Here is a 69,838-nt window from a genome sequence, read left to right as displayed (position 1 = left end):
GCAGAGGTTGCAGTGAGCCAAGATCGTACCACTGCACTCCAGCCTGGGCAACAGAGTGAGACTCCATCTAAAAAAAAAAAAAAAAAAAAAAGGAAACCCAAAATGCCGTAGCACTCTTCGTCTATATGAATAGCTCATGTGAGAAGTTAATACCGAGTTATACTCCCACGCTCCTGGAGAGAGTGTGAAACGGTACAACCGCTTTGGAAAACTGTGGCAATATCCAGGAAGCTGAACAAACACCCACACAATATGAATCAGCATTTCTACTCCTAGGTATAAACTTAAAGAATATACATTGTCGCATTCATCCAGAAACTGGCCAGAATGTTCGCAGCATCTCTGCTTACCACAGTCAGAAATTGGAAACCACCCAGATGCCTAAAAAAGTTTAGGTAAATAAACCGGTAAGTCACAAAAGGGAAGACAAGGGTTCTCCACCGGGTGGTGATCTTATCGCTTCTCAGGGGACATTTGGCAACGTCTAACGATGTTTTGAGTTGTCAGAACCCGAGGGCGGAGAGTTACTGTCATGCTGTGAGTGGAGGCTTGGGATGCCGCTAAATACCTACAATGTGTAGGAACAAAGATTATTCAGCTCCAAATGTCAACAGCAGTTGAGAAACCTTGCTACACCAAATGGCAACAGGCTGGACGCCGTGGCTCACGCCTGTAATCCCAGCACTTTGGGAGGCCAAGGCGGGAGGATCACTTGAGGTCAGGAGATCGAGACCAGCCTGGCCAACATGGTGAAATCCTGTTTCTACAAAAAACACAAAAATTAGCCGGGCATGGTGGCACGGTCCTGTGGTCCCAGCTATTTGGGAGGCTGATGTAGGAGAATCACTTGAACGTGGGAGGTGGAGGTTGCAGTGAGCTGAGATGGTACTCCAGCTTGGGTGACAGAGCGAGACTCTGTCTGAAAACAAACAAACAAAAAATTGGCAAGGAACAGTAAGTGTAACCTACAAAAATGTGGATGCACCACACAAACCTGGTGTTACACGAAAGAAGCCAGACATAAAGGAAACATCCTGCTTGCTTTCATTTATATAATGTTCAAATAGCAGACAAAGTGATTCTAGACTGTTTAAAATCAAGATAAGGGCTGGGCATGGTGGCTCGCACCTATAATCCCAGCATTTTAGGAGGCTAAGGCATGAGGATTGCTTGAGGCCAGGAGTTCCAACCCAGCCTGGGCAACATAGTGAAACCCATCCCTACAAAAAAATGCAAAAATTTGCTGGGCATGATGGCATTTGTGCCTGTAGTCCCAGCTACTTAGGGGGCTGAGGTGGGAGGATCGCTTGAGCCTGGGAGGTTGAGGCTGAAGTGAGCCATGATTGCACCGCTGCACTCCAGCCTAAGTGACAAAGCAAGACCCTATCTTTAAAAAAAAAAAAAAAAAAAAAAATGGGGTTACCCTTTGTGGAGAGTAGCAGGGCAGGGTACAATGGGGGACTTCTAGGAGCTGGTGATATTTTTTTTTTTTTTGAGACGGAGTCTTGCTCTGTTGCCCAGGCTGGAGTGCAGTGGCTTGATCTCCGCTCACTGCGACCTCTGCCTCCCAGGTTCAAGTGATTCTCCTGCCTCAGCCTCCCGAGTCACTGAGACTACAGGCACCCGCCACCACGCCTGGCTAATTTTTTTGTGTTTTTAGTAGAGATGGGGTTTCACCATGTTGACCAGGATGGTCTTGACCTCTTGACCTTGTGATCCATCTGCCTTGGCCTCCCAATGTGCTGGGATTACAGGTGTGAGCCACCGCGCCCGGCTGATGTTCTGTTCTTGATTGAATCTAGGTCCTGGCTATACACATACATTCACATAATAAAAACTCCTTAAGGCATATATTTATGATTTGTTGTTGTTTTGTTGTTTGTTTTTGTTTTTGTTTTGTTTTGTTATGTTTTGAGATGGAGTCTTGCTCTGCCGCCCAGGCTGGAGTGCAGGGGTGTGATCTCGGCTCACTGCAGACTCCACCTCCTGGATTCCAGCGATTCTCCTGCCTCAGCCTCCCGAGTAGCTGGGATTACAGGATACCCAGATAATTTTTGTTATTTTTAGTAGAGACAGGGTTTCACCACGTTGATCAGGCTGGTCTCGAACTCCTGACCTCAGGTGATCTGCCTGCCTCGGCCTCCCAAAGTGCTAGGATTACAAGCGTAAGCCACCGCACCTGGCCACATTTATGAATTTATGCATTGTTTTCTTTACCAAAAGTGTGCCATACTTTTCTTTCTTTCTTCTTTTTTTTTTTTTTTTTTTTTTTTTAGACAGGGTCTCACTCTATCACTCAGGCTGGAATGCAGTGGCACAATTTCCACTGACCGCAAATCCCAGGCACAAGTGATCCTCCCCCGTCAGCCCCCACTGGAGTAGCTGGGATTACAGGTGTGCACCACCATGCCTGGCTAATTTTTGTATTATGATAGAGATGGGGTTTTGCCATGTTACCCAGGCTGATCTCAAACTCCTGGACTTAAGCAATCTGCCCACCTCAGCCTCCCAAAGTGCTGGGATTACAGGCGTGAACCACCATGCCATATGTGTCCTTTACTTACACAAAAGTTCTAAAAATTAAAAAAATATATATATCCTATCTCCCTTCCACCCCTCTGTCCTGTTTAGACCTTACCCACTCTGCACTGGGTGACTTTACTTCTCCTACCTGCCCCCTCTCCTGCAGCCCCTCCGATAGAAAACAACCAGGGATGGCCAGGCGTAGTGGCTCTTGCCTATAATCTCAGCACTTTGGGAGGCCCAGGTGGGAGGATAACTTAAAAATTAGATGAGGTGGCATGCACCTGTAATCCCAACTACTCGGGAGGCTGAGGCAGGAGGACCACTTGAGCCCAGGAGCTGGAGGCTGCAGTGAGCTACAGTGGTAACACTGCACTCCAGACTGGACAAAGACAAAGACACCCTGTCTCAAGAAAAAGAAAGAAAGAGAGACAGAGAGAGAGAAGAAGGAGAAGGAGGAGGAGGAGGAGGAAGGGAGGGAGGGAAGGAAGAAAAGAAGGAAGGAAGGAAGGGAGGAAGGGAGGGAGGGAGGGAGGGAGGAAGGAAGGAAGGAAGGAAGGAAGGAAGGAAGGAAGGAAGGAAGGAAGGAAGGAAGGAAGGAAGGAAGGACACACGCAGTGGTTCATCCCAGTAATCCCAACCATGCCAAGGTGGGAGGATCACCTGAGGTCAGGAGTTTGAGACCAGCCTGGCCAACATGGTGAAACCCCCTCTCAACTAACAACAAAAAAAATTAGCCTGGCATGGTTGTGCATGCCTTCAGTCCCAGCTACTGGGGAGGCTGAGGCAGGAGAATTGCTTGAACCCAGGAGGTGGAGTTTGCCCTGAGCCACGATCGTGCCACAGCACTCCAGCCTGGGCAACAGGACGAGACTCAGTCTCAAATAAAATTAAAAAAAAAAGAAAAAGAAAAGAAAAGAAAGCAACCAGGGGAATTCCTGGGGCACACAACTAAGACTATGTTCCTTCCTGCTCTAAACTCTCCCATGGCTCCCTATTACCCCCAAGATTAGATCAAAGTCTTTATTGAGATTCCCAAGGACTTTCTTGACTTCACCTCTGGTTCTCTTGCAGCGCGATCTCTCCCTGCTCTCTCTGCTCGCACCATTAACCTTGGGCCCAGAACATGCAGCTTCCAACTTCTGGGCCTTTGCACCTGCAGTCAGCTTTGCATAATTGCCCTTACTGCCCCTGGCACATTCTTATTCTTTGAGGTTCAGCTTGAATGTTCCTGCTCTGGGAAGTATTCCTCTCCTTCAGACCCTCCCTCCCACGCCTACCCAGATCTAGGGGCCCAGGAGGCTTTGGGCTGGGAAGATTAAGAAGATGATGATGAATAAGTTGGTTCTAGCAGTTCGTTCGTTCTTTCTTTCTTTCTTTCTTTCTTTCTTTCTTTCTTTCTTTCTTTCTTTTTCTTTCTTTCTTTCTTTCTTTCTTTTCTTTCTTCCTTCCTTCCTTCTTTCCTTCCTTCCTTCTCTCTCTCTTTCCTTTCTTTCTTTCTTTCTTTCTTCCTTTCTTCCTTCCTTCCTTCTTTCCTTCTTTCCTTCTCTCTTTCTTTTCCTTTCTTTCTTTCTTTCTTTTTCTTTCTTTCTTTCTTTCTTCTTTCTTTCTTTCTTTCTTTCTTTCTTTCTTTCTTTCTCTTTCTTTCTGTCTTTCTGTCTTTCTGTCTTTCTTTCTTTCTTTCTTTCTATTAAGGATTTAACCCCCTTGTACACAATTCACTCTTTTTAAAGAAAAAAACTGAGGCTGGGCATGGTGGCTCAAGCCTGTAATCCCAGCACTTTGGTAGGCCAAGGTGGGTGAATCACAAGGTGAGGAGTTCGAGACCAGCTTGGCCAACATAGTGAAACCTCGTCTCTACTAAAAACACAAAAATTAGCTGGGCGTGGTGGCGGGCACCTGTAGTCCCAGCTACTCCAGAGGCTGAGGCAGGAGAATCGCTTGAACCCTGGAGGTGGAGGTTGCAGCGAGCCCAGATCGCGCCACTGCACACCAGCCTGGGCAACAGTGTGAGACCCAGTCTCAAAAAAAAAAAAAAAAACCCCGGGCGCGGTGGCTCACGCCTGTAATCTCAGCACTTTGGGAGGCTGAGGCGGGCAGATCACGAGGTCAGGAGATCTAGACCATCCTGGCTAACACGGTGAAACCCCGTCTCTACTAAAAATACAAAAAATTAGCTGGGTGTGGTGGCGGGCGCCTGTAGTCCCAGCTACTCGGGAGGCTGAGGCAGGAGAATGGCGCGAACCCGGGAGGCAGAGCTTGCAGTGAGCCGAGATCTTGCCACTGCACTCCAGCCTGGGTGACAGAGCAAGACTCCGTCTCAAAAAAAAAAAAAAAAAAAAAGATAAGAGGCCGGGCGTGGTGGCTCATGCCTGTAATCCCAACACTTTGGGAGGCCAAGGCAGGTGGATCACCTGAGGTCAGGAGTTTGAGACCAGCCTGGCCAATATGGCGAAACCCCATCTCTACTAAAAATACAAAAATCAGCCGGGCGTGGTGGCAAGCACCTATAATCCCAGCTACTTGGGAGGCTGAGATGAGAGAATCACTTGAACCTGGAAGGTGGTGGTTGCAGTGAGCCGAGATCACGCTACTGCACTCCAGCCTGGGTGACAGAGCGAGACTCCATCCCCCCCAAAAAAAAAAAAGATAAGAAAAGAAAAGAATTGAAATGTAAGGCTGTGTAAGGTTTGTTTTTAAACTACATAGTGTCTTTTCTTTTTTTTGTATAGTTAACATATTACTGAATGTGTCTTTAGATAGCCCTGTCCTGACAGTATTTTCTGTTTTTTTTTTTTTTTTTTTTTTTTTTTTGAGACGGAGTATTGCTGTGTCAGTCTGGCTGGAGTGCGGTGGTGTGATCTCGGCTCACTGCAACCTCCACCTCCCAGGTTCAAGCAGTTCTCCTGCCTTAGCCTCCCAAGTTGCTGGGATTACAAGTGCATGCCACCACACCCGGCTAACTGTTTTGTATTTTTAGTAGAGACGGGGTTTCACCATGTGGGCCAGGCTGGTTTTGAACTCCTGACCTCAAGTGATCCACTTGCCTTGGCCTCCCAAAGTGCTGGGATTACAGGCATGAGCCACTGCGCCCAGCCTCTTGGTGGTATTTTCAACAGCCACTAACCTTGCCTGGTATAATATGGGGGTTGTAAATTGCAATGGAAATTTAAAGCAGGTTCTTGGTGCACAGCACAAATTAGTTATATATGGGGATGGTAGGTTTTTGGGTTTCTTTCTTTTTTTTTTTTTGAGACGGAGTCTCGCTCTGTCGCCCAGGCTGGAGTGCAGTGGCCAGATCTCAGCTCACTGCAAGCTCTGCCTCCCGGGTTTGCGCCATTCTCCTGCCTCAGCCTCCTGAGTAGCTGGGACTACAGGCACCCGCCAACATGCCCGGCTAGTTTTCTTGTATTTTTTAGTACAGACGGGGTTTCACCGTGTTAGCCAGGATGGTCTTGATCTCCCGACCTCGTGATCCGCCCGTCTTGGCCTCCCAAAGTGCTGGGATTACAGGCTTGAGCCACCGCGCCCAGCCTGTTTTTTTTTTTTTTTAAGACTGAGTCTCGCTCTGTTGCCCAGGCTGGAGTACAGTGGCGCAATCTCAGCTCACTGCAAGCTCTGCCTCCTGGGTTCAAGCAATTCTCCTGCCTCGGCCTCCTGAGTAGCTGGAATTACAGGCACCCGCCACCATGCCCAGCTAATTTTTGTATTTTTAGTAGAGATGGGGTTTTGTCATGTTGGCCAGGCTGGTCTTGAACTCCTGACTTCAGGTGATCCTCCTGCCTTGGCCTCCCAAAGTGCTGGGATTACAGGCATGAGCCACCGTGCCTGGCCTAGGTTTCTTTTTTTTCTTTTTTCTTTTCTTTTTTTTTTTTTTTTTTTGTGGTCAGTGCATACATATCACACATACACTGCGGTTTTACAAAATAAGAGACAAAGATTTGAGTCAAATGCAAAAGTTTAGATGCTCACCCCATGGTCCTTTCCTCCAGGGAAGTCCCCAATCCCTGAGCCACCCCAGGCGACTGCTGGGCTGGCAAGAACTGAGAAACCCCAGGCCTCTTGCTCCTCCAGAGTTGCAGGGGGACAAGGCAGGAACCCCAAAGGTCCTGAGACCCTGAGCTTGGAGACTGCCCCTCTTTTCCTGCAGCCTCTTCCTGTGTCCCCAGCCCTGCACCCCCATCCCTTCCCCCAACTCTGCTGGCCCAGCCCTGGCCTCCCTCCCGCCACTCACTTCCGGAGGATGCCCCAGCCTGTTGCAGACATGGGGGAAGTCCAACCTGGCTGGGGATGTCACAAGGGGGCAGGGTTACAGCTATTTCTTTTATTATTTATTTATTTTTATTTTTTCTGAGATGGAGTCTCGCTCAGTTGCCCAGGCTGGAGTGCAGTGGCACAATCTCAGCTCACTGCAACCTCCGCCTCCCGGGTTCAAGCAATTCTCCTGCCTCAACCTCCCAAGTAGCTGGGATTACAGGCGCATGCCGCCACGCCCACCTAATTTTTTGTATTTTAGTAGAGACGGGGTTTCACCATGCTGCCCAGGCTGGTATCAAACTTCTGAACTCAGGCAATCTGCCCACCTCGGCCTCCCAAAGTACTAAGATTACAGGCGTGAGCCACCGTGCCTGGCCAGCACTGTCTTATTTCTAGTTCATACTCTAAATGTTCATACTTGACTCACCCCGGTCTATCTCTAGCCACAGGCCTCCACCACCCAGCCCACCAGCCCACATCTTCACTGACACAGATACCAGGCAGGCTTCCTTCAAGGCAACTGTTTTTGCCCATTCTCTTTTTTTTTTTTTTGAGACGGAGTCTCACTCTATCGCCCAGGCTGGAGTGCAGTGGCCACATCTCAGCTCACTGCAAGCTCCGCCTCCCGGGTTTACGCCATTCTCCTGCCTCAGCCTCCCGAGTAGCTGGGACTACAGGCGCCCGCCACCTTGCCCGGCTAGTTTTTTGTATTTTTTTAGTAGAGACGGGGTTTCACGGTGTTAGCCAGGATGGTCTATGATCTCCTGACCTCGTGATCCACCCGTCTCGGCCTCCCAAAGTGCTGGGATTACAGGCTTGAGCCACCGCGCCCGGCCTAGCCCATTCTCAACCAGAGCCCACAGCCTCGCACAGACACACAGGCTTGGAGGGCCACTAACTCACTGCCAGACCTTGGGCAAGTCGCTCCACCTCCCTGATCCTGCCCTTCTGTATCTAAAAAGTGTAGTATTAAAGGAAAATGCATCTGTCTGCACGAAAGCAGAAACACAGCTCCTAGGTTCTGGTTCCAGCGGCTCGCAGGTTGTGTGACTTTGGGCCAGTGTCCTAACCTCTCTGGGCTTCCGTTTCCTCACCTGTCGAAGAGAAATTCACAGGACCCACTTCACAAGGCTGTTGCAGGATCAGATGAGTTCATTTAAAAGTGTCTGCAGCCTGAGCAACCTAGTGGCACCCCAACTCTAACAAAATTTAAAATGTGGCATGCACCTGTAGTCCCAGCTACTTGGGAGGCTGAAGATGGCTTGAGCCAGAGAGCTGGAGGCTGCAGTAAGCTATGATCATGCCACTGTACTCCAGCCTGGGTGACAGAGCAAGACTCTGTCTTGTGTGTGTGTGTGTGTGTGTGTGTGACGGAGTCTCGCTCCGTCACCCAGGCTGGAGTGCAGTGGCATGAGAGATGAAATACACCCCAGCCAGGTGTCTGCCTTGCAGCTGGGACTAGCTTCTCCCCACACTTCCTCCTGTCTTTACCCAAGGGGCCTTCAACTATCGTGCACCTCCCATCTGAGCAGACACCGAGGACATCCCGTCTCCAGCCCAGACACACCCTCTGAGCTTCCTTTATGTGCGCCTCCCAAGTAGCTGGGACCGAAAGCACGTGCCACCAGGTCAGGTTTTTTATGTTGTTGTTGTTTTGTTTTGTTGTTGTTTGTTTGTTTTTTGTAGTGATGGGGTCTCTCTATGTGGCCCAGGCTGGTCTCAAACTCCTGCCCTTAAGCAGTCCTCCCACATCGGCTTCCCAAAGCATGGGAATTACAGGCGTGAGCCACTATACCACTACAGCGGGCCAACTTTTGTTTCAATAGAGCCCCTTCTCTCCTCCACAGCTCCTCTTTGCACCCACCCACCCCCTCAGCTGAGGGACACTTCCTCTTTGGGATCTCACTCATGCCTTGAACATCCTGTTCTCACCCACACCTCCCCATCAAATGCACCCAACACTGACCTGGATTAACCAAGAAGCCTACTCATTAGCTTCAGCTCAGTGATCCCAGAAAAGAAACCCCTCTAATTAAACACGCACGAAAACCCCGGAACAGAGGTGAAAAGCGTTCATGGGAAAGAACTATATCTTCTGGAAAGTACTAATTATGACAATGAATCCATTCGATGTTGTAGTTAACAAGATGCGGGCTATAATGGAAATTACAAGCTAACTCTCAAAACCAAAAAAGAAATTAATTCATTGAAAGTTTTTTTTTTTTTTTTTTTTTTGAGGGGAAGGCATTTTTTCCCTCTGCAAATTGGTGTGCAATAGTTTACGTTGAACTTTCCAGTATGATTCTAGAGAGTCAATTTTGGGAAAAATGAACGCATTAAAAAAAAATGCTTGTAGGGTAGTATGGTTTGAATTGCGTCCTGCAGAGAGATTTGTTAAAGCCGGGCCCTTGTGAATTTAACCTTATTTAGAAACAGGGTCTTTGCAGTTGTGACCAAGTTAAGATGAGGTTATCCTGGATTAAAGTAAGATATGATCCAATGATTGCTGGCCTTCTAAGAAGGTCATGCATGGCCTGAAGTGGTGGCTCATACCTGCATCCCATCTACTCAGGAGGCTGAGGTGGGAGGATCATTTGAGCCCAGGAGGTCCTGGCTGCAGTGAGCTATGATCTCACCACTGCACGCCAGCCTGGGCCACAGACCAAGACACTATCTCTGAAAAACAAAACAACAGAAAGAAAAGAAAAAAAAAAGCCAGCCAGGCACAGTGGCTCATGCCTGTAATCCCAGTACTTTGGGAGGCCAAGGTGGGCAGATCACAAGATCAGGAGTTGGAGACCAGCCTGGCCAACATGGTGAAAAACCCTGTCTCTACTAAAAATACAAAAAAAAAAAAAAAAATTAGCCAGGTATGGTGGCACATGCCTGTAATCCTAGCTACTTGGGAGGCTGAGGCAGGAGAATCCCTTGAACCCAGCAGGCGTAGCTTGCAGTGAGCCGAGATCGCACCATTGCACTCCAACCTGGGCGACAGAGCAAGACTCCGTCAAAAAAAAAAAAAAAAAAAAAAAAAAGGCCTTTCCTACACTCTTATTTTTAATTTTTATTTCTCTTGAGACAAGAGTCTCACTCTGTCACCCAGGCTAGAGTGCAGTGGTGCAATCACAGCTCACAGCTCACTCCAGCGTTGAACTCCTGGTCTCAAGTAATACTCCCACCTCAGCCTCCCAAAGTGCTGAGATTACAGGTATGAGCCATGGGGCTTAGCCAAGAAAGGTTTTTTTGGGGGAGTAGGTCGGGGCTGATGTACAACTGAATGCACAGGAAAGGCCTTTCTAAGAATAAAATAAACATAAAAGTTACCAAAGGACTGGGTGTGGTGGCCCAGTCCTGTAATCTCAGCACTTTGGGAGACTGAGGCAGGTGGATCACCTGAGGTCAGGAGTTCGAAACCATCCTGACCAACATGGTGAACTCTGTCTCTACTAAAAATGCAAAAATTAGCTGGGCATGGTGGTACACACCTGTAATCCCAGCGGGAGGCTGAAGCAGGAGAATCTCTTGAATCTGGGAGGCACAGGCTGTAATGAGCCAAGATCACGCCACTGCACTCCAGCCTGGGTAACAGAGCGAGGCTCCATCTCCAAAAAAAAAAAAAAAAAATGGAGGAAGAAGATTGCAGCTCATAGAATAAGAAGTAATTTCCTTGGCTGGGCGCGGTGGCTCAAGCCTGTAATCCCAGCACTTTGGGAGGCCGAGATGGGCGGATCACAAGGTCAGGAGATCGAGACCATCCTGGCGAACACGGTGAAACCCCGTCTCTACTAAAAAATACAAAAAAAACTAGCTGGGCGACGTGGCGGGCGCCTGTAGTCCCAGCTACTCGGGAGGCTGAGGCAGGAGCATGGCATGAACCCAGGAGGCGGGGCTTGCAGTGAGCTGAGATCCGGCCACTGCACTCCAGCCTGGGCGACACAGCAAGACTCCGTCTCAAAAAAAAAAAAAAAGTTTTATTTTAGAGACAGGGTCTTGCTCTGTTGCCCAGTCTAGAGGGCACTGGTGCAATCATAGCTCACTGCAGCTGCAAACTTCTGACTCAAGTGATCCTCCTCCCTGAGCCTCCTGAGTAGCTGAGACCACAAGTGGACAAGATCCACTTAAAAATAAATATATAGAAAGACGGAATCTTGCCGGGTGTGGTGGCTCAAGCCTGTAATCCCAGCACTTTGGGAGGCCGAGACAGGCGGATCACGAGGTCAGGAGATCGAGACCATCCTGGCTAACACGGTGAAACCCCGTCTCTACTAAAAATACAAAAAACTAGCCGGGCGACGTGGCAGGCGCCTGTAGTCCCAGCTACTCGGGAGGCTGAGGCAGGAGAATGGCGTAAACCCGGGAGGCGGAGCTTGCAGTGAGCTGAGATCCGGCCACTCTACTCCAGCCTGGGCGGTAGAGCGAGACTCCGTCTCAAAAAAAAAAAAAAAAAAAAAAAAAAGAAAGATAGAATCTCACTATTTCCCAGGCTCATCTCAAACTCCTGACCTCAAGCCATCCTCTGGCCTTGACCTCCCAAAGTGCTGGGATTACAAGCATGAGCCACCCTGCCTGGCCCTGAGATCCAGTTTTTAAATACAGAGATGTTCAACCTCACTCGAAATAATAAAAATGCAGGCTGGGCACAGTGACTCACGCCTGTAATCCCAGCACTTTGGAAGGCGGAGGCAGGTGGATCACCTGAGGTCAGGAGTTCAGGACCATCCTGGCCAGCATGATGAAACCCCGTCTCTACTAAAAATACAAGAATTAGCCGGGCGTGGTAGCAGGCACCTATAGTCCCAGCTACTTGGGAGGCTGAGGCAGGAGAATCGCTTGAACCTGGGAGGCAGAGGTTGCAGTGAGCCGAGATCACGCCATTGCACCCCAGCCTGGGGGACAAGAGCGAGACTTCGTCTCAAAAAAACAATAAATAAATAAATAAATAAATAAAATTAAAAATGCAAATGCAAATGAGAACTACATACTTTTAAACCTCTGAGTTAGCAAAGATTAGAATGTTTGATAACATGTGGAGGCTGAGTCTTTTGTGGGGAAACCTTTGGCAATAGTTATCCAAGATACACCTGCTCACACCCTTTGACAAGTAATTCCACTTCTAGGAATTTACTGATGAGATCTGTTCATGCTGGGTTGACATATGACCTCTGCAGCAGGTTATTCGTTTCATCGTTGCTTGGATCAAAAACAACCACCTAGACTGGGCGTGGTGGCTCATGCCTGTAATCCCAGCACTTTGGGAGGCCAAGGCGGGTGGATCACCTGAGGTCAGGAGTTCGAGACCAGCCTGACCAACATGGGAAAACCCTGTCTCTACTAAAACCACAAAAATTAGCCAGGCATGGTGGCGGGCGCCTGTGATCCCACCTACTGGGGAGGCTGAGGCAGGAGAATGGCGTGAACCCGGGAGACAGAGATTGCAGTGAGCCAAGATGGTGCCACTGTACTCCAGCCTGGGCAACAGAGCAAGACTCGCTCCCAAAAAAAAAAAAAAAAAAAAAAACCTCCTGGGCTCAAGCGATCTTCCCACCCTGGCATCCCAAAGTGCTGGGGTTACAGGCTCGAGCCGTCCCAGCTGGCCTAAAATGGGAAGTTGAAGTGCACCGGCTTCACGGAGAAGGCCGGGTGTGTCCATCTCTTTACATCACTTTGCACAACCCCAGCAATGACCAGCTTGTCACTGCTCCAGGACAAGATTTGTCACTGCCCTTTCCTCACCCAGGGTTCTAGGGCTGTGATTCAGCTCAGCCACTGGGAACCTCAGGTGGGTGCAGGGCCTGGCTTGGCAGGAGCCATCGTCAACGAGAACCGGTTAGCCTGCTGGACTTATGCTGGGTTGCCAAGTGCCCTGGGGAGCTGGGCAGGGGCCAGGTGGCAGGTGAGGGAGATCAGGTGCCAAGTACCTACTCTGGGCAGATGAGGATATTTAGGCATGGAGCAGGGGGGACCCTTGGAGAAAGGTGAGCAGAGGAGGTGACCCTCACTGCCACCAACCAGGCTCTAGCCTTCCCTCATCCCCTGAGCTCTGATAATGTTACTTCTAAATCTCCCTGGAATCCCTCCCTCTCCTCCTGTCCATCACCCCCGAACCAGGCCCCAGGTCCTCCCATCCAGCTGCCCATGGTGGAGTGACACCTTTCCCAGCCTCCCACAATGTTCTTTCCTAATTTTAAGTCCAACTGTTGGCCAGGTGCGTTGGCTCATGCCCATAATCCCTTGCGGGATCACTTGAGGTCAGGAGTTCAAGACCAGCCTGGCCAACATGGTGAAACCCCATCTCCACTAAAAATATAAAAATTAGCCGGGCGTGGTGGTGGGTGCCTGTAATCCCAGCTACTTGGGAGGCCGAGGCAGGAGAATCACTTGAACCTGGGAGGCAGAGGTTGCAGTGAGCTGAGATTGAACCACTGCACTCCAGCCTGGATGACAGAGTAAGACTCCATCTCAAAATAAATAAGTCCATTGGTGCCTCTCCCTGGGGAGAACCCAGGAGGGCTTATTGTGGCTGGGCCAGCCCTGCTGTCCTCCCAGGAAACTCCCTCTCAGTATAGTTCCCCCACCCGCTCATTTCTCAGGGCTCAGATGTCACCTCTTCCAGGAAGCCTGCCCTGAACACCCACTCACTCTCAAGCTTGAGGTCCGGCCTGAGCTCCATGCTCAGGGATTAGGTGGAAGGTAGGGACAGGCAAGAAGCTGCCCAACTGCAGAAAGTGCAGCCTGAGTCCCTTCCTGCTTGGCTGACTCCAGGTGTTTTCCTCCAGCTTCCCAACATTTTACCTTCCAACTGAACTCTCTTCCCAGCCCTGGCCCGCCTGGGTCCTCTTTTGAGCTCCCCTACTCCGCTTCTCTGGAATCCTGGGGCTTCTCCCCTGGGGCTTGGACTCCACCATTCCACCATGTATCCTGTATTATATTATCATTATTATTTATAGATACGGGGGTCTCACTATGTTGCCCAGACTGGTCTTTCTTTTATTTTGAGACGGAGTCTCACTCTGTCACCCAGGGTGGAGTGTAATGGCGTGATCTCGGCTCACTGCAACCTCTGCCTCCCGGGTTCAAGCCATTCTCCTGCCTCAGCCTCCTGAGTAGCTGGGATTACAGGCGCCACCACCATGCCCGGCTAATTTTTTGTATTTTTAGTAGAGACGGGGTTTCACCATGTTGGCCAGGCTGGTCTGAAACTCCTGACCTCGTGATCTGCCCACCTCAGCCTCCCAAAGTGCTGGGGTTACAGGCGTGAGCCAGCACGCCCGGCCTCCTTTATTTATTTATTTTTTTAAATGAGACAGGATCTCACTCTGATGCCCAGGCTGGAGTTCAGTGGCATGATCATAGCTCACTTCAGCCTTGACTTCTGGGCTCAAGTGATCCTCCCACCTCAGCCTCCTGAATAGCTGGGACTACCGGAGCACACCACCACACTTGGCTAATTTTTGTAGTTTTGGTAGAGATGGGGCTCTTGCCATGTTACCGAGGCTCGTCTCAAACTCCTGAGCTCAAGCAATCCACTCACCTCAGCCTCCCAAAGTGCTGGGATTACAGGTGTGAGCCACCAAGCCCGGTCATATATTATTATTAATACAAACAAATGTCATGCTCTGAGCACCCTGGAGGGTGCAACGCACGATATTCAATAGCTCCCTAATCACAACAACTGAGAAAAGCTGCCTTTTTATCTTTCTTTTCCAGGCATGCAAACAAGCTCTTGGAGAGAAGGAGAGGAGAAAATAAACAGGTGAATACGGTGGGGTGGGGTAGAGTAGGCAATGGAGGAAGAAGGGGACTGAGGCTGAGGGAGAATGATGTTATGCTTTTGAAAAGGGAAAGAGGCTGGGACATGGCAGCTCTCGCTTGTAATCCCAGCACCTTGGAAAGCAGAGGCAGGAGGATCACTTGAGCCTAAGAGTTCCAGACCACACTGAGCAACGTAGACCCCACCTCTACCAAATATATATATATATTTTTTTAATTGAAACAGTCTCCCTGTTACCCAGGTTGGAGTGCAGCAGTGTAATTTTGACTCACTGCAACCTCTGCCTCCTGGGTTCAAGCGATTCTCCTGCCTCAGACTCTCAAGTAGCTGGGACTACAGGTGTGCACCACCATGCCCGGCTAATTTTTTGTACTTTTAGTAGAGACGGGGTTTCACTGTGTCTCCTGGGTTCACGCAATTCTACTTCCAGCTAATTTTTGTGTTTTTAGTAGAGACGGGATTTCGCCATGTTGGCCAGGCTGGTCTCGAACTCCTGACCTCAGGTGATGCACCTGCCTCATCCTCCCAAAGTGCTGGGATTACAGGTGTGAGCCCCCACGCCCAGCCTCTAACAGATTTAAAAAAAAAAAAAGAAAAAGAAAAAAAGAAAAGAGAAGGCCAGTCGTGCTGGCTGACGCCTGTAATCCCAGCACTTTGGGAGGCAAGGCCGGCAGATCACGAGGTCAGGAGTTTGAGACCAGTGTGGCCAACATAGTGAAACCCCGTCTCTACTAAAAAAAAAAAAAAATGAATACAATAAAAAAAATTAGCCCTGTATGGTGGTATGCGCCTGTAATCCCAGCTACTCGGGAGGTTGAGGCAGGAGAATCAAGTGAACCTGGGAGGCGGAGGTTGCAGCGAGCTGAGATCGCGCCATTGCACTCCAGCCTGGGCTACAATTCGAGACTTCGTCCCCCTGCCAAAAGAAAGAAAAGAGAGAGAGAGAGAGAGAGAGAGAGAAAGAAAAGAGAAACAGTGTAGCAGAGGGAAAGCTAAGTGCAAAGGCCAGGAGTCTGAACTTGGAGGGACAGGTTCTTCCACACTTGCAACAGAGGTCTCTTGCCTCCCTGACCGCCCCCGCCGCGCCCGCTCCCCGCGCCCCTTTTCTGTGAGGAAATAAAATCTCAGCTTGCCTAGGGCCCTATGGCCAGGGAGGCCTCAACTTCACCCCGATGGGTCTTGGGTCTGCTGAGCTGAGTCAGAGAAAGATTTATTATCCCCATTTTACAGAGGCTTATTGTCTCTGTAAGGTGAAGCCACTTGCCCAGAGGACACGAGGTGGGCCAGCGACTCTGAAACCCCCTGGGACTGTCCTCTATTCAGGGATCGCCCAGGCTCCCTGCGCTGCTGAGATCCGGTCATTTTCGGTTCTATCAGGCAAGCGGGGGACCCAGCCCCCACTGCTGCTGCCCTCAGCCAAAACCAGGGCTGTGCCACCACCCACCCGGCCTATCTCCCATCTTATCTCCCCAGCTCTGCCGCCTGACCCCTGCACCCCACCAAACCGCAGCCTTTGCCCAGATGCCCTCACTTTCTCGGTTGGCCCCCGCGCGCGCCTCGGGCGAACCCCTGGACTGGCCCTCCTACAGGGCCCCAGAGTCGGGGTACCCAGGGTGGCCGATGAGGCCTGGAGAAGTCTGGGCCTCCCCTGTGCACCACCCAACTGCGCGCCCCAGAGGCTCAGGGCGCCCCAGGAGTGTGGGGGTATGGACAGATGAGCGGAGCCAGAGCATCTCCGGCAGAAGAGGGGACCCGGGAGGGGACCGGGGAGACAGCGAACAAGGGTGAAGCCGGGGCGGACGGAGCGCGCAGCGGACAATGCTGGGTTCAAAGGCGAGAGATAAAGCGCAGGCTTGAGACGCGAGGCTGGACCCGGGCCAGGCGCGCAGCGGGGCAGAGATGGGCGGAGCGGGAATGGGGGGCGGGGTCAGGGGCTAGGGAGAGGCCTAGTTGCGCCGAGGGGGACAAGCGCCTGGGGGACCCCGCGCCCACTCCAGGCCCTGCCCCTCCAAGTTCCCCGCCCCGCGCCAGACCCCGCCTCTCCAGGGCCCCAGCCCAGCGCCAGGCCCCACCGTTCTGAGGCGCGAGCCCCGCCCAGGCCCCGCCCCCGCAGCCCCGCCCCGGCCTCCCCCGACTCAATCCTTTTTTCCCCTGCTGGGGGCCGAGGCCAGGCCGGGAGCAGAGTCCGGTTGCCTGGAGCGGGCTTCGCGTGCCTGCAGTTGCTCCGGGTACCCCGCCAGGCGCGCCGTCCCCAGCCCCGCCGTAGGCTCTCGGTGCGTTCTGCCGCCTGCGCCCCCAGGTAAGCGAGCGCCCCGCGCTGCGAACACCGCCCCGGACGCCACCTTCACGGCTGGCCCCGGCCCCGCCTCCGCAGCCATGGCGGTCACAGGCGGCCCCCACTCGCAACTGGGCTCCAGCCCCCATCACCCCGCCGGGGACTGTCCCCCTCGGGGCTCCCCATCTGGGCCGTCTCCCCGAGCGGTCCGCGCTCCCCCACGAGGGCCAGGGTGCTGCGGGTGTCGGAGGATGCGGCTGCGAAACGGGCAGGAGCGAGTAGGGGCGATCCTGGCCTCGTGACGCGGGCGAATTCGGATGTGTGAGCCGGGGGAGCGCCCCGTGCCCCCGACGTGCCAGGGCTGGGGACGCAGCTGGGACCCTGGCCTTGGAACCCGCAGCCCGGCCGCGTAGACGGCTTCTGAGAACCGCTTAAACGCGTCATTCCAATCCGGAGCTAACGCATCAGGCGGCCGGGGTGAGGTGGAGGTGCCCAGGTGGGGATAATATCATTTGGCCTGGTTGGACCATCCAGCGAGGGCTTTTTAGGCCCAGGAAACAGCAAGATTGTGGGGCAGGGCCCAGCCGGGAGTGTGTGCCGAGCAGAAAAGAGGCCAGCGTGGCTGAAACGCGGAGAAGGGAGGGTCGGAGGTGGAGAGAGAGGTTTGCCGGGGTCTGGGAAGCGGCGAGGAGAGTGTGGAACCCGTTCTCAGGGCGGTGGGGGCCAGGGAGGCTTGGAACAGCAGGTGCATGGCGTGATCGGATTGTGTCTTAAGAATATCCCGTAGCCGCTGTGATGGGGATATTTGGAAGGGGGCTGCTCGCCTGACCTGGCTGGAAGGTGTGATAGGAAGTGGGTGAACTGAAAATTCGCTTTGGCAGAGGAGCGTCATCTAATTCTGTCTGTTTGCAAGTGAGGCGTGGGGAACCGATATAGAAGAGGCTTTCATTGCTGGGATGGGAGACCTGGGGAGAAGCCACTCTGGGGGACACAGGGAGGCAGGCAGGGAGAGGCTGTTGTGGTTTGCAAAACCTATGAGATGGGGGAATGCACCCATCGACTCCAGTGTGAGCTCAGGCAAGAGCTCGGCCATCTGAGCGCAGAGGCCAGGGTGACCCCACTGGGGGGACCTGGGTCTGTTATATGGGGATAGGGTTCCTGGACTGTGGAACTGCCTTTGAAGCCCTCGGCCTCCCCAGCCTCAAATGGGTCTGCCTTCCCTGAGCAGCTGCTGTGAATAAACACAGAAGTGGAGCTGGAGGGCTGACTAGAAGCCTTATTCAGTGCACCTGGGCCCCAGCAGGCCCAGCCAGGCGTGGAGGAAGAGGCAGTGAGGACTTTTCTTACCTGCTTTTCCAGCTCACCCACTGCCAGCAGAGGTACTTTGAGCCTGGGCAGTGGGTGGCGGGGGTGGCGGCCTTGGTCATTGAACCGGCTGTAGGGCCCCCCAGGGAAAGGTTGCTGAACCTCAGTTTACCCATCTGTAAAATGGGTATGTGAGCCCTGGCAGTGTTCATGGATCAATGAAAACCGAGGTTAGGCAGATCTTGGTAGCAGCCACACCCCTAAGGAACCGTGGAGGGCTCTAATGCCCGGTGAGAGTTTTCGGATGTGTGGACTTCCATTTTCTCCTCTGAGAAATTCACAACAGGGTCCACCTACCGACCCAGGGCTGTCTGCAGGTTGAATAAAGCGGTTGGACCAGTGCCTGGCACAGAATGTCTTGGCTCAGGAGCCACTGGGATGCCTGTAGTTGGCAGGAGAAGTGGGCCCAGGTCCCCTCCTCCCACCGGTAGGATGGCAGAGAAAGGCAGGTGCCTTGGGAGCTCGCTGCCCTGCCCCTTTCTCTGAGAACCACAAGCTTCTCCCTTTCCCATCGGCTGGGCTTAAACCTGACCACCCCCCACCCCCAGCCACGCGCAAGCCCTGTCCTGCCACTTTGAGTTGAGGGCCTCTGGGCTACTGACTTCACCACCTCGTGCTTCAGTTTCTCCACCTGTAAAATGGGATAATAGCAGTCATGACCTATAGGTAAAGAGCTGAACACGGTGCCTGGCTGGTGGTGAATACTTGCTAAACAGGCTATTAAAATATCACGAGAATATCACAGAGCTGGAGGCTATTAAAATATCACAGAGGAGCCAGGTGCAGTGGCTCACACCTGTAATCCCAGCAATTTGGGAAGCTGAGGCGGGCAGATCACCTAAGGTCAGGATTTCGAGAACAGCCTGGCCAACATGGTGAAACCCCGTCTCTACTAAAATACAAAAATTAGCCGGGCATGGTGGCATGTACCTATAATCTCAGCTACATGGGAGGCCAAGGCAGGAGAATCTCTTGAACCTGGGAGGCGGAGTTTGCAGTGAGCCGAGATCGTGCCACTGCACTCCAGCCTGAGTGACAAAGTGAGACTATCTCCCAAAAAAAAAAAAAAAAAACAGAGTCATGCCTAGGGCCAGGGGGAGTCCAGAGAAGTCACCTGACTCAGCCTAAGGAGGAGTCAGGGAAGGCCTCCTGGAGGAGGTGACAGTTGGCTGGGTCACTAAGGGTGAGGAGGAGTTCACCAGGCCAAGAGACCAGTGGGCAAACTGCAGAGGAGAGAAACTGCCAGGGTGCTTGGATGAAAGAACCACAAAGCCAGGGCTGTAAGATCCAGAAGAGGGGAGAGGAGAAAGGGCAGAGCCAGCCTGCTAACCTTAAACAAGTATTTGGCATTATTTAGAGCTCAGGGAACAGACTGCAGGGGTCGAAGGCAGGAGCCTGGAGACCAGGATGGAAGGGACTGCACCAGGATAGGGAAGAAATGATGGGGCCAGACCAGGTGAAGGCGTGGACGGGTGAGACTTGGCTGGATCTTGGAGAGGTATGGAGAGGCCCCGGGGAGGGAGCAGCTGCTCATGGCAGAGCAGCTTTAGGTACAAGTCAGCAATTTGTTCTCAGCATCTGGAAATTGCAATGCCACTAGACACCCAGGTGGTACGGCGTAGGATGGGCTTTGAAGCAAGCTGGGAGCTTGGGAGACAGCAGAAAAAGGGCAGAAGGAAAACCAGGAGTGGGTGGCAAGCTGGGAGCCAAGGAAGCTGGAGCTTTCATAGGAGGAAAGGAACTTGAAACCCCTGTTTGATAATTTAGTAGCAGGCATCTTACTTTTTTTTTTTGGAATGGAGTTTCATTCTTGTTGCTCAGGCTGGAGTGCAGTGGTGCGATCTTGGCCCACTGCAACCTCTACCTCCCAGGTTCAAGCAATTCTCCTGCCTCAGCCTTCTGAGTCGCTGGGATTACAGGCGCATGCCACCATACCCGGCTAATGTTTGTATTATTAGTAGAGATCGAGTTTCACCATGTTGGCCAGGCTGGTCTCGAACTCCTGACCTCAGGTGATCCACCTGTCTTGGGCTCCCAAAGTGCTGGGATTACAGGTGTGTGCCACCGCGCCCAGCCTGTCTCACTCTCTTTTGTGACTGCTCTTTACCAACCCTGTTTTCTTCCCCACGCCTTTCAGTACGGGCTCTTTTCTTTCTTTGTTGTTTTTTGTTTTGTTTTGTTTTTTCGAGATAGGTTCTGGCTCTATCGCCCAGGCTGGGGTATAGGGGTGCAATCTTGGCCCACTGCAACCTCCACCTCTCAAGTTTAAGCAATCAGCCTGGGACTACAGGCATGAGCCACCACACCTGGCTAATTTTTGCAATTTTTGTAGTGATTTTGTAGAGTTTCGCCAGTTGCCCAGGCTGGTCTCAAACTATTGAGCTCAAATGCCTCAGCCTCCCAAAGTGCTGGGATTACAGGCATGAGCCACTGCACTTGGCCTCTTTCTTTCAAAGGCAGAGTCTTGCTCTGTCACTCAGGCTGGAGTGCAGTGGCATGATCATAACTCACTGCAGCCTCAGTCTCCTGAGCTCAAGTCGTCCTCCTACCTTAGCCCCCTGAGAGCTGGGACCACAGGCATGCACCACCATGCCTAGCTAATCGTTAAAAAATTTTTTTGTACAGATGGACGGGGGGAGGGGGGGGGTCTCACTATGTTGCCTGGGCTGGTCTTGAACTCCTGGCCTCAAGCAAGCCTCCAGCCTCAACCTCCCAAAGCACTAGGATTATAGGCATGAGCCACCGCACCTGGCCAAGCACAGGCTTTTCTTTGCCATCCTTGAGTAGGCCCCTCAGACCCATCATGGCTCTGACCAGAGTAGCATAGAGAGGCCTGGCACAGTGGCTCACACCTGTAATCCCAGCACTTTGAGAGGCCAAGGCGGGCAGATCACCTGAGGTTAAGAGTTCGAGACTAGCCTGGCCAACATAGGGAAATCCCGTCTCTACTAAAAATATAAAAATTAGCCCTGTGTGGTGGCATGTTTCTGTAATCCCAGCTACTTGGGAGGTTGAGACAGGAGAATTGCTTGAACCCAGGAGGCAGAGGTTACAGTGAGCTGAGATTGCGCCACTGCACTCCAGCCTGGGTGACAGAGCAAGACACTGTTTCAGAAACAAACAAAAAACAGAGTAGCATAGAAGAGACCTTCCCCTCCCTGAGTCTAGACTCTAGACCTTTGTTAATAGGATGCTGTCACACACACATACACACACTGCACTGCCTGGAGCTCAGTTCAAATTCCCTCCCTACCCCCTCCTGGACTCCTAGAGACAGATTTTAGTCCAGGGTCCCACAACACTGTGTCTGAAGAGTGATCATTTCCTATCAGCCATGCCTGGGGGACTGCTTCTGCCCTGTGCCTGGCCCTGCCTTCCTCCCACCCCTGTCCGTCTGTCTGTCCGTCTGTCTGTCTGTCTGTCATGTGTTCATTCAGCACAGACTTAGGAAGTGTCTGCAATGGGAGGCACTGGGGACAGTCAGCCACAGGAAGCCTTACAGAGCTGATGTCCCTGCAGGGAGAAGGTGACGGGGACAAGGATGAGGCTTGAAGGAGCAGCTAGACATCTGGAGGAACAGTGCTCCGGGCAGAAGGCCCAGCAGGTGCAAAGGCCCTGAGGCTGGAACATGCCTGGTGTGTTGGAGGAACGGCAATGAGGCTGGGGTGGCTGGAGCAAACTGAGCAAAGAGTCATACAGTAGAGAGAGGAGCCGAGGAAGAGGCTGAAGGTCCTTGGGGATCCCCAGTCTAACCACAGCAGACCCTGGAGAGTCCTTGCTCAAGGGGTGAAAGGTTATGGGATCCTACTGCTTTTGCATGGTTACTTTGTCATCCTGTACGTGCAGTGGTCACCTGTGCTGGGGTGCTCGAAACTTGAAGGCTGAGGAAGCTGGCAGGAGGAAGGAGAGGAGGACCACTCAGTGGCCAATGCTTCTCCCTTTCGCCTCCACGCAATGGGGCTCAGCTGAACTGGGAGAGGGAAGTAGCCAGGGAAGTATGCTGATGCGCGTATGGAAGCAGAGGCGGTGAAGGTCAGTGGGGAGAAGAGGGAGGAGGAGGAAGCGGAAGTGGCGGCAGCAGCCAGTGGGCAAGCAGCCAGAGCTGGATGGAGGAGCCAGGACGTTCTCAGATAGGTGACGGGAGCCCTAGGGATGCAGGGATGGCAGCCTCATCAGGGGCCTAGAGGACAAACAGCAAAAGCCAAGCAACAGGGCCAGGCGCAGTGGCTCACACCTGTAATCCCAGTACTTTGGGAGGCCGAGGTGGGTGGATCACCTGAGGTCAAGAGTTCGAGACCAGCGTGGCCAACATGGCGAAACCCTGTCTACTAAAAATACAAAAATTAGCCAGGTGCAGCAGTGCACACCTGTAGTCCCAGCTACTCAAGAGGCTGAGGCAGGAGAATTGCTTGAACCAGGGAGGCAGAGGTTGTAGTGAGTGAGCCAAGATCACACCACTGCAATCCAGCCTGTGCAACAGAAGTGTGATGAAGAGCGAAGAGACATTACTTTATTTTGGGCAGTCAGGGCCCCTCTGAAGAGGTGACATTAGGGCTGGGGCCTGAGTGGGAGTGAGTGATGGGCTGAGACAGGAAGTGGACTTGTTTACTGCCTTTCTGGAAACCCCTCATTCAGCGGGAAGACAGACGTGTCCCTGTAAGTTACAAGGCAGATTAACCAGGGTGCAAGGAAAGCAATCAGAGACACTGAAGGCAAGGAGAGGCTTTTCTTTTTTTTTTTTTTTTTTTTTTTTTTTTTGAGACAGAGTCTCACTCTGTCGCCCAGGCTGGAGTGCAGTGGTGCAATCTCTGCTCACTGCAAGCTCCGCCTCCCAGGTTCACACCATTCTCCTGCCTCAGCCTCCCGAGTAGCTGGGACTATAGGCGCCCGCCACCATGCCTGGCTAATTTTTTTTTTTTTTTTTTTTTTTTTTTTTTTTTTTTTTTTTTTTTTTTTGAGACGGAGTCTCGCTCTGTCGCCCAGGCTGGAGTGCAGTGGCCGGATCTCAGCTCACTGCAAGCTCCGCCTCCCGGGTTTACGCCATTCTCCTGCCTCAGCCTCCCAAGCAGCTGGGACTACAGGCACCCGCCAACTCGCCCGGCTAGTTTTTTGTATTTTTTAGTAGAGACGGGGTTTCGCCGTGTTAGCCAGGATGGTCTCGATCTCCTGACCTCGCGATCCACCCGTCTCGGCCTCCCAAAGTGCTGGGATTACAGGCTTGAGCCACCGCGCCCGGCCATGCCTGGCTAATTTTTTTCTATTTTTAGTAGAGACGGGGTTTCACCGTGTTAGCCAGGATGGTTTCGATCTCCTGACCTCGTGATCCGCCCGTCTCAGCCTCCCGAAGTGCTGGGATTACAGGTGTGAGCCACCGCGCCTGGCTAATTTTTGTATTCTTTTGTAGAGACAGGGTTTTGCCATGCTGGCCAGGCTGCTCTTGAACTCCTGATCTCAAGTCATCTGCCCGCCTCATCCTCCCGAAGTGCTGGGATCTGCATTTGGCCTTTCTTTTTTGTTTTTATTTTTACTTTGAGACAGAGTCTCACTCTGTCGCCCAGGTTGGAATGTGCAGTGGTACAATCTTGGCTCATTGCAACCTTTGCCTCCCAGGTTCAAGTGATTCTACTCCCTCAGCCTCCCAAGTAACTGGGATTACAGGCACGTGCCACCACACCCAGCTAATTCTTGTATTATTACTAGAGATGAGGTTTCACCATGTTGGCCACGCTGGTCTTGAACTCCTGACCTCAGGTGATCTACCCGCTTTGGCCTCCCAAAGCACTGGGATTACAGGCATGAGCCACTGCGCATGACCAAGGAGAGGCTCTTGACCCAGGCTGGGAGTCTTCGAGACTTCCTGGAGGCAGCCACAGGTAAGCTGCCCACTTGAAGGTTTAACCATGCCAGGCATCAGATAATGGAATGCTGAACAGTGACTTAGAGGGAGTGGCCCAGGCAAAGACCTGGCATCTGGGAATGGCATCAGAGCGACATTCCAAAAATTGAAGCAGACTCTGGGAATCCGCCCGTGGAGACCCTAGGCTGAGAACCTCGGAGTCAAGGTGGCTGTGGGAGGGCAGACAGCGAGGCCAGGACAGGGCGGTGGGCTCGACCGGGTCACAAAGGCCTCAAATGCCAGGTCAGGAGCCACAGGGAGCCTCCCAGGAGATCTTGAGGTGGAGAAGGGATAGGCTTGTACTCAGAGCCACTGCGGAGAGAGGGATGGACTCCGTCTGTGTGTAGCCCAGTGGAGGGGCAGTCCTGGACCGTCATCTGAGAGGAAACGCTTTGCCTCCAGTTACACAAACACCTCTGGCCCTTAAAGGGGCTGTGGGTAGCCTCTGCCTCCCCACTGGAGGCCCTTCTCTGTGCTAACCCATCCAACTCAGAGGGCTGACGGAAGACGTGTGCTCTGTGGGGGCTCTCTGTGGCTTCTTTCTTCACTAGATGGACGAGTATCAAGATGGTGACTTGAGGCCGGGTGTGGTGGCTCATGCCTGTCATCCCAGCACTTTGGGAGACCGAGGCAGGAGGATCACTTGAGGCCAGGAGTTCGAGACCAGCCTGGCCAATATGGTAAAACCCCATCTCTACTAAAAATACAAAACTTAGCTGGGCGTGGTGGCAGGTGCCTGTGGTCCCAGCGACTTGGGAGGCTGAGGCAGGAGAATCACTTGAATCCAGGAGGTGGAGGTTGCAGTGAGCCTAGATCATGCCATTACACTCCAGCCTGGGTGACAGAGCGAGACTTCATCTCCCGCAAAAAAAGATGGTGAATTGATTTCACAGAGGACTCCAGCTGCCTGAGCCACCCTGCAGGATAGGAGCAGGCTCTGAGGTCCACAGATTACTAATGTCTCAACCCACTGCCCCCAGCTCCTCTGAGACCCGGGCAGGACTGCAGGCCCATGTAGGTTCAGATGGATGCCTGGAGGCTGGACACAGTGGCTTGCACCTGTCATCCCAACACTTTGAGAGGCTGAGGCTCAAGGAAAGCTTGAGTCCAGGAGTTTGAGACCAGGCTGGGCAACATAGTGAGACCCTATCTCTAGAAAAAAAATTTTTTTTTTTTTTTTTTTTGAGACGGAGTCTCGCTCTGTCGCCCAGGCTGGAGTGCAGTGGCCGGATCTCAGCTCACTGCAAGCTCCGCTTCCCGGGTTTACCGCCATTATCCTGCCTCAGCCTCCCGAGTAGCTGGGACTACAGACGCCCGCCACCTCGCCCGGCTAGTTTTTTGTATTTTTTAGTAGAGACGGGGTTTCACTGTGTTAGCCAGGATGGTCTCGATCTCCTGACCTCGTGATCCGCCTGTCTTGGCCTCCCAAAGTGCTGGGATTACAGGCTTGAGCCACTGTGTCCAGCCAAAAAAAATTTTTTTTTAATTAGCTGGGTGAGGGCTGGGCACAGTGGCTTGCTTATGCCTGTAATCCCAGCACTTTGGGAGGCCAAGGCGGGTGGATCACCTGAGGTCAGGAGTTTGAGACCAGCCTGACCAACATGGTAAAATCCCATCTGTACTAAAAATACAAAAAAATTAGCCAGGTGTGGTGGCACATGCCTGTAACTCCAGCTACTCAGGAGGCTAAGGGAGAAAAATCGCTTGAACCCGGGAGACGGAGGTTGCAATGAGCCGAGATCTGCCATTGCACTCCAGCCTAGGCAACAAGAGCAAAATTCCGTCTCAAAAAAAAATATTAGCTGGGTGTAGTGGCCTGGGTGCCTATAGTCTCAGCTACTTGGGAGGCTGAGGCAGGGGGAACATTTGAACCCAAGAGTTCGAGGCTGCAGTGAGTGAGGATCCCGCCACTGCACTCCAGCCTGGGCAACAGAGTGGAATCCTGTCTCTGGAAAAAAAAAAAAAAAAAGGTTTGTTAAGTGGATGCCTGGGGACCCTGGAGCTCCACGGCTCCTGCCCTCACCGTTATTTTACACCGTCTCAGATGGTACCATCTTAGAATTCCATGCCTGGAATTTGCCCACCTGGCTCTCCTCACCCCCTCCCACCCCTAGGCTGTGTGTCCCCGTATTCCTGCCCAAGCAGACAGTTTCCAGATCTACCCCAGATACTCATCCCAACCTGCCACCCTCACCCCTTGAAGACACCCTACCCAGACCTCAGCACCCCTCCCCCAAGCTCCTATCTCTGCCACCTCCTCCACCATCAGCCTCCGTATCTCTATCTCTTCTTTTTTGGAGACAGAGTCATGCTCTGTTACCCAGGCTGGAATGCAGTGGTGTGATCTCGGCTCACTACAACCTCCGCCTCCCGGGTTCAAGTGATTCTCTTGCCTCAGCCTCCTGAGCAGCTGGGATTACAGGCATGCACCACCATGGCCCCGCTAATGTTTGTATTTTTAGTAGATCTGGGATTTCACCATGTTGGCCAGGCTGATCTGGAACTCCTGGCCTCAGGTGATCTGCCTGCCTCAGCCTCCCAAAGTGCTGGGATTATAGGTATGAGCCACCACGTCCGGCTGAGCCTCTCTACCTATTCTGACCCAGCTTCCCCACTCTGGCCACTGTCACCTGCAAGAGGCCAACCAGACTCTGAGTGACCTCCAGGAATGGGACAGCCTCCATGGGCAACCCGCATTGCCAGGAGAGCTCCCAGAATCGCTCCCTCCTGAAATCTCTGCCACCTTCCCATGGCATCAAGGCTGAGGGCTTCCGTTACTGCTGCTGCTGTTGTTTTGTTTTGTTTTGTTTTGTTTGAGACAGAGTCTCACTCTGTCGCCTGGGCTAGAGTGCAGTGGTACAACCTCAGCTCACTGCAAGCTCTGCCTCCCGGGTTCACGCCATTCTCCTGCCTCAGCCTCCCGAGTAGCTGGGACTACAGGCGCCCGCCCCCTCGCCCAGCTAGTTTTTGTGTATTTTGTTTTAGTAGAGACGGGGTTTCACCCTGTTAATCAGGATGGTCTCGATCTCCTGACCTCGTGATCTGCCCTCCTCAGCCTCCCAAAGTGCTGGGATTACAGGCATGAACCACCGCGCTCGGCCTGTGTTTGTTTGTTTTTTTAAACAGAGACAGGGTCTCGCTGTGTTGCTCAGGCTAGTCTTGAACTGCTAGGCTCAAGCAATCCTCCCGCCCCAGCTTCCCAAAGTATTGGAATTACAGGTGTGAGCCACTGCACCTGGTTCTGTTGCTGTGTCCTTCAAGGCATGCTAACAGATACTTGCTCACCTCTCCTAGAATCTAGAGTGCCCAAGGCCAGGGCTGGCAGCCTTGCCAGCATCAGGAACTGGCCAGGACTGCACTTTGCTTTGTTTCATTGTATTTGTTTTCATGGCTAGCCTGTGTACGTGATGCCAATGCTGGCTTGCTCTTTCAGGGAGAGAGAGCGTCTTCTGAAAATAAATGTATTTCGGTAAACAAACAATGTGAGCCTTTTAACATTTTTTTTTCTTTTTTCTTTTTTTTTTTTTTTTGAGATGGAGTCTCGCTCTACTCCAGCCCAGGCTGGAGTGCAGTGGCCGGATCTCAGCTCACTGCAAGCTCCGCCTCCCGGGTTCACGCCATTCTCCTGTCTCAGTCTCCCGAGTAGCTGGGACTACAGGCGCCCGCCACCTCGCCTGGCTAGTTTTTTGTATTCTTTTAGTAGAGACGAGGTTTCACCGTGTTAGCCAGGATGGTCTCGATCTCCTGACCTCGTGATCCGCCCGTCTCGGCCTCCCAAAGTGGTGGGATTACAGGCTTGGGCCACCACGCCTGGCCAACATTTTTTTTTCTTATTTTTTTGAGACGGAATCTTGCTCTGTCATCCACGCTGGAGTGCAGTGGCATGATCTTGGCTCACTGCAGCCTCCACTTCCCAGGTTCAAGCGATTCTCCTGCCTTGGCCTCCTGAGCAGCTGGGATTACCATGCCCAGCTAATTTTTTTGTGTTAGTAGAGACGGGGCTTCACCACATTGAGGTCAAACTCATGACCTCGAGTGATCCGCCCTCCTCAGCCTACAAAAGTGCTGGGATTACAGGCATGAGCCACCACACCCAGCCTAAAATTTTATTCTATATTTCCTTTTTTTTTTTTTTTTTGAGATGGAGTGTCGCTCTGTCCCCCAGGCTAGAGTGCAGTGGTGTAATCTCAGCTCACTGCAACCTCGGCCTCCTGGGTTCAAGCGATTCTCCTACCTCATGCTCCTGAGTAACTGGGATTACAGGCACCTGCCATCATGCCCAGCTAGTTTCGTATTTTTTTGTAGAGATGGGGTTTCACCATGTTGGCCAGGCTGGTCTTGAACTCCTGACCTCAGGTGATCAGCCTGCCTCGGCTTCCCAAAGTTCTGGGATTACAGGCATGAGCCACTGCGCCTGACCTAAAATTTTATTTTTATACATAGGGTCTTGCTGTGTCACTCAGGCTGGAGTGCAGCAGTGCAATCGTAGCTCACTGCAGCCTTGACCTCCTGGGCTCAAAGAGGTCCTCCTGAGGAGCTGGGACTGCAGGCGTGTACTACCATGCCCAGCTAATTTTTAACTTTTGTTGTTGTTGTTGTTTTTTAGGGACAGGGTCTCACTATCTTGCCCAGGCTGGTCTGGAACTCCTGGGCTCAAGTGATCCTCTTGCCTCAGCCTCTGAGAAGTACTGGGATTACAGGTGTGACTCACTGTGCCTGGCCAGCATGAACTTTTTTTTTTTTTTTTTTTTTTTTTTTTTGAGATGGAGTCTCACTCTGTCGCCCAGGCTGGAGTGTGGTGGCCGGATCTCAGCTCACTGCAAGCTCCGCCTCCCGGGTTTACGCCATTCTCCTGCCTCAGCCTCCGGAGTAGCTGGGACTACAGGCGCCCGCCACCTCGCCCGGCTAGTTTTTTGTATTTTTAGTAGAGACGGGGTTTCACCATGTTAGCCAGGATGGTCTCGATCTCCTGACCTCGTGATCCGCCAGTCTCGGCCTCCCAAAGTGCTAGGATTACAGGCTTGAGCCACCACGCCCGGCCGAACTTTTTTTTTTCTTGGAGATGGAGTTTCACTCTTGTTGCTCATGCTGGAGTGCACTGGTGCAATCTCGGCTCACCGCAACCTCTGCCTCCCAGTTTCAACGATTCTCCTGCTTCAGCCTCCTGAGTAGCTGGGATTACAGGCGTGCGCCACCACACCCAGCTAATTTTGTATTTTTAGTAGAGATGGGGTTTCGCCATGTTGGCCAGGCGGGTCTCAAACTCCTGACCTCAGGTGATCCACCTGCCTCGGCCTCCCAAAGTGCTGAGATTACACGCATGAGCCACTGTGCCTGGCCAGCATGAGTCTTTGGAAGGAGAGCAGCGAGTGCCTCATAGCACAGGTGGAAGAGGGATGGGGGAAAGTGGCCATGAGGGTTGTGAGAAAGCCTGAAACTGGAGCTCGGTTGTTCTCTGGGATCCTGGGTGCCCCGGTCTCAGTTGAGCCTTTTATTCATTTGTGCAGTCAGTAGACAGTTCCCTGCCACCCGTCGTGTGTCAGGTGCTGGGAAAATGGACAGGTCCCCATCACCAGGATGTGGGGAAAGACAGTTGTCTCTGGCTGGGTGCAGTGGCTCACATCTATAGTCCTAGCACTTTGGGAGGCCGGGAGTGGGAGGATCACTTGAGGCCAGGTATTTGAGACCAGCCTGGGAAACATAGGGAAACCCTGTCCATACCAAAAAAAAAAAAATTAGCTGGGCGTGGTGGCACGTACCTGGAATCCCAGCACTTTGGGAGGCTGAGGCAGCAGGATCACTTGAACCCAGGAGTTTGAGACCAGCCTGGGAAACATAGTGAGACCTCGTCTCTACAATTTTTTTTTTAATTATGATTTTAAATTGGCTGGGTCAGGCACAGTGGCTCATGCCTGTAATCCCAGCCCTTTGGGAGGCTGAGGTGGGTGGATCACTTGAGCTCAGGAGTTCGAGACCAACCTGACCAACACGGTGAAACCCTGTCTCTACTAAAAATATACAAAATTAGCCGGGCATTGTGGCATACGCCTGTAATCCAGTCTACTTGGGAGGCTGAGGTAGGAGAATCACTTGAACCTGGGAGGCGGAGGTTGCAGTAAACCAAGATCTCACCATTGTGCTCCAGCCTGGGCAACAGGCTGTCTTAAAAAAAAAAAAAAAAAAAAAAAAAAAAAAAAAGACAAAATTAGCCGTGGTAGTGCATACCTATAATCCCAGCTACTCAGAAAGTTGAGGTGGGAGGATCACTTGAGCTTGGGAGGTCAAAACTGCAGTGAACTTTGATCATGTCACTGCACTTCAGCCTGGGCAACAAAGCAAGACCCTGTCTCAAAAACAAAAACACAAAAAACAGTTGTCCGTGGCTGGACACAGTGGCTCATTCCTGTAATCCCAGCATTTTGGAAGGTTGAGGCAGGTGGATCATTTGAAATCAGGAGTTGGAGATCGGCCTGACCAAGATGGTGAAACCTTGTCTCTACTAAAAATACAAAACAAATTAGATAGGCATCATGGTGCATGCCTGTAGTCCCAGATACTTGGGAGGCTGAGGCAGGAGAATCGCTTGAACCTGGGAGGTGGAGGGTGCAGTGAGCTGAGATCACACCACTGCACCTCCAGCCTAGGCGACAGAGCAAGACTCCGTCTTTAAAAAAAAAAAAAAGACCAGGCACAATGGGTCACTCCTGTAATCCCAGCACTTTGGGAGGCCAAGGCAAGCAGATCACAAGGTCAATGGTTCGAGACCAGCCTGACCAACATGGTGAAAACTCGTCTCTAACTAAAAATACAATAATTAGCTGGGCGTGGTAGCACTCGCCTATAATCCCAGTTACTCAGGAGAATCGCTTGACCTGGGAGGTGGAGATTGCAGTGAGCAGAGATTGTGTCACTGCACTCCAGCCTGAGCAACACAGCGAGACTCCACATTGTTGCCCCTGAGAAAGATGAGGTAGGAGAACCCAGAAGGGGAGTGTCCCCTGACCCAGCTCAGGGGCGATTGGTAGGCCCTCCTAGAGGAACTGTCTGTTGAACAGGGTCGTGAAGAGCTGGGAAGAATTTGGCAGGCTGAGGGGAGGGCATTACTGGTAGGGGAATGGCATTTGCCAAGGTCCATTTGCTGGGGAGCACAGTGCCAGGCCAGTGGGAGCACTTACAGGATTTGAAACGGCGGGTCTGATTTGCAGGCAAGAAGAAAGACCTGGGTGCTGAGTGGGGAGGCGGCTACCATGATTCAATCAAGAAATGGGGGCCGTGGAAATTGGTCAGAGGAGGGACCATCATGGGAAAGACAGATGCAATCCCAGGGCTTAGTGAGGAGCTGAGTGCCAAGAGGGTGTGAGACGGAGTCAGAGATGACTCTCAGAATTTTGTCCCTGAAGACTGGGTGGAGGGTGACATCTTGGCCAAGAAGCCAGGGGAGGAGGAAAGCAGGCTCTGTGGGAGATGACTTCAGCCCTGACGTGTCTGGGCAGCACGCAGACGGGAGGTGTTGGGGAAGCAGGTTTGACTTTGGCGGGATGGCGACCTGGGAGCAGCAGAAATCTGGAAACTGACAGCATGGACGTGCTGACCGCAGCTTCCAGGCAGGTGAATTTCCCGGGGAGAGTGGATGGTGTGAGGGGATCCAGGACTGGTATAGTTTGGGGAGAAAAACCAGCACAAATTAGAGAAAACAGCCGAGAGGAGGGGAAGCAGGAGGTCATAATTCTGCGAAGGAGGGATGGACAAGGGGAGGAGATGCTACAAGGGTCCCAGTTTCATGCTTAGAGTAATTGACCACTTGGGATTGGCCATGGGAGGCTGTGACTGATGGCCAAAAGCCAAAGACTGGAGTAGTAGGGTGGGGACAGAGGTGGCAGTGGACAATGAATAGAAGCATGAAGGCAAGTCCTGTTTTCCAGTAATCCTTTTTTTTTTTTTTTTTTGAGACAAGTCTCACTCTTGTCCCCAGTCTGGAGTGCAATGGAGCGATCTCAGCTCACTGCAACCTCCGCCTCCTGGGTTCAAGCGATTCTCCTGCCTCAGCTTCTCAAGTAGCTAGGATTACAGGCGCCCACCACCATGCCCAGCTAATTCTTGTATTTTTAGTAAAGACGGGGTTTCACCATGTTGACCAGGCTGGTCTCGAACTCCTGACCTCAGGTGATCTGCCCACCTCAGCCTCCCAAAGTGCTGGGATTACAGGCATGAGTCACCGCACCCAGCCGTGTTTAAATAATTCTGAGGCTGCTGCTGATGAGCTGAGTGTCTCTGGGCCCATGTCCGTCTGGAATGCCTGGTGCCACAGAACTGGGGTCAAATTATTGCCTGGCCATTTGTCAGCTGTGTAACCCTGTGTAGGTGATCCAGCATCTCTCCAAGACTCAGTTTGTTTATCTGTGAAATGAGAATGGTGACCGGGCACAGTGCTCACGCCCGTAATCCCAGCACTTTGGGAGGCCGAGGTGGGTGGATCATTTAAGTTCAGAAGTTCCAGACCAGCTTGGCCAACATGGTGAAACCCTGTCGCTATGAAAAAATGCAAAAATTAGCCAGGTGTGGTGGCACATGCTTATAATCCCAGCTACCTGGGAGGTCAAGGCGGGAGAATCGCTTGAACCCGGGAGGCGGAGGTTGCAGTGCGCCCAAACCACACCACTGCACTCCACTCCAGCCTGGGTGACAGAGCAAGACTCTGTCTTAAAAAAAAAAAAAAAAGAATGGTAACAGTATCTTCCTCGGGGTGTGGCTGATATTTCCAATGCAGGGAGGTAAGGGCTTGTCCCTGGGTAAGTGTCTGATGGATAATGCCTGGGATGGTACCAACGCTATTGGCCACTGGTGCCTTAGGATAATCCAGGTGTGGGTGTGGGCAAAAGCCTGCTCTCCCACAGAACAGTCTGGCTTTGCACCTGCTTGGCCCTATGTGAATCTGCCTCCATGCATGCTGTCACCGGGAGCAGCACAGGGGCCCAGCCAACAGCTGGTGGGAGAAGGAGGGGCAGATGTTAGAGCAGGTTGAGGGAAGGAAGGATGCCATCAACCCAGATTTCACAATTATCTCCACCATGGAAGGTGGGCAGGGACATCACCAAAGGGGCTGATCTTGATGGAGAATTGGTTTCTTGGCCCAGTGTGGTGGCTCATGCCTGTAATCCCAGCACTTTGGAAGGCCGAGGTGGGCAGATTGTTTAAGCTAAAGAGTTCAAAACCAGACCGGGTGCAGTGGCTCGCGCCTGTAATCCTAGCACTTTGGGACGCCGAGGCGGGCGGATTGCCTGAGATCAAGAGTTTGAGACCAGCATGGCCAACATGGTGAAACCCCGTCTCTACTAAAAATACAAAATTAACTGGGTGTGGTGGCAGGAGCCTATAATCCCAGCTACTCGGGAGGCTGAGGCAGGAGAATCACTTAAACCCGGGAGGCTGAGGTTGCAGTGAGCCAAGATTGCGCCATTGCACTCCAACCTGGGCAACAAGAGCGAAACTCTGTCTCAGAAAAAAAAAAAAAAAGAGAGAGAATTGGTTTCTTAAGCAGTGAGGTGGGGGTAAGGGGCTCATTCCCTACCAAAAAATGCCCCTCTGAGCCCGTCTCCTGTGTCAACCATACCTTCAATGGAAACCTTTTCATTTCCTTGTACTATAATTTTCTATTTAAAAAGTCACTCAATATATACATACACTGGAATATGATTCAGCCTTTTTTTCTTTTTCCTTGAGACAGAGTCTCACTCTGTCATTCAGGCTGGAGTGCAGTGGCACGATCTCAGCTCACTGCAACCTCCGCCTTGATCTTGGCTCAAGCAATTCTCATGCCTCAGCCTTCCAAGCATCTGGGACTTACAGGCGTGAGCCACCACACCCAGCTAATTTTTGCATTTTTAGTGGAGATTGGGTTTCACCATGTTGCCCAGGCTGGTCTCGACCTCCTGACTTCAAATGATCCACCCGCCTCAGCCTCCCAAAGTGCTGGGATTACAGGTGTGAGTCACTGCGCCCAGCCTGATTCAGCCTTGAAAGGGAAGGGTGAAACTTGTCATATGGATGAACCTTGAGGACATTATGGTAAGTGAAATAAGCCAGTCACAAAAGGGCAAATACTGTGTGATTCCACTTATATGAGGCCCCTAGCGTCACCAGATTCATAGAGAGAGAAAGTAGAATGGTGGGTGCCAGAGGAGAGGGAACACCGAATTATTGATTATTGGGCATGGAGTTTCAGGGTTTTGTTGTTGTTGTTTTGAGATGGAGTCTCACTGTTACTGGGCTGGAGTGTAGTGTCATGATCTCAGCTTACTGTAACCTCTGCCTCCCGCGTTCAAGCGATTCTCCTGCCTCAGCCTCCCGAGTAGCTGGGATTACAGGTGCGTGCCACCACGCCCAGCCAATTTTTGTATTTTTAGTAGAGACAGGGTTTCACCATGTTGGCCAGGATGGTCTTGATCTCTTGACCTCATGATCCGTCCGCCTCGGCCTCCCAAAGTGCTGGGATTACAGGTGTGAGCCACCGTGCCCTGCCAGTTTCAGTTTTGCAACCTGAAAGAATTCTGGAGATGGATGGTGGTTATGGTTACACAACCATGTGAAATATTTATTGCCACTGAACCGTGTAATTAAACACAATTAATGGTAAACGTTGTGAGTATTTTACCACAATTTAAAAAACATTTTAATAAGTCAGCCAGTCACAGTGGATCACACCTGTAATCCCACCACTTTGGGAAGCCTGGGCGGGTGGATCACCTGAGGCCAGTAGTTCGAGACCAGCCTGGCCAGCATGGCGAAACCCCATCTCTGCTAAAAATACAAAAAATTCGCTGGGCATGGTGGTGGGTGCCTGTAATCCCAGCTACTCAGCAGGCTGAGGCAGGAGAATTGCTTGAACCCAGGAGGCAAAGGTTGCAATGAGCTGAGATCCCGCCATTGTACTCTAGCCTGGGCAACAAGAGCAAAACTCCGTCTCAAAAAAAAAAAACTTTTTTTAAGAAGTCACCCTTAAACCCACTCCTTATAGGCCAGGCGCGGTGGCTTACGCCTGTAATCCTAGCACTTTGGGAGGCCAAGGCGGGTGGATCACGTGGTCAGGAGATCGAGACCATCCTGGATAACGCAGTGAAATCACATCTCTACTAAAAATACAAAAAATTAGTCAGTCATGGTGGCCGACTCCTGTAGTACCAGCTACTCGGGAGGCTGAGACAGGAGAAAGCGTGAACCCAGGAGGTGAAGCTTGCCATGAGCCAAGGTTGCGTCACTGCACTCCAGCTTGGACAACAGAGCGAGATTGTGGTGGCTCATGCCTGTAACCCCAGTACTTTGGGAGGCTGAGGCAGGCAGATCGCCTGAGTCTAAGAGTTTGAGACCAGCCTGGCAACGTGGTGAAACCATCTCTACAAAAAATTAAAACAGTAGCTGGGCGAGGTGGTGCACACCTGTAATCCCAGCTACTTGGGGAGCTGAGCTGGGAGGATCACCTGAGCTCGGGAAGTGGAGGCTGCAGTGAGCTATGATCAGTAAAACAGACAGGTTCACTGGCTCCCATCCCAACCCCGACCAGCTCCCTAGTATAACAACTTACGTGAATGTGGACTGTTCTCTTATAGCCTTCCTCTTCTTTATTTTCTTCTTTCCTCCCCCTCTTCCCCCTCCTCCCCCTTGTCCTCCTCCTCCCCCTTGTCCTCCTCCTCCTCCCCCCCTCCCCCTTGTCCTCCCCCTCTTCCCACTAGTCCTCCCCCTCCTTTTTCCCCTCCTCCTCCCCCTCCTCCCCCTCGTCCTCCTCCCCCTCCCCTTCCTCGTCCTCTTCCTCTTCCCCTTCCTCCCCCCTCCTCTCCCTTTCCCCCCCCTCCCCTCCTCCCCCTCCCCCTCTCCTCCCCTCCTCTTCTCCTCCCCCTCCTCCTCTCCTCCCCCCTCTCCTCCCCTTTCCCTCCCTCTCCTCCCCTTTCCCTCCCTCTCCTCCCCCTCCCCCTCCCTCCTCCCCCCTCCTCCCCCTCCTCCCCCCTCCTACCCCCTCCTCCCCCCTCCTTCCCCTCCTCTCCTCCCCTCCCCTCTCCTCCCCCCTCCTCCCCCCTCTTCCCCCTCCTCTCCTCCCTCCCCCTCTCCTCCCCCCTCCCCCTCTCCTCCCCCTCCCCCTCTCCTCCCCCCTCTCCTCCCCTTTCCCTCCCTCTCCTCCCCTTTCCCTCCCTCTCCTCCCCCTCCCTCCTCTCCCCCTCCTCTCCCCCTCCTCTCCCCCTCCTCTCCCCTCCTCTCCCCCTCCTCTCCCCCTCCTCTCCCCTCCTCTCCCCCCCTCTCCTCCCCCTCCCCCTCTCATCCCCTCCTCCTCTCCTCCCCCTCCTCCCCCCCCTCCTCCTCTCCTCCCCCTCCTCCTCTCCTCCCCTCCCCCCTCTCCTCCCCTCCCCCTCCCCCCTCCCCCCCTTTCCCTCCCTCTCCTCCCCTCCCTCCCCCCTCCTCCCCTCCCCTCCCCTCCTCCCCCTCCCCTCCTCCCCCTCCCCCTCTCCCCCTCCCCCTCCTCCCCTCCCCCCTCTCCCCCCTCCTCCCCCTCCCTCCCCCCCCTCCTCCCCCTCCTCCCCCCCCCCCCCTTCTCCTCCCCCTTCCCCCTCCTCCCCCCTCCCCCCCCCCTCCTTCCCCCCCCCCCCCCCCCCCCTCCCCCCCCCCCCTCCTCCTCCCCCCCCCCCTCCCCTCTCCTCCCCCCTCCCTCCCCCCCTCTTCCCCTCCTCTCCTCCCCTCCCCCCTCTCCTCCCCCTCCCCCCTCTCCTCCCCCCTCCCCCTCTCCTCCCCCCCTCCTCCCCCCTCCCTCCCTCTCCTCCCCTCTCCTCCCCTCTCCTCCCCTCCTCCTCTCCCCCTCCTCTCCCCCTCCTCTCCCCCTCCTCTCCCCCTCCTCTCCCCTCCTCTCCCCCCCTCTCCTCCCCCCTCCCCCTCTCCTCCCCCTCCTCCTCTCCTCCCCCTCCTCCTCTCCTCCCCTCCCCCCTCTCCTCCCTCCCCCCCTCTCCTCCCCTTTCCCTCCCTCTCCTCCCCTTTCCCCTCCCCTCTCCTCCCCTTTCCCTCCCCCTCCTCCCCGCCCCCTCCCCCTCCTCCCCCCTCCCCCTCCTCCCCTCCTCCTCCTCCCCCTCCTCCTCCTCCCCCTCCCTCTCCTCCCCCTCCCCCCTCCTCCCCCCTCTCCCTCCCCCTCCCCCTTCTCCCCCTCTTCCTCCCCTCCCCCCCTCTTCCTCCCCCTCCTCCCCCTCTTCCCTCCTCCCCTCCCCCTCCTCCCCTCCCCCTCTTCCCCTCCTCTCCTCCCTCCCCTCCCCCTCCTCCCCTCCTACTCCTACCCCCTCCCCCTCATCCTCTTCCCCCTCCTTCCCCCTCCTCCTCTCCCTCCTCCTCCCCCTCCTCCCCCTCCCCTTCCTCCTCCTCCCCCTCAATGGCACACGCCACCAAGCCTGGCTAATTTTTGTATTTTGTTAGAGACAGGGTTTCACCATATTGGCCAGACTGGTCTCAAACTCCCAGCCTCAAGTGATCTGCCCACTTCAGCCTCCTAAAGTGCTGGGATTACAGGTGGGAGCCACCATGCCCAGCCATAAGTTAGACCTTTTAATATCATCCAGAAAATACCAAGGCTCTATACACTTTCTAAATTGAGGTAAAATATATGTAATATAAAATTAACCATTTTAACCATGTTTAAGTATGCAACTTAGTAGTATTAAGTACATTCAAAGTGTTGTGCAACCATTACCACTATCCATTTTTACTTAAACTTTTTTCTTCTCTGTTCTTCAGTTTGGATATTTGCTATCAATCTGTCTTTAAATTTGTTAACACTTTCTTTTGTCATCTCCAATCTGCTATCAAGCCCACACAGTGAATTTTAAAATTTCAGATAGTCTATATTTTTAAGTTTTAGAATTTCCATTTGTTTTTTGTTTTGTTTGTTTGTTTTTGAGACAGGGTCTCACTCTGTTGCCCAGGCTGGAATGCAGTAGTGCAATCAATCACAGCTCACTGCAGCCTCAACCTCTTGGGCTCAAGTGATCATCCTGCCTCAGCCCCCAAGTAGCTGGGACTACTGGCTTATGCCACCATGCTCAGCTAATTTTTGTATTTTTTGTGGTGACAGTGTTTCACCATGTTGCTCAGCTGGTCTTGAACTCCTGAGCTCTCATGATCCACCCATCTTGGCCTCTCAAAGTGCTGGAATTAGACATAATAGCTGCCTCAAAGACCTTTCTGCTAATTCCAACGTCTGGGTCACCTCAGGGCCAGTCTCCTTTAACTTCCTTCTTTCCTGAGCATGGGTCATGTTTTCCTATGTTGTGAGATGTCAAGTAATTTTGGATTGAGTGCTGGACATTGTGGAAGATATGTTGCAGAGTCTCTGGATTCTGGATTCTGTTATGTTCCTTTGAAGAGCATTGATTTTTTAAAATTTATTTTTTATCAGGCAGTTAACCTGGCTGGACTCAGACTCCAAAGTCTGTTTCTCCTGGGGTGGGTAGTGGATGAAATCTTGGCCTGGTTCTGTTAGCCTCAGCAGGGCTATTTGGAGTACATCCAATATCCATGGGCTAAGGGTCAGCAAGAGATGTACTCAGACTTTTAATGTAGAATATGGGGCTGTGGCTCTTTCTTTTTTTCTTTCTTTCTTTTTTTTTTTTTTTAAGAGACAGTCTCTCTTGCTCCCCCAGGCTGGAGTGCAGTGGTGCAATCATAGCTTCTGGGCTCAAAGGATCCTCCTACCTCAGCCTCCTGAGTAGCTGGGACTACAGGCATGTACCACTTAACCCAGCTTTTTCTTTTCTTTTTTTCTTTCTTTTTTTTTTTGGTAGGGACAGGGTCTCACTATGTTGCCAAAGCTGGTCTCAAACTCCTAGCCTCAAGTAATCCTCCCACCTCAGCCTCCCGAAGCAGTGGAATTATAGGCATGAGCCACCACACCCAGCCCTATCCTCTTAATCTTTAAGCCAGTTTTTATCTCAAAATGAGAAATTCGCCCAGTGCCATTTCTTTCTTCCATTTATAGATTCCCTTCCAACTGCTACTTGTTTTTTCTCTCTAGAGTGATACCGTCCAGTAGAATTTTATTTCTTTCTTCTTTTTTTTTTTTTTTTGAGACAGAATCTTGCTCTGTCGCCCAGGCTGGAGTACAGTGGCGCAATCTTGGCTCACTGCAACCTCCGCCTTCTGGGTTCAAGTAATTCTCCTGCCTCAGCCTCCCAAGTAGCTGGGACTACAGGTGCCACCACCACGCCCAGCTATTTTTTTTGTATTTTTAGTAGAGGCGGGGTTTCACCGTGTTAGCCAGGATGGTTTCGATCTCCTGACCTCATGATCTGCCCACTTCAGCCTCCTAAAGTGCTGGGATTATAGGCATGAGCCACCACACCTGGCCTCCAGTAGAATTTTCTTTTCTTTTTTTTTTTTTTTTTGAGACGGAGTTTCCCTCTTGTTGCCCAGGCTGGAGTGCAATGGCACGATCTTGGCTCACCACAACCTATGCCTCCCAGGTTCAAGCGATTCTCCTGCCTCAGCCTCCCTAGTAGCTGGGATCACAGGCATGTGCCACCACGCCCGGCTAATTTTTTTGCATTTTTAGTAAAGATGGTTTCTCCATGTTGGTCAGGCTGGTCTCAAATTCCCGACCTCAGGTGATCCGCCCACCTCGGCCTCCCAAAGTGCTGGGATTACAGGCGTGAGCCAACATACCTGGCCTAGAACTTTCTACAATGATGGAAATGTTCCATATCTGTACTGTCCAAAGTGGTAGCCACTGGCTACATGTGGCTATTGAGCATACAAATGTTGTTAGGGCAACATATTTATTAAAACCTTTTTATTTAAACCTTTTTTTTTTTTGAGACAGGGTCTCACTCTGTTGCCCAGGTTAAAGAGTGTGGTGGTGTGATCACAGCTCCCTGCAGGCTAGATCTCCCAGGCTTGTCATCCTTCCACCTCAGCCTCCTGAGTAGCTAGGACTACAGGCAGACACCAGCAGGCCTTGCTGATTTTTTTTTTTTTTTTTTTTTTTCTTTTGAAGTGAAGGTGAGGTTTCACTGTTGTCCAGGCTGGTCTTAAACTCCTGGGCTCATGTGATCCTCCCGCCTTGACCTCCCAAAGTGCTGGGGTTACAGACATGAGCCACTGCAGCCAGCCTGAATATTTTTATTTTATTTTATTTTTTTTAAGAGATGGGGGTCTGTCTATGTTGTCCAGCCTGGTCTCAAATTCCTGGCCTCAAGCAATCCTCCAACTTCAGCTTGGGATTACAGGCAAAAGCCACCACACCCGGCTAATTTTATTTTATTTTATTTAGGCGGAGTCTTGCTCTGTCACCCAGGCTGGAGTGCAGTAGTGCTATCTTAGCTCACTGCAACTTCTGCCTCCCAGGCTGAAGCAATTCTCCTGCCTCAGTCTCCTGAGTAGCTGGGATTACAGGCACACAGCACCACGCCTGGCTAATTTTTGTATTTTTAGTAGAGACGGGGTTTCACCATGTTTGCTGGGATGGTCTCAATCTCCTGACCTCGTGATCTGGCCCCCTCGGCCTCCCAAAGTGCTGGGATTATAGGTGTGAGCCACCACACCTGGCCTAGTAGAGACGAGGTTTCACCATGTGGTCAGGCTAGTCTCAAACTCCTGACCTCAGGTGATGCACCTGCCTCAGCCTCCCAATGTGCTGGGATTACAGGTGTGAGCCACCGCACCTGGCCGTCTTTGCTTTTTTCCCCCATTTGCTGTTTTAAAACTTCTAGTTCAGGCCAGGCATGGTGGCTAATGCCTATAATCCCAGCACTTTGGGAGGCCGAGGGAGGTGGGTCACCTGAGGTCAGGAGTTCAAGACCAGCCTGGCCATCATGGAGAAACCCTGTCAAAATAAAAAATAAAAAATAAATCTTCTAGTTCAGGCTGGCTATGGTGGCTCATGCCTATAATCCCAGCATTTTGGGAAGCCGAGGCGGGAGGACTGCTTGAACCTAGGAGTTTGAGACTAGCCCAGGCAACATCGTGAGACCCTCCCCGCCATCTCTATAAAGAATTTTAAAATAGGCGGGCTGGTGGCGTGTGTCTGTGGTTCCAGATACTCAGGAGACTGAGATGGGAGGATCACCTGAGCCCGGGGGGGTTGAGGCTGTAGTGAGCTGTGATGGTGCAACTGTAGTCCAGCCTGGGCAACAGAGCAAGACCCTATCCCAAAACAAAAACAAAACTAAATACCTTCTAGTTGAAAAGGTTTTACGTGTCCTATTTCATAACTTGTTGTTTGGTGTACCACAGTTTTGTTAGTTCAGATAGAGAAAGACGTTTCCTAACATGACATATGCGTTAATAAGGTTTTCTTTGGAGAGGGAACTCTGTATCTGCTAGGTATTTCTTCAACTTTCCCAAGTGTTTGGGTCAAATTTCTGCTTATGGCTGGGCGTGGTGATTCATGCCTGTAATCCCAGCACTTTGGGAGGCCAAGGCAAGAGGATCACTTGAGCCCAGCCTGGGCAACATGGTGAAATCCCACCTCTACAAAAAAGTACAAAAATTAGCCGGGCGCGGTGGCTCACGCCTGTAATCCCAGCACTTTGGGAGGCCGAGACGGGCGGATCACGAGGTCAGAAGATCAAGACCATCCTGGCTAACACGGTGGAACCCCGTCTCTACTAAAAATACAAAAAATTAGCCGGGCGTGGTGGTGCGCGCCTGTAGTCCCAGCTACTCGGAGGCTGAGGCAGGAGAATGGCGTGAACCCGGGAGGCGGAGCTTGCAGTGAGCTGAGATCGCGCCACTGCGCTCCAGCCTGAGCAACAGAGCCAGATGCTGTCTTTAAAAAAAAGAAAAAACGGGGCTGGGTGCAGTGGCTTATGCCTATAATCCCAGCACTTTGGGAAGCTAAGGCGGTGGATCACTTGAGGCCAGGAGTTTGAGACCAGCCTGGCCAACATGGCAAAACCCCATCTCTACTAAAAATACAAAAATTAGCTGGGCATGGTGGCATGGACCTGTAATTCTAGCTACTCAGGGTGGCTGAGGCTGTAGAATCGCTTGAACCCGAGAGGTGGAGGTTGCAGTGAGCCGAGATCACGCCACTGCGCTGAGATCACGCCACTGAGCTCCAGCCTGGGCAACAGAGCGAGACTGTCTCAAAAAAAAAAAAAAAAAAAAAAAGGAAAAGGGAAAAAGAAAGAAATCTGTTTATTTCTTCGCTTGCAAGGCACCTTGCTGTTAGTTCTCTCACAGTTATCTGCCCCAGGAACATAGAGACGATTATAGGTAAAGATCCTGTTATCTTGGACCTGGTAAAGGCTGCTGGACTAGGTATAGCTCACCCAGCCTCCAGCGTCCTGTTCATTATCTTGATTGAGAGGCTGATTTCATGGGTGTATACCTATGTCAAAATGTGTTGGATCTCCTGGGTGCCGTGGCTCATGCCTGTAATCTCAGCACTTTGGGAAGCGGAGGCGGGCAGATCACCTGAGGTCAGGATTTCAAGACCAGCCTGGCCAACGTGGTGAAACCCCATGTCCACTAAAAACACACAAAAAATTAGCCATGCATGGTAGTGGATGCCTGTCATCCCAGCTACTCAGGAGGCTGAGGGAAGAGGATCACTTGAACCCGGGAAGTGAGGTCGCAGTGAGCCAAGATCATGCCACTGCATTCCAGCCTGGGCAATAGAGACTCCATCTCAAAAAAAAAGAAAAAAGTAGGCCGGGTGTGGTGGCTCACGCCAGTAATCCCAGCACTTTGGGAGGCCGAGGTGGGTGGATCATGAGGTCAGGAGATTGAGACTATCCTGGCTAACATGGTGAAACCCCGACTCTATTAAAAATATACAAAAAATTAGCCAGGTGTGGTGGTGGGCGCCTGTAGTCCCAGTTACTTGGGAGGCTGAGGCAGGAGAATGGTGTGAACCCGAGAGGCAGAGCTTGCAGTGAGCCTAGATCACGCCACTGCACTCAAGCCTGGGTGACAGAGCGAGACTCCATCCCAAAAAAAAAAAAAGTGTTGGATCTCACACTTTAAACACGTACAGCTTCTTGCCTGTTGATTATACCTCCATAATGCTGTTTTTATTTTTATTTTTATTTTTTTTACCAGTAATAGCCCAAGTGGGCTCCCCTCACACTCCCACACGTATACTTAATCCTGTCTCTGAGTAACAATCAGTTGCTAATCCCCCACCACTACCGCTGCCCCACTACTCCACCTTTGGGGCTGGGGACCCCTCATTTTTTCCCTCCAACCCCCAGAGATCCGATCCTCTCTCCTCCCTCAGTCTTTGAGGCCTCCCTGATGGACCTCCCCCACTTACTCTGGGATGCTGGGGGCCCCTGGAGGTCTCACCCTGGCCTGACCGTCACTTATTGGGGAGAGACTTAGAGGCCGCCTTGAGTACTCCAACCTCCAGAGAGCCAGGGCTGGCTCAGAAGAAAGCCCTAGGGGAGGGAGGGGATTGGCTGGGGAGGGGGCTCTGCCTAGCATAGAAAGAGCAGGGGAGGCCTCTTAAATAGGGATTTAAATCTGATCCAGGACTTGAAAGGCAAGTGTGAACTGGCCCGGGGAAGAGGGTGGAGACGTGTTGGAAAAAGAGCACTGATGCAGAGGCCTGGGGGCTTGGGCTGGTCTTGGGAATCATAGCATCTGGATGGCATGGGGCTGAGATAACCAGAGCTTGAACAGAGCTGCAGAAGAGAGAGATGATTCCAGAAGGGTGAGGAGGTGGAGGCCCCTCTTTACTTCTTTCCCGCAGCCGGCACCAGGCCAGAGTTGGGCGGGCACCTGCTGGGGGATCCTCATGGTCCAGTATTGGTTGTAGCTTTTGAGGGGAATGATAGGAGAGATGGTTGCCAGGGAATGGTTCCAAGAAGGTAGAATAGGGGAGGAGGCTGGGGATACTCAGGGGACATGGCCCAGTTTACCGAGGCTCCTGAGCTGCCAGGGGCATAGACGTTAAGAAATTGCATGCTGAGGCTGGGTGTGGTGGCTTATGTCTGTAATCCTAGCACCTTAGGAAGCCATAGTGGGAGAATGGCTCAAGACCAGGAGTGCAAGACCAGCCTGGGCAGCATACCAAGACCCTGTGTCTACAAAAAACTAACGAAAAGGAGCTGGGTGTGGTGGCATGCTCCTGTAGTCCCAGCTGCTTGGAAGGCTGAGGCGGGAGGATCACTTAAGTCCAAGAGTTCAAGGCTGCAGTGAGGTGCAATGGTGCCACTGCACTCCAGTCTGGGCAACAGAACAAGACCCTATCTCTTTAAGAAAGAAAAACTGTGGCCAGGTATGGTGGCTCACACCTGTGAACCTGTGATCCCAGCACTTTGGGAAGCCGCTGTAGATGGATCACCTGAGGTCAGGAGCTCGAAACCAGCCTGACCAGCATGGTGAAACCCCAACTCTAATAAAAATACAAAAATTATCCGGGTGTGATGGCAAACGCCTATAATCCTAGTTATTCGGGTGACTGGGGCAAAATAATCGCTTGAACCCGGGAGGCAGAGGTTGCAGTGAGCCGAGATCGCGCCATTGCACTCCAGCCTGGGCAACAAAAGCTAAACTCCATCTCAAAAAAAAAAAAAAAGAAAAATTGCATGCTGAGCTCCTAGTACCCTGAGAGCTTAGAGGGCAAATAGGAGAAGCTTGCTTTTTGGGGAAACTTTAATCAGCAGAGGTAGGCCTGGGGAGGCCTCCACAGGATCCTATGCACCCTGAGCCCACTGTGGGGGCAAAGCAGCCCCCTCCTCACCCAAGGGAGCTTCTAGCCTTGACTCTGCCCCTTGTTGACTGAGTGACCTGTGATCTGTATCAAGTCACTTCTTTTTTTTTTTTTTTTTTTTTTTTGAGACAGAGTCGGAGTCTCGCTATGTCGCCCAGGCTGGAGTGCAGTGGCGCGATCCCAGCTCACTGCCAGCTCCGCCTCCCGGGTTTACGCCATTCTCCTGCCTCAGCCTCCCGAGTAGCTGGGACTACAGGCGCCCGCCAACACGCCCGGCTAGTTTTTTGTATTTTTTAGTAGAGACGGGGTTTCACTGTGTTAGCCAGGATGGTCTTGATCTCCTGACCTCGTGATCCGCCCGTCTCGGCCTCCCAAAGTGCTGGGATTACAGGCTTGAGCCACCGCGCCCGGCCTCAAGTCACTTCTTGCTTTGAGCCTTGGGCTTCCCAGTTCCCAAGTTTCCTTTATGGGAATGTTTATGGAGATCAATCCAACCATGCCTGTTAAGGGTGGGTTATTTTTCTAGAGAGTTTGACCACCTGAGCTAACGTCCGTGCACCCTCCCACCTGTCCATCTTTCTATTCTACTCATTCATCCATGTAGCAAACATTTAGTTGGCATCTAATGTGTCCAGCCCTGTCTGAAGCTCTGAGAATACAGCTGTGACTCAAACCACATTCTTTCATGAAACTTATGCCTTGGGGTGAAGAAGGCACCCCAATGAAACAGATCAACTGGGACAAGAGGGTTGAAGGAACTACACAGGATCAGGAGACAGAATAATATGGTGGCCTCTCTGGTGGTAGTCTGAGAAGACTGCTTGGAGGAGGTGACATTTGAGCTGAGATATGAGTGATGACACAGACATGTATGTGACTGTCTGGGGTGCAAACATGGTACAAGTGAACTTGGTGAGTTGGAAACCCAGCAAGCAGCAGTTGCTGTGGATTAAGCTGGGGAGGCAGCAGGGCCAGAATATAGAGGGCAAGAATGTGTCCAGAAATAAGGGGCTCAGGTAAGGCAGAACCTTGGACTAGAGTCCACCTTGGAGTCTTTGCGGGGAGTGGTACCTCAACCGGTGACATCTCTGGTCACTAGCACCCTGTGTGAGGCCCCTGCTCATAGAGGTTCAGAGTGGAAGAGACAGGGCCATCTGGAAGGGACAGCCAGGACCTGGTGCAGAGGCAGGCTGTGGTTATCTGCAAACAGCCCCCTTCCTTCCAGAACATCACGTGCTCCCGTCTGAGCCTCTGGCCGCAGGAATCAGGTGACCCCAGGCAGCAGGCCAGGCTGCAGGGGCGGGTGAGTGAGTCAATATATGCAAGTGTGTGTGTGTGTGTGTGTGTTTTCATCTCTGGGAGGCCCAGACATCTGGGGTCTGAATTAATTGCCTTTTTCACAACCCGGGACAAGTCCTGTATTTCCAGCTAGATTGAAAGCAAAACAAAACAAACCTATGTACATAGCTCTGATCTACTGAGCAGTGCCGGAGTCCTTGGGGGTTCGGGGAAGCCATGGGGACCAGTCCTCCTCACTCAGACCCCTGGAGGGGGACCGGGATCCTCTGCTCATTCCCCCCAACCCACCTTCCGTGTCAGTACAAAGCCCCATTCTCTTTCTTTCTCCCAATCCAGGGCTATTTTGAGCCACTAAGAAGGAGGATCAGTTTTGTTCCCAGGTGGCAGGGGCCGAGCTGGGAGTGGGGCCAGGGAGGTTTCAAACAGCAGCCAGGCTTGGGGGCGGGTGGGGTGAGGGGAGAAGAGAGACTCGGGCCGGTCACACTGGCCCTGCCACCCACGCAGTGGCTCTGCAGATGACCCCGAAGCTGCTGTCGTCCAGCCCAGCCCAAACACATCAGCTGCAGATTTAAGGGAAGGTGGCAGAGGAAAGGAAAGCTTCCAGCAGCCTTAGACACCTCAGATGCTGGAAACCGTCCTCAGGGCTTGGAAGAACCATCTAGAAGCCTCCACAGGCCAGCACCCCTTCCTTCCAGATCACTCCCCATCCTGCCCCCGCCTTGTGTCTACTGGTAACCATCACGGTTTCTAAGTTGTTTTTTTGGGTTTGTTTTTTTCCAAAACAGGATCTGCTCCGTCGCCCAAGCTAGAGTGCAGTGGTGTGATCACAGCTCCCTGCAGCCTCAAACTCGTGGGCTCAACCAGTCCTCTCACCTCAGCCTCCTGAGTAGCCAGGATTACAGGTGTGTGCCACTATGCCCACCTAATTTTTAATTTTTTTGTAAAGATGGGATCTCACTATGTTGCCCTGGCTGGTCTCCAGCTCCTGACCTTAGACAATCCTCCCACTTCAGCCTCTCAAAGTGCTGGGTGTGAGCCACTGCACCTGGTCCTCTAAATTTTACTAGGTGCTCATTCTACCTCAGGTGCCATTCACAACCACTCCATGTGGAAGAGGGACTAAATTGTTTGTTCCATTTTACAGATGAAACTGAGGCACAGACAGGCCATGTTCCATGGCTGGTAAACGGGTAAGGCAGGAATCAGGAATCAGATCCATTGTGATATCAGCATGGAGTGTTTATAAACTGCCCGCCTGCCCTGAGCCTCACAATAGCCTGATAGAACAAAGAGGGAATCTAGCTGTACCCATTTTTCAGATGGGACAACTGAGGCCCAGGAAGACAGAGGATGACAGGGAATGAACAGAAGAACTGGATCCAAAAGAGAAAAGCTAGAAATTGAGGAACACATCCCTCAGCCTCATTTCTTCCCTTCCCTCAGAAGGAGAAGTTGAACCTTGCTGGCCTGAGGTGCCTGGTTACAGCCATACCTGAGACCCTCCCATATGCCAGACTCTGCCTCAATGCCCCAGGTGCAAGGTCTCTGAGCTGCTTAACCACCCTTCAGGGAGGGCACCTGTCCCACCAACAGGTGACGAAATTGAGGCTCCCGGGGCTTTGAAGCATTGCAGCCAGGACTCCAACCAGCCTGCTGGGCTCCAGACCCTGTTATTTTCTCAAACCACAGCATCTCTTATTTATGCTTTAAGAGGGAGAAGAGGGAAGGGAACAGACAGAGACAGGTTGGTGAGGTTAGTGAGAGAGTAGGACCACTGGGGCCAGACCTCTGCAATTAGGGCATATCAGGTCTGAAGCTTCCTTGGAGAGCTCCCTGGTTTAGAAAATGCATCTGTTCCCCTTTCTGTTCCACTGAGGAAGGGATGGGCATGATTCAGCAGAGGACAGTGGAGTTTAGAACTGGTTATGCTTCCTTCTCCAATCATCCCTGCAAAAACACTGGCCAGCTCCTGACATCACAGTGAATAAGACAGGGTTGGGGGAGGGTGCTTTAACAGGATCCAAAGCAAGGCAATCAGGGGATGCTTTCAGGAGGAAGTGACAACTGAGCTGGATTTTGAAGGATGCATATGAGTTTGCCAAACAGAGAAAGAAAGTGTTTAAGCCCTTCAGGGCAGAGATGTTGCTTGTTTTCCCCACCATTTTGTGTCTTCAGCACCCAAATACTAAATGAGTATTCTAGGCAGAGGCCAGTATTTGTAAAGGCTAGGATGTGTGAAATTATATGGTCTAGTGGGAGCAGAGTATCAGCTAGTGAACTGGTGGGCATTGAAGCTGGGCACATCAGCAGAGGTGAGGCTTGAGATTGTGAGAAGCCATTGCTCCTGTGGTTCTCCCTCATCCCCTATGCTTATCATGGCTTGAATGCACCAAGGTGTGCAAGGATGCATCCAAGACCCTTGGGTGAGGAGAAAACATGGAGCTGAGGGTCTGGATGCCTGGACCTTCTGGGGACACCTAGCCCCATTCCATCTGCACCTGGGGGGTCTGTCAGAAAGTTAGCAGGGTCTCTGAGAAGGCTGCACCAGTGACTCAGAAGGCTGAGGTGGGAGGATGGCTTGAAACCAGGAGTTTGAGGCTGAAGTGAGCTATGATCAGGCCACTGCACTCCAGTCTGGGTGATAAAGTGAGACCCTGTCTCAAAAAAAAAGGGGGGGGATTGCAAATACCCTGCAGTGGTCATGGCTCTGGCTGTGAGGCTGAGTACAGTTGGGACCAGGAGTGCCAAGCTGGCCATGTGTCCTTGAGCCCCCATGGGCACATAGGATCAAGCCAACCTTGTCTGCTAGTGAAGATGGTTTCTTTTTCTTGAGAAATCAGCCACCTGGGCTGAAGTCCCCACATCCACCCAGCTGTTCATGTGTCTACTCTGGGATGCCTGGGCCTCATTGTAGGTCTAGACTAGCTGTTATCCTACACCCTTGACTGCTTGTTGGGCCACTGACTTCTAGTGCCCCTCTCTAGCCAGAGTATCCAATGCTAGCAGTTGCTCCTAATACTTCACTGATGCTTAAATGTCAGGTGCCCCATGGCATGATACTCAGCCTGCCCCTTCATGTGCATTCTCTTCCTTTTTTTTTTTCCACCCCAAAACAGGGTCTTATTGACCCCTTGCTGATAGATAGAGGATTCCATCTATTTTCATGGATTTCAACAGCAGCCACTCACTGACAAGTCCTACCCAGGCCTCACCCACCACAGGCCTGTGCCCCAAACCTGAGTAGCTCCTGCCTCCTCCACATGCCCACAGGAACATTTTAGCTGCCCACCCCTGTACCCACAATTTGTGTTGTCTGACACTTAGCCTGACTCCTGTCCTGAAATCAGCTCACCCATTCTGGTTCATCCAGTTCTTCAGATTGGAAGGCTGACAGCTTCAGTGGCCAAGTGGGGTGAGGGGGAAGATGGAATTAAGATTGGTAATCAGCTGACTTTGAGAGGGGAGATTATCTGGGTGAACCCAGTGTCATCACAAGGGTCCTAAAATGAAGAAGACGGAGGCAGGAGAGCTATTGTCAGAATGACGAGATGGGAGAAAGACCCAATGAGCCATTGCTGGTCCTGAAGATGGAGAAAGGGACCAGGAGCCGGAGGATGCAGGCAGCCTCTAAAGCCAGAAAAGGCAGGAAATGGCTGGGTGTGGTGGCTGGAGCCTGTAGTCCCAGCTACTCAGGAGGCTGAGGCAGGAAGATGGCTTGAGCCCAGGAGATTGAGGCTGCAATGAGCTGTGATTGTGCCACTGTGTTCCAGACTGGATGACAGAGTGAGATTCCCTCCCCGCAGAAAATATAGTCTCTTAGCAATTTTCCAGTATATACTATGTTATTAACTAAAATCATCATGATGTACAGTAGATCTCTTGGACTTACTACTCCTGCTAACTGAAATTTCATATCCTTTGACCAATATCTTGACAATTTCCTCTCCCAACCCTTCTCTTCTCTGGCTCCACTTTGGAAAGCATTTGGCTCTTGGGGGGCCCCACCTCTAAAATGTCTCTGGAATCTATCCCCTTATCTCTACCTCATCTCACCTGGACACACCAGAGTACCCTCTTCTGGCCTCCAAAATGCTATGCCCTGCATGGCAACCAACACCCTGAGGATCCCTGCATTTTTCAAAATAGAACCAAGGGCAGTGGAACCCCCACATTCACCTGGTGGGAGTGTAAAATGGTGCAGTCTCACCCTGGAAAGCAGTTTGCCCACCTCAGCCTCCCAAAGTGCTGGGATTATAGGGGTGAGCCACCATGACCGGCTGCCCCCCAGGCTGGTCTTGAACTCTTGTCTTCAAGCAGTTCTTCTGCCTCAGTCTCCCAAAGTGCTGGAATTACAGGCATGAGCCACTGCACCTGGGTCTATTTTTATTTTATTTGTATATTTTTATTTTTTATTTACTCTGTTTTTGGAGACAGGTATCACTCTGTCATTCAGGCTGGAGTACGGTGGCATGATCACAGCTCATTGCAGCCCTGAACTCCTGAGTTTAAGCGATCCTCCTGCCTCTGCCTCATGAGTAGCTGGGATTACAGCCACATGCCACCATGCCCGGCTAATTTTTATATTTTTTGTAGAGACAGAGTTTCACTATGTTGTCCAGGCTGGTCTCAAACCTCTGGGCTCAAGCAATCCTCCTGTCTCAGCCTCCTAAACACTAGGGTTATGGTATTTTTATTTTTATTTATTTATTTTATTTATTTTTGAGACGGAGTCTTGCTCTGTCACCCAGGCTGGAATGCAGTGGCGTGATCTTGGCTCACTGCAGCCTCCGCCTCCCAGGTTCAAGCGATTCTCCTGTCTCAGCCTCCTGAGTAGCTGGGATTACAGGCGCCCGCCACCATGCCCGGCTAATTTTTGTATTTTTAGTAGAGACAGGGTTTCACCATGCTGGCCAGGCTGGTCTCAAACTCCTGATCTCAAGTGATCATAGAGGGTCTCCCTATGTTGCCCAGGCTGGTCTCAAACTCCTGGCCAAGCGATCCTCCCAGCACTTGGCCTCCTGAAGTGCTGGGATTACAGGCGTGAGCCACCGCGCCCAGCCTGTTTTTATTTCGTAACATGGCAAGGTTGTCATGAAGAACTGACAAAACTAAGCTATGATGACAAAAGAAAAGCTTAGTGGGGGGCAGGGTAAGGTGGCTCATGCCTATAATCCCAGCAATTTGGGAGGCTGAGCAGGGAGGATCGCTTGAGCCCAGGAGATCAAGTCTGCAGTAAGCTATGATTGCACCACTCTACTCCAGCCTGGGCCACAGAGTGAGACCCTGTCTCAACAAAAAAAGCAAAAACAAAAATTGGAATGGAATGGATGTTACCTTTGGGTGACAGGATAGCGGTGGAGGTTGACTGGGAAGAGGCGTGAAGGAAGTTTCTAGAGGGAATATTTGTGATGGGAGATTGGATTAGCCAGGGATATAGTTTTGTCCAAACTCAGTGACTATACCTTAAGATGTATGCAGGCCAGGTGCAGTGGCTCACGCCTGTAATCCCAACACTTCAGGAGGCCAAGGCGGGAGGATCGCTTGGCCAGGAGTTTGAGACCAGCCTGGGCAACATAGGGAGACCCTCTCTTTACACAAAAATTTTAAAAATTAGCCAGTTATGGTGGTGTGTGCCTATGGTCCTGGCTATGCGGAGGTTGACGTGAAAAGACTACCTGAGTCCGGGAGGTCAAGGCTTCAGGGAGCCATGGTCACTGCACTCCAGCCTGGGTCACAGAGTGAGACCCTGTCTAAAAAAAACGAAAAGCCTGCATTTCACTTGGGTAAATTTTACCTTGAAAGAAAAAACCCATAAGCAAATATTGAACCCTAGTTAATGATCTGTGTGCTGACATGTGTAGGGGTGATGTGGTCTGAGGTCAGCTGCCTACTTTGGAATGCATCGGGAATAACCAGATAGACGGATGGGTGGATAGAGGGATGGACAGGCAGATGCAGAGACAGATGGGTGATGGAATAAATAGAACGGAACACAAAGGGGAGAATGTAGTGGTGGGAATACAGGTATTCACTGTAAAATTCTTTCAACTTTTCCATAGGTTTGAAATGTTTGTTATAAAATGTTGGGGGAAGGCCGGGTGTGGTGGCTCATGCCTGTAATCCCAGTACTTTGGGAGGCTGAGGCAGGCAGATCACTTGAGGTCAGGAGTTTGAGACCAGCCTGGCCAACATAACGAAACCCCATTTCTACTAAAAATACAAAAATTAGCCAGGTGTGGTGGTGTAATCCCAGCTACTTGGGCACAAGTATTGCTTGAACCTGCAAGGTGGAGGTTGCAGTGAGCTGAAATCGCGCCACTGCACTCCAGACTGGGCAGCAGAGTGAGACTTCATCTCAAAATAAAATGTTAGAGGAAATAATCCAGATTCTTCCCTGTGGCCCCCATGCCTTGCAGGCTCTGTGCTGCCCCTCATCACCTACCTGCCCTCCTCTCCTCCCTCTCTCCCCCTCGCTCACTCTGTACCAGCCACACGGGCCTCCTCGCTGTTCCTCCAACATGCCAGGCATGGTCCTGCCTCAGAGCCCTTGCACCTGCTGTGTATGTATCTAGAAAGCCTCTCCCCTAGCCCCACTTTCTTGTGTGCAAACCCACAACCTTCTCTTTTTTTGTTTTTCCCAAATATAGGGTCTTGCTTTGTCCTCTAGGCTGGAGTACAGTGGTGTGATTATAGCTCCCTGCAGCCTCAAACTCCTGGGCTCGAGTCGGACTCCCACCTCAGCCTCCTGAATAGCTAGAAGTACAGATACATGCCACCACACCTGACTGCTTTTTAAATTTTTTGTAGAGACAGAGTCTCGCTATGTTGCCCAGTCTGGTCTTGAACTCCTGGGCTCAAGCAATTCACCTGCCTCGACCTCGCAAAGTGTTGGGATTACAGGTATGAGCCACTGTGCCTGGCCTGACCTCATCTTTGGTTTTTTTTTTTTTTCCGAGACGGAGTCTCGCTTTGTCGCCCAGTCTGGAGTGCAGTGACATGATCTCAACTCGCTGCAACCTCTGCCTCCCAGATTCAAGTGATTCTCCTGCCTCAGCCTCCCAAGTAGCTAGGGTTACAAGCACATGCCTGGCTACTTATTTGTGTATTTTTAATGGAGACGAGGTTTCACCATTGAACTCCTGACCTCAGGTGATCCACCTGCTTCAGCCTCCCAAAGTGTGGGATTACAGGCATGAGCCACCATGCCTGGCCTCACCTCTTCATCTTTAAATCCCAGCTCAGATGGTGCCTCCTTAGAGAGCATCTCCTTGATCACATTTAAAATCATGCCACTCTGTTTTCTACTCGGCCCCGTTACACTTTCATATCTCATTCATTTGTGAATCTGTTTCCTTGTTTATTGGCTGCCTTCTCTGTTGGTCTATGAACTGGGCAGGAATGTGTTGGCTTCGTTCCCCTGCTGTGTCGCCAAGACCCAGCCCTGACCTGGCATGTACAAGTCAGCTGGAGAACATCTCTTGCCTGGATGGATGGACAGACAGATGCATAGATGCAAGGACAGATGGATAAATGGATGGATGGAAGGGGAAATGGATAGAAGGGTAGATGGAAGAATAGAGGGACAGAAGAATGGGTGGGTGGAAGGATACATAGGTGAGTGATGAGTGGATAGACAGATGTTTAGATGGGTGGACAGATAGATGATGGGTAGATGGACAGATTTTTGGATCGGTGGATGGAAAATTGGGTGGACAGATGGATAATGGCTGGATGGATGAATGGGTAGGTGGATAGATGGTTGGATGGACAGATGTTTGGATAGGTGGATGGGCAGGTAGGCAGATGTTTGGATGGGTGGATAGATGGATGATGGGTAGGTGGATAGATGATGGTTGGATGGACAGATGTTTGGGTGGGTGGATAGATGATGGGTGGTTTGGATGGGTGAACGGATGGATGATGGGTAGATGGATGGATGTACAGGTGGGTGGACAGATGTTTGGATGAGTGGACAGATGGATGATGGGTGGACGGATGAATGGGTAGGTGGATAGATGATGGATGGACAGATGTTTGGATGGGTGGACAGAGGGATGAATGGGTAGGTGGATGGATGATAGGTAGATGGATGAATGAATGGGTGGATGGATGGACGAACGGGTGGGTGGACAGATGTCTGGATGGATGATGGGTGGGTGGACAGGGATGGATGAATGGGTAGGTGGGTGGATGGATGATGGATGAATGCGTGAGTGGACGGATGGATAATGGGTAGATGGATGAGTGGATAGGTGGATGATGGGTGGATGGACAGCTATTTTGATGAACGGATTGATGGGTGGGTGGACAGATGTTTGGATGGGCGGACAGAGGGATGGATAGGTAGATAGATGGACGGGGGGGATGGGTGGACAGATGAATGAATGAACAAACTTTCGAGTGGGAACCACTGTGGTAGGCCGGACCCTTGGCTCAAGATCTCAGGAAAGGGAGCAGCTCTTTGGGCTCCTCAGGCAGGCTGGGACATGCTGGCCAGAGCTGCCCCACCTTGACCGCCACTCCGTTATCCGGCAAGCTCAGTCATGCGATAGGCTGTCTTACCCACTTGCTTTGTGGGCTCTGGGATAGCAAGTGAGACTTCTGAAATTCCCAGCTACAGGGGAGTCTACCTTCCAAAGATGCCCAGGAAAGGAACTCTGGGTTTTTTTTTTTTTTTTTTTTTTTTTTGAGACAGAGTCTTGCTCTGCCACCTAGGCTGGAGTGCAATGGCGCGATCTCGGCTCACTGCAACCTCCGCCTCCCAGGTTCAAGGGAGGTTCTCTGCCTCAGCCTCCCAAGTAGCTAGGATTACAAGCGCACACCACCATGCCTGGCTAACTTTTGTATTTTTAGTAGAGACAAGGTTTCACCGTGTTGGCCAGGCTGCTCTTGAACTCCTGACCTCATGATCCACCTGCCTCGGCCTCCCAAAGTGCTGGGATTACAAGCAGTGAGCCACCGTGCCCAGCCTCTGGATTTCTTTAAATCCTTCATCTTTGGGGGCTGCTTCAGAGGCAGCTTCCTGCAGTGGAAAGAAACCTTCCTGGACATTTGAGGACTCAAGTTTTGTTTTGTTTGAGACGGAGTCTCGCTCTATTGCCCAGGCTGGAGTGCAGTGGCGCGATCTCGGCTCACTGCAAGCTCCGCCTCCCGGGTTCACGCCATCCTCCTGCCTCAGGCGCCTGAGTAGCTGGGACTACAGGCACCCACCACCTCGCCCGGCTAATTTTTCGTATTTTTAGTAGAGACAGGGTTTCACCATGGTCTCAATCTCCTGACCTTGTGATCCGCCCGCCTCAGCCTCCCAAAGTGCTGGGATTACAGGCGTGAGCCACCGCGCCCAGCCTTTTTTTTTTTTTTTTTTTTTTTTGAGACAGAGTTTCGCTCTGTTACCCAGGCTGGAGTGCACTGGCATGATCTCGGCTCACTGCAACCTCCTCCTCCCAGTTTCAAGCGATTCTCCTGCCTCTGCCTCCTGAGTAACTGGGATTATAGGCGCCTGCCACCATGTCTGGCTAATTTTTGCATTTTTAGTAAAGAGGGAGTTTCGCCATGTTGGCCAGGCTGGTCTCAAACTCCTGACCTCAAGTGATCTGCCCACCTCAGCCTCCCACAGTGCTGGGATTACAGGCATGAGCCCAACTACCACTCAAGTTTCTGACCCCAAGCAGCCACTCCCTTGACTTCTGGCTACCATCTTGGCATCAGTTAAGTGCAGAATAATAACTTATTTTTGGGCTGTGTTATTACTCTTGTTAAAAATTAGTAGGCCAAGCACCTTAGGTTGAGAAGCCTGGGTACTACTGTCTCTGTTTTGTTTTGTTTTTGAGACGGAGTCTCGCTCTGTCACCCAGGCTGGAGTGCAATGGCACGATCTCGGCTCACTGCAACCTCTGCCTCCTGGGTTCAAGCGATTCTCCAGCCTCAGACTCCTGAGTAGCTGGGATTACAGGCGCGTGCCACCAGGCCCAGCTTATTTTTGTATTTTTAATAGAGACAGGGTTTCACCACGTTGGTCAGGCTGGTCTTGAACTCCTGGCCTTGTGATCCACCAGCCTTGGCCTCCCAAAGTGCTGGGATTACAGGTGTGAGCAACTGTGCCCGGCCTACTACTGTGTTTTACAGATGAACTTGAGGTTCTGAGGGATCAAGTCATTTGTCTGAAGACACACAGCCCAACTCTGCCTTTAACACTGACCAGGCAAGTGAGGGCAGGGGTGATGAGAATGGAGTGGTGCCTACAGCCCCACTCTTCTGGGGCCAGAGGATAGTTCTAAAGTCCCAGGCAAGGGGAGTTCCATCTTCCAGTCCCGCCTCCTGGTTGTCAGCTGTGCTGATAACGGCCCAAGTAGGAGTTCTGAGGCTCCAGCCTCTCAGGCCTCACTTGCCCCACCCATTCTGCTTGCAGACTTCCCAGCTAACTGGAACCTGTGTCTACAGAATGCTGTCCAGTTTCAACGAGTGGCTTTGGCAGCACAGGTTCTGGTTACCACCCAATGTCACATGGGCAGAGCTGGAAGATCGGGATGGCCGTGTCTACCCCCACCCCCAGGACATGCTGGCAGCGCTGCCCCTGGCACTGGTCCTCCTGGCCATGCGCCTCGCCTTTGAGAGGTGAGTGTCTGCCCTGCCGCAACCCATCGCCCCCGCGGTCACTCCAGTATGTGCTCGTGCCCTGTGTGCAATTTGCCATTGCAGCATGTCCCGAGTGGAAGCTGGCTTTGCACCAAAGTGCTTTTCCCAGCTCCAGCCTGCCCCCGGCCCCCACCACCCACAATTCTGGCCTCTGATTGCTGGTTTATAGGAACACTGCCCGCAGTTCAGGGCTGGGTGTGCCAACATCTTCATAAAACAGGGATGGGAGGCCGGGCACCGTGGCTCACGCCTGTAATCCCAACACTGAGAGGCTGAGGCGGGCAGATCACTTCAAGTCAGGAGTTCGAGACCAGCCTGGCCAACATGGTGAAACCCCATCTGTGCTAAAAATACAAAAATTAGCTGGGCGCACACCTGTAATCCCAACTCCTCAGGAGGCTGAGGCAGGAGAATCGCCTGAACCTGGGAGGCAGAGGTTGCAGTGAGCCAAGATCGTGCCACTGCACTCCAGCCTGGGCAACAGAGCAAGACTCCATCTTAAAAAAAAAAAAAAAAAAAAAAAAAAAAAAAAAAGGCAAATGTGAGCTGGGGGTGTTATCCCATCCCAAAGGCATCCCAGGGCCTCTGTGAAGGACAGTGGGGTGGGCAGAGGGTTTTCCAGTTTCAAATGCAGGGATTTTAGCCCTTTAAACAAAAAAATTGAATATAGGCCAGGCGTGGTAGCTGATGCCTGTAATGTCAGCAATTTGGGAGGCTGAGCGGGTGATCGCTTGAGTCCAGGAGTTCAAAACCAGACTGGGCAACATGGTGAAAACTTGTCTCTATTAAAAAAATACAGGCCGGGCGCGGTGGCTCAAGCCTGTAATCCCAGCACTTTGGGAGGCCGAGATGGGCGGATCACGAGGTCAGGAGATCGAGACCATCCTAACACGGTGAAACCCCATCTCTACTTTAAAAAAAAAAAAAACAACTAGCCGGGCGAGGTGGCAAGCACCTGTATTCCCAACTACTCGGGAGGCTGAGGCAGGAGAATGGTGTAAACCCGGGAAGCGGAGCTTACAGAGAGCTGAGATCCGGCCACTGCACTCCAGCCTGGGCAACAGAGCAAGACTCCGTCTCAAAAAAAAAAAAAAAAAAAAAATTAGGCTGGGTTCAGTGGCTCACATCTGTAATCCCAACACTTCGGGAGGCCGAAGCAGGCGGATCATGAGGTCAGGAGTTCGAGACCAGCCCGACCAGCATGGTGAAACCCCGTCTCTACTAAAAGTACAAAAAATTAGCTGGGTGTGGTGGTGCATGCCTGTAGTCCCAGCTACCCAGGAGGCTGAGGCAGGAGAATTGATTGAACCCAGGAGACAGAGGTTGCATTGAGCCAAGATCATTCATGCCACTGTACTCCAGCCTGGGTGACAAGAGCAAAACTCCATCTCAAAAAAAAAAAAAAAAAAAAAAAGCCTCAGCCCCACCAGTAGCTGGGACTACAGGCATGTGCCACCACGCCTGGCTAATTTTTGAGACAGAGCTCTTTCACCTTGGCTGGAGTGCTGTGACACGATCTCAGTTCACTGCAACCTCTGCCTCCCAGGTTCAAGCAATTCTCTGACCTCAGCCTCACAAGTAACTGGGATTACAGGCATGTGCCACCATACCTAATTTTTGTATTTTTAGTAGAAACGGGGTTTTGCCATGTTGGCCAGGCTGGTCTCAAACTCCTGACCTCAGGTGATCCGCCTGCCTTGGCCTCCTAAAGTGCTGGGATTACAGGCGAGTGACACCACAACCCAGCTAACTTTTGTATTTTTAGTAGAGATGAGGTCTCACCATGTTGCCCAGGCTGGTCTTGAACTCCTGAGTTCAAGTGATCCTCCCACCCTCCACCTCCAAAAGGAGACCCTGCCTCTTAAAAACAAAACCCAGAATCCTGAGTTCAAATTTCAGGTCTTTCGCCTGCTCACAGTGTCTCCTCGGGCATGTCTCTGACCCTCGGAGCCTCAGTTTACCCATTACGACAATGGGGGGACTAAGTTAGGGTTAGGTAAGCCAGTGTGTAACATGGACTTGGCTCCATGCTTCGCAGATAAGCACTCATTAAGTATCTGCCCTTTCTCTCTGCAACATGATTTAGTCTGCAATGAGTTCCCTGCTTGGCTGCTCTGAGCCTTTCCCCAAATGAGGGATGATGTTGGGCTGGATGGTGGATGTAAAATTCGGTCACCACCTGTGGTGTTGGCACGCCCTCTTGTGGGCAATATGTTGGTTGACCAGGGTCCCTGATCTCCAAGTCTTTACCCTGGAATGGGGGATGCTGGGAGGAGGGGCTTGAAGCGGGAACAGCCCCTGCCCCTGCCTGTGGGGAACCCCTAGCCTGGCGGGGTGTCAGGCCAGGACCCAGGCCACAGTGAGACAGGCAGTGAAGAGACTCCGATCCCTGGTTTGGGATTGAGCAAAGGTACCCGTGTACCCCAAGAGCTGGTCTGCACACCCTCACCCAGCAGACACATCACAGGTTCAAGTACCTTTTTTTTTTTTTTTTTTGAGATGGAGACTCTGCCTCCCAGGCTGGAGTAGAGTGACGCCATCCTGACTCACTGCAACCTCCACCTCCAGGTTCAAGCAATTCTCCTGCCTCAGCCTCCCATGTAGCTGGGATTACAGGCACACACCACCACACCCAGATGATTTTGTATTTTTAGTAAAGACAAGGTTTCACCGTATTGGTTAGACTGGTCTCGAACTTCTGACCTCACGTGAGCCAGCTGCCTTTATGTTTGGTCTAACGCAGCAACCGGGCTACCCCTCCAGGGCCCCAGGGGATGAGGCCAGGAATAAGTGGAAAATCAAGTCCTGTTTCACGAACCTTTCTGACTCTGGACCTCCAAACCCTCTGAGCAGATGGAGCAGACAGACCCCAAGTCTTACACACCCTGCCATGTGCCAGCTGTGCCCTCTGAGACTTGGTTTACCCACCGATAGCATGTCTGCCCCCGCACACAGGCAGTCACGTCTCTTCACCTGGGCCGATGGGCTCTGTCTCCCTTGCACCCAGATTCATCGGCCTGCCCCTGAGCCGGTGGCTGGGTGTGAGGGATCAGACCAGGAGGCAGGTGAAGCCCAATGCCACGCTGGAGAAACACTTCCTCACGGAAGGGCACAAGCCCAAGGAGGTGAGCGCCCCCCCCCCCCCCCCCGTGCCCTGCGACCGGCACTACTGCCCTGGGGGTGGGGCCTGGGGGTGGTGTGTGGCCCAGTTGTTGAGGCAGGAGAAGCCAAGGTGGCTTCAGGCACCCCCGCAATGCCCCCACTTTCCACTCTTCATCCCCGATTCCTTGGGAAATGAGGACCCGCCCCTCCAGCCTCCCTGGAAGGTGGAGCCCCGCCCCTCCAGCCTCCCTGGGAGATGGAGCCCCACCCCTCCAGCCTCCCTGGGAAATAAGGACCCACCCCCTCCCAGCCTCCCTGGGAGATGGAGCCCCGCCCCTCCCAGCCTCCCTGGGCCTCAGTGGGCATAGTTGCACAATGGACAGATTGTAGGACAGTGAAAGTAGTTGCATGCTCTCCTATTCTCGGGGAGGAATGGAAGGTCTGAGCTGGTAGGAGATGGAGTAACAGAAGCAGCTCTCTGACCCTCCTTCCATTCCCGTCTCTGGTGTGGCTGCCTGGTGGACAGGCTCTGCACTGTGGAGACGTGGATGCATCCTGAGTGGGGGGAATGGTGAAGACCACATGCCCTGGGGGCAACAGGGCGGTTTCCACAGAGCTAGAAGCCACGTGACTCCCCCTCTACTTGTCAATTTCTCTCTTCATGTAGGGCTTGGGGCTGGGGCAAGGTCTCAACTGCCTGCCTAGGTTGGAGGTGGGAACCCACCGTTCTGGAGGGACGCAGGGAAGCCTATCTGTGGGTAGAGGAGGATGCACACCAGCATCTCTCTTAATCCCATCCCCATCAGCGACCTGCCTGCCCTATGAACAGGATTTGCTTCTCTTAAGGCCCAAGTGTTCTGCAGGCCCCCCAGGCTGGGACCCCCAACACTGCCTCTCCATATAGACATGGTCACCTTGTAGGCAAGACGTGGGGCTGCAGTGAAGGAGAGGGCAGAGCCAAGTCCTGTCTGGGGACATGGGGGAAGCCACCACAGGGCCTCTGTGACCCTTGTCCCTATCACTCCCTCCCCAGCCCCAGCTGTCCCTCCTGGCTGCCCAGTGTGGCCTCACACTGCGGCAGACCCAACGATGGTTCCGGAGACGCCGGAAGCAGGATCGACCGCAGCTGACCAAGAAGTTCTGCGAGGCCAGGTAAACCCAGGCTGGGGCTTCTGGGGTGCAGGGCAGCAGGGGGGTGTCTCCTGTTTTCAAAGCTCCCTCCCTATCCGCAGCTGGAGGTTTCTTTTCTACCTGTCCTCCTTCGTGGGTGGTCTCTCGGTCCTGTACCACGTGAGTGTCCCCGAGTGTAGCTGACTGCTCACCTGCCCCGTCCTCCTGTCCCAGAAATGCCTCCTATGCCCCAGGCCTGGATCTGGTGGGAGGGTGTGTGTGGAGGGGTGCAGCCGAGGAGAGAGCGAGCTTGGCCAGGTGGTGGTGAATTCACGCAACAGGTACTTAGGGAGGATCTACCATGCACCAGAAGTTTAGGGTTCTGCAATGAATGAGCTCGCCAGTCAAGATTGAGGGGCAGGAAAAAGCAGGGCTGGGTGAAGGCAGCATTTACGAGACCCTGGAAAGAGTCCCAAAGAGGCCACAGACCCAGGGTGGGAAGCTGGATTCTCACCTCCGCACAGCCTGACACCTGTTTCCCTGCAGGAATCATGGCTGTGGGCCCCAGTAATGTGCTGGGACAATTACCCAAACCAGGTGAGTGGCAGTGTAGGTGTGCGAGCGAATGCTTGGAGGCCAGGGTGATGATCACAGTTGCTGCAGCCATGGACCTGGGACCTGAGCCCTGACACCATCATCATTCCCCACCGACTCCTACTCTGTGTCTTTGATTCCTCTGGGGAAGAGAGAGGGGCTAGGAAACTCCAAGCAGGTGCTTCCACCAAACCACTGCCCTTGATTACCTCCAGGGATGGGGAGCTCACTCATTGGGATTCAAGTATCCTGGTTTTGAGCAAAGGGAGTGGACCCTGAGCCATACCCCTGCCCGACTGGAGCCTTCGCTCCCCACAGCTAACCTTGTCCTGCCCTGCTGCAGACCCTGAAGCCATCCCTGTACTGGTGGTACCTCTTGGAGCTGGCTTTCTACCTCTCACTGCTAATCAGGCTGCCCTTTGATGTCAAGCGCAAGGTGAGGCCACACAAGAGTCTGGAAGACCCCGTCCCCGGACAGGGAGCTGGGGAGCTGGGGTGCTGGGTGGTAGGGCAGCCTCACAACCGTACCTTGAGAGCTCCCTGGTGCCTCTTGCAGGAGGTATAGAGGCCATGTGCCCAGCGGCCACACAAACCCCTTGAAAGGATGCACTTCTTGGGCCATAGGGTGGGGCACCTTCCAGCATCAAGCCTCATCCCCACCATGACCCACTGTCTCCTGCAGGATTTCAAGGAGCAAGTGATACATCACTTCGTGGTGGTCATCCTGATGACCTTCTCCTACAGCGCCAACCTGCTGCGCATCGGCTCTCTGGTGCTGCTGTTACACGATTCCACCGACTACCTGCTGGAGGTGGGCCTGGTCCCTGCCTGACCCTTCCCAGCTGCTGTACCCAGCCCTCCCAGGTGCCCCTAGAGATGAGGTCCCATTCCTCCCAACCTTCCTGGGAAATGGAGCCCACCCTCCTGGCCTCCTGGGGTAATAAGGCCCTGTCCCCTCTGTCTTCCAAGCTAAGGCCCCACCCCCTCTATCTTCCTGGGTGATGAAGCCCTACCCCTCCTAGCTTCCTTGGGCAGAGGCCCCCCCCCACCCCCGCTTCTCAGCTTCCTTGGGAGATGAGGTCCTGCCCCTTCTGTCTTCCTGGGAGATAAAGCCCCGCCCCTCTCAGCCTCCCTTCTTGGAGGATACAGCTACAGACATGTGCATACATGCATGTATTCACTTTTTTTTGACATGGAGTCTCGCGCTCTTGCCTAGGCTGGAATGCAGTGGCGCGATCTCTGCTCACTGCAACCCCTGCCTCCCAGGTTCAAGCGACTCTCCTGCCTCAGCTTCCCAAGGAGCTGGGATTACAGGTGCCCGCCCCCACACCCAGCTAATTTTTGTATGTTTAGTAGAGATGGAATTTCACCATGTTGGTCAGGCTGGTCTCGAACTCTTGACCTCAGGTGATCTGCCACCTCAGCCTCCCAAAGTGCTGGGATTACAGGCGTGAGCCACCGTGCCCGGCCTATATTCACACTCTTTACCTTTCCTGGAAATGTAGGTAGTTCCTGGAATCAAGGCCCCACCCCAACTCACCTGTTCCTATCTCATAGCACCCTCTCCTTGAGGCCAGGCCCCTGGTCCTGAGCCTATTTCTCCGTGCTGCCCTTCTCAGGCCTGTAAGATGGTCAACTACACGCAGTATCAGCAAGTGTGTGACGCTCTCTTCCTCATCTTCTCCTTGGTCTTCTTCTACACCCGACTGGTCCTCTTCCCCACCCAGTGAGTCAGCCCTCCCATGGGGGTCAGGGAGGTGGGAGGGCATGTCTGAGATTCCAGGACTGCCTCACCATTGGTACCCTGCCCTAAGGAGCTGGGGATCTCGGTTGGGAGAGTTCCAGGAGAAGGCACGCCAGGCACAGGGCACAGCATATGCAAAGGTGCAGAGGTGAGACAGAGAATTAGTAATTACTCAGCGTGCCTGGACCATGGAGTGGGAGGAGGGGTCAGGGTTGCCAGCGCACCAAAGTCTGCCCAGTAAATATTTATGGGGTCTCTTGAGTGTGCTGGGAACACAGCAGAGGCCACAGTTCAAAGATCCCTGCCCTCGTGAGCAGACACTTCATGGGTGGAGCGGATGGTAGAGGAGGCAGCCAGGTGAACTACACAGCATGCAAAGGAGAGATTTACTAACAAGAAAATAAAGTCGGGGGGCCGGACGTGGTAGCTCACACCTGTAATCCCAGCACTTTGGGAGGCTGAGGCGGGCAGATCACTTGAGGTCAGGAGTTCAAGACCAGCCTGGCCAACATGATGAAACCCTATCTCTACTAAAAATACAAAAATTAGCCAAACGTGATGGTGCATGCCTGTAATCCCAGCTACTCAGAAGGCTGAGGCAGGAGGATCACTTAAACCCAGGAGGCAGAGGCTACAGTGAATTGAGATTGCACCACTGCACTCTAGCCTGGGTGACAGAGGGAGACTTCGTCTTAAAAAAATAAAACTGGCCAGGTGTGATGACTCACACCTGTAATCCCAGCACTTTGGGAGTCCGAGGTGGCTGGATCACCTGAGGTCAGGAGTTCGAGACTACCCTGGCCACCATAGAGAAACCCCATCTCTACTAAAAACACATTAGTACAACACTAATTATTGGTTTTAGTTAATACTGGGCATGGTGGCAGGCACCTGTAATCCCAGCTACTCAGGAGGCTGAGGCAGGAGAATCACTTGAACCCAGGAGGTGGAGGTTGCAGTGAGCCGAGATCACACCACTGCACTCAAGCCTGGGTGACAGAGCAAGACTCCATCACTACATAAATAAATTTTTTTAAAAATGTCAGGAAGGGAGCAGGAAGTATGGGATGGGTGGGTAGTTGGAATTAGAGTGTCAGGGAATGCCTCGCTGGCAGCGTTTGTATAGAGAGGTGGGAGGAAGGTAAGGGACAGAACCACGTTGATCAGAGGGGAAGACTGTTCCAGTCAGAACAGCATGTGCAAATGCCCTGAGGCAAGACCATGCCTGGCATGTTACAGGAACGTCAGCAAGGAGGCCTGTGTGGATGGAGCAGAGTGGGTGAGGGCGAGGGCAGGGAGGGAATGGGGGTAGGCCGTGCAGGTCCTTGAGGGCTGTGGGGAAGACCTTGGCTTTGACCCCGAGGGAGATGGGAGTCACGGAAGTCATAAGCAGAGGAGGGATTCGATCTGACCTAGCTGTTCTGGATGCCCTCTAGCAGCTGCAGGGGAACCATCATGGGAAGTATGGGCAGGAGCGAGAGGACCCAGGATAGGCGAGATAAGTGAGCAGACTCAAGGGGATACCTCTGGGATCAGGAGATGGGAACAGTCACAGAAAGAACTGCTTGAGGCAGCAGGAGCTCAGCCCTGCTGGGTTTGAGGGGTCTGTGGCCTCAGAGAAGACATGGAGACGGCAGTGGGCATGCCAGTCCGGGCTTCTGGGGAAAGGTAATGTAGGAGTTGCCAGTGCATGGCTGGTATTTTCAGCCAGCAGCCTGGATAGCATCACCTAGGGACCAGGTGTGGACAGAGAGGCTCAGTCCTTGGGCTCCCTGATGTTTGCAGGTCGAGAGGAAGAACAGGGCCCATGGAGCATATGAGTCAGATCACATCCCTCCTCTGGCTACAACCCTCCATGGCTCCCATCTGTCTTGGGTTCAAGGCCTGAGTAGATTAGGCAGAAGTGACTGTGAGATGGGGAGATGGTGGGGTGGGGGGAGGGGCCCAGGGAGGAGGGAAGGCCGCTGGCAACCTGTTATACTGGTTGGTGGTGGTGCAGGGCTAAACACTGTGGAGTGAGGAAGGCAAGGTCGCTGGTAACCCTACAGCTGATTACAGGGTAGGAGAAACACAGCAGCTACAGCCAGTATTTTTTTTTTTTTTTTTTTTTTTTTTTTGAGATGGAGTCTGGCTCTGTCACCCAGACTGGAATGCAATGGCATGATCTTGGCTCACCACAACCTCTCCTCCTGGGTTCAAGCGATTCTCCTGCCTCAGCCTCCTGAGTAGCTGGAATTACAGGCAGGCACCACTACACTTGGCTAATTTTTGTTTTTGTTTTTTTTTTTGTTTTGTTTTGTTTTAGAGAGAGGGGTTTCACTATGTTGGCCAGGCTGGGCTCGAACTCCTGACCTGGTGATCCACCCACCTCCACCTGCAAAGTGCTGGGATTATAGGCATTAGCCACCGTACCCAGCCCAGCCAGCACTTTGAAGGAGTTCCAAAGAAAAAGAAGCCTACAGGGAAAAGAAAAAAGTTGGTACCCAGAGGGGCAGAGTAGAGTCAAGAGTGAGTTTTTTGGTTTCTCCTTTCTTGTGTGAAATAACAGTGGGGTTGGCACTAATGATAAAGAACCAGCAGGAAGGCCAGGTGCGGTGGCTCACACCTGTAATCCCAGCACTTTGGGAGGCTGAGGCGGACAGATCACTTGAGGTCAGGAGTTCGAGACCAGCCTGGCCAACATGGCAAAAACAACCTATTAAAAATACAAAAATTGGCCGGGCGCGGTGGCTCAAGCCTGTAATCCCAGCACTTTGGGAGGCCGAGACGGGCGGATCATAAGGTCAGGAGATCGAGACCATCCTGGCTAACATGTTGAAACCCCGTCTCTACTAAAAAAATACAAAAAACTAGCCGGGCGAGGTGGCGGGCGCCTGTAGTCCCAGCTACTCGGGAGGCTGAGACAGGAGAATGGCGTGAACCTGGGAGGCGGAGCTTGCAGTGAGCCAGGATCCGGCCACTACACTCCAGCCTGGGTGACAGAGCAAGACTCCGTCTCAAAAAAAAAAAAAAAAAAAAAAAAAAAAAAAAAAAAAAAAAAATTACCCGGGCGTGGTGGCAGGCGCCTATAATCCCAGCTATTTGAGAGGCTGAGGCAGGAGAATCGCTGGAACCCGGGAAGCGGAGGTTGCAGTGAGCTGGATCGCGCCACTGCACTCCAGCCTTGGGGGACAGAGTGAGACTCCGTCTCAAAAAAACAAAAGAACCAGAGCTGAGTTTGAGAAGAGAGGGTGTGGTGGGAGTTGGGCTCCAGGACAGTGTCCCAGGCAACAAGCAAGGAGGAGTTTGAGGGGAGGAGCGGTGCTGGGGAACATTCTTTCCTACTGGCTTGGGTCGCACAGTGAAAATGAAGCCCCGCCCCTCCCAGCCTCCCTGGGAGACAAAGCCCCGCCCCTGTCTGGCTACCTGGGAGATGAGGCCCCACCCTCTCTGCCTTCCTGGAGGTGAGGCCCCTCCCCTTTTATACTCCTTGGGAGATGAGTCCCCACCGTTTGCCTTCCTGGGACATGAAGCCCCTCCCCTCTGAGGTGAGTAGGCGGTCACCTGCTGATGAGGGGGAGGTGATGGGGGTCTGAGGACTAGAGAAGGTGTCAGAGTGCCACCCAGGAAAGCAGCTGGGATCATAAGTACCCGTTTGGGTGGGGTTCATGAATGGCCAGTCAGGGAGCTTATGTGTGTTCTGCTCATTTAGTACAAGCAAGTGACAGCAGGCCTAGCATACCCAGCTCAAGAGTGTAGGTATGGGTCGGGCGCGGTGGCTCATGCCTGTAATCCCAGCACTTTTTGGGAGGCCGAGACCGGCGGATCATGAGGTCAGGAGATCGAGACCATCCTGGCTAACACGGTGAAACTCCGTCTCTACTAAAAAAATACAAAAAACTGGCCGGGTGCGGTGGCTCAAGCCTGTAATTCCAGCACTTCGGGAGGCCAAGACGGGCGGATCACGAGGTCAGATCGAGACCATCCTGGCGAACACGGTGAAACCCTGTCTCTACTAAAAAATACAAAAAAAAACAACTAGCCAGGCGAGGTGGCGGGCGTCTGTAGTCCTAGCTACTCGGGAGGCTGAGGCAGGAGAATGGCGTGAACCCGGGAGGCAGAGCTTGCAGTGAGCTGAGATCCGGCCACTGCACTCCAGCCTGGGTGACAGAGCCAGACTCCGTCTCAAAAAAAAAAGAAAAAAGAAAAAAAGAAAATTAGTAAAAAGAATACAAAAAACTAGCTGGGCGCGATAGTCCCAGCTACTCGGGAGGCTGGGGCAGGAGAATGGCATGAACCCAGGAGGCAGAGCTTGCAGTGAGCCCAGATCGTGCCACTGCACTCCAACCAGGGCAACAGAGCAAGATTCCGTCTCAAAAAAAAGAAAAGAGTGTAGGTATGATGGGATGGGGGGCACTAGGGAGCCATAGAAGGTTATGGAGCAGGGAAGGCCATGCTAGTTAGAAATTCCTAGGACTAGGGGCTACAGCAGCTGGTCAAGCCCCGGCCTCCTCCTCTCCCTCCCACTGTAGGATCCTTTACACCACATACTACGAGTCCCTAGGCAACAGGGGCCCCTTCTTCGGCTACTACTTCTTCAACGGGCTTCTGATGTTGCTGCAGCTACTGCACGTGTTCTGGTCTTGCCTCATTCTGCGCATGCTCCGTAGCTTCATAAAGAAGGGTCAGGTATGGCTGGACCTCCCCGGGGGCCCCAGCCCCAAGCTCCTCCTACCTGCTTGCTCCGAGCTCCATCCCTCTCTCTGTTCCCCAGATGGAGAAGGACATTCGTAGTGATGTGGAAGAATCAGACTCCAGTGAGGAGGAGGCGGCGGCCCAGGAACCTCTGCAGCTAAAGAACGGGGCAGCTCGAGGGCTGAGGCCAGCCCCCACTGATGGCCCTCGGAGCCGGGTGGCCGCGCGTCTAACCAGGCACACAACGGCCACATAGCCAGGCAGGGCTGGCCATAAAGGGCTGCCCCCAACGCCTTGGATATTTCTGGGGTGACTGGACTGGCGGCCCTGGGCCACCTTTCCGGAGACAGGGAGAGCCCCACCCGGGGTGGGCGGGGAGGGTTGATGATCTGTCTCCAGCCCCTTCCTTCTGCCCACCCGCCCTTCTTCCCTCTGGGCAAATGGACAGAGCCGAGAGCCAGCAGCTGGATGTTGTGCCTGGCCAGAGACACCTCCAGGCTGTAGCCTGGGGACTAGGGGGAGCCCCAGCCTGAAAAGGGTCCGATTAAAACATAAACAGAGCCAAATTTTCTGCCTGAGAACTTGGGTCCCTATCAAAGCTCCTTCTTCATCCCCCGAGACTCCCGAGGGAGCCAGGCCTCTATACTTACATACCCCACTGACGGGATACTCACTGCCACCCAAGGATGCAGGGCTCCAGGGGCCCCAGATAGGAACAGAGCCCAGAGACCACCCACTCCCCATGCTGTTCCCAGATAAGCCCCTGACTCGCCAGCCAGTGACTCAAACAAGCCCCTCCCTCCACCCTTAGGGTACCCTTGGGTCAGTCTCTCAAAGACTTACAGACTAGCTCTGAAAGGTCACGTCCGTTGCCCAAGCTCACACGGAGGTCGCGGACCAGGCCTGTCTCCGAAGTCCTTAAGTCCAGTAGATTTCCCATCTTCGTGGTCCCTGAAGCCTCCCTTGGGATAGTGGAGGGAGTGGGGTAAAATCCCACAGCTTCCCAAGGGTTAGCCTTGGGGAGGTCACCGTCTCTTCAAGAGCTCCAAAAATAAAGAAACGGAGACGAGGCCAGGCCTAGTGGCTCACACCTGGAATCCCATCACTTTGGGAGGCTGAGGCAGGCAGATCACTTGAGGTCAGGAGTTCAAGACCAGCCTGGGCAACATGCTAAAACCTCATCTCTACTAAAAATACAAAAACTAGCTGGGCAGGGTGATGCACACCTGTAATCGCAATTACCTGGGAGGCTGAGGCAGGAGAATCGCTTGAACCCAGGAGGTAGAGGTTGCAGTGAGCCAAGATCGCGCCACTGCACTCCAGCCTGGTCAACAGGGCAACACTCCATCTCAAAACAAAACAAAAGCTGGGTGTGGTGACTCACACCTGTAATCCCAGCACTTTGGGAGGCTGAGGCAGGTGGATCACGAGGTCACGAGATCGAGACCATCCTAACACAGTAAAACCCCATCTCTACTAAAATACAAAAAAGTAGCTGGGCATGGTGGCAGGCGCCTGTAGTCCCAGCTACTCAGGAGGCCGAGGCAGGAGAATGGCGTGAACCCAGGAGGTGGAGCTTGCAGTGAACCAAGATCTCTACGCAACTGCACTCCAGCCTGGGCAACAGAGCGAAACTCCGTCTCAAAACAAGCAAACAAAAAAAAAGCGAACAACAAAGTATTGGGGAGAATGTGGGGGGTCAATCATCTCACATACATTATCGGAGGAGTATAAATTGTTACCAACACTGGAAAACCGTTCCGCGCTGTGTACAATAGATCTTTTATAAAGCTCAATAACAACCCAAATGAAATAATGTATAGGCATGAATACCTAGCTCGTAGAACTATAATAAAATAAAAACACAAAGTTCAAATTAGTAAATTGCCCTTGATCTGGGAAGGTAAGGGGGTAGG

At 52.5% G+C, this 69,838-nt stretch overlaps 1 protein-coding gene across 8 annotated transcripts; it reads left to right on the top strand.

The window, feature by feature from the left end:
- The first annotated feature begins 16,645 nt into the window (after positions 1-16,645).
- CERS4 (ceramide synthase 4) lies at positions 16,646-68,488 on the top strand. 8 transcript variants are annotated; one of them, XM_030936898.1, is made up of 12 exons: positions 16,646-16,850; positions 56,189-56,264; positions 56,504-56,677; positions 59,706-59,823; positions 60,834-60,952; positions 61,033-61,090; positions 61,457-61,507; positions 61,848-61,940; positions 62,187-62,315; positions 63,124-63,230; positions 67,760-67,916; positions 68,002-68,488. In XM_030936898.1, exons 3-12 carry the CDS (start codon positions 56,505-56,507, stop codon positions 68,176-68,178), a joined length of 1,182 nt encoding a protein of 393 aa, XP_030792758.1. In that variant the 5' UTR covers positions 16,646-16,850; positions 56,189-56,264; position 56,504; the 3' UTR covers positions 68,179-68,488. The 8 variants fall into 8 exon arrangements, with proteins under 8 accessions (XP_030792758.1, XP_030792757.1, XP_030792754.1 ...); XM_030936894.1 differs by having other exon boundaries at positions 16,648-16,850; positions 56,472-56,677; XM_030936895.1 differs by lacking the exon at positions 16,646-16,850 and adding an exon at positions 46,911-46,965 and having other exon boundaries at positions 56,472-56,677.
- Positions 68,489-69,838: the final 1,350 nt, after the last annotated feature.

This window comes from Rhinopithecus roxellana, chromosome 8 (assembly GCF_007565055.1).
Source record: "Rhinopithecus roxellana isolate Shanxi Qingling chromosome 8, ASM756505v1, whole genome shotgun sequence".
Classification (NCBI taxonomy): Eukaryota; Metazoa; Chordata; class Mammalia; order Primates; family Cercopithecidae; genus Rhinopithecus; species Rhinopithecus roxellana.
Note: the sequence above shows the minus strand (reverse complement) of the source record. Positions and strands in the feature narration are given on the sequence as shown.

Bases quoted from the DNA above. Each gene is read 5' to 3' on its own strand.
- CERS4 (XM_030936892.1), top strand. From the start codon at position 31,666: ATGGACGTGCTGACCGCAGCTTCCAGGCAG. The intron at 31,696-56,471 runs GTGAATTTCCCG...TTCTGCTTGCAG, and splicing joins TGACCGCAGCTTCCAGGCAG to ACTTCCCAGCTAACTGGAAC. The intron at 56,678-59,705 runs GTGAGTGTCTGC...CCTTGCACCCAG, and splicing joins ATGCGCCTCGCCTTTGAGAG to ATTCATCGGCCTGCCCCTGA.